The sequence below is a fragment of the Gossypium hirsutum genome, chromosome A10 (genome assembly GCF_007990345.1).
Source record: "Gossypium hirsutum isolate 1008001.06 chromosome A10, Gossypium_hirsutum_v2.1, whole genome shotgun sequence".
Lineage (NCBI taxonomy): Eukaryota > Viridiplantae > Streptophyta > Magnoliopsida > Malvales > Malvaceae > Gossypium > Gossypium hirsutum.
Window position 1 is genome coordinate 107,333,671 of NC_053433.1, and position 65,563 is coordinate 107,399,233.

The 65,563-nt window shown below is 33.6% G+C and overlaps 4 protein-coding genes, 1 long non-coding RNA gene and 1 pseudogene across 12 annotated transcripts; 4 read left to right on the forward strand and 2 right to left on the reverse strand.

The window, feature by feature from the left end:
• Nucleotides 1-9,818: 9,818 nt before the first annotated feature.
• On the forward strand, nucleotides 9,819-10,894 carry LOC107928059 (protein argonaute 4-like; annotated as a pseudogene).
• Nucleotides 10,895-25,220: 14,326 nt separating this feature from the next.
• LOC121207629 (uncharacterized) lies at nucleotides 25,221-27,067 on the forward strand. Its single transcript, XR_005902721.1, has 3 exons — nucleotides 25,221-25,539; nucleotides 25,804-26,555; nucleotides 26,837-27,067. It is a non-coding gene; the product is annotated as an uncharacterized lncRNA (long non-coding RNA).
• Nucleotides 27,068-29,868: 2,801 nt separating this feature from the next.
• Nucleotides 29,869-35,894, forward strand: LOC121207631 (putative disease resistance RPP13-like protein 1). Of its 5 annotated transcripts, XM_041077989.1 has the most exons (4): nucleotides 29,869-34,530; nucleotides 35,069-35,273; nucleotides 35,416-35,512; nucleotides 35,602-35,894. In XM_041077989.1, exon 1 carries the CDS (start codon nucleotides 30,158-30,160, stop codon nucleotides 31,142-31,144), a length of 987 nt encoding a protein of 328 aa, XP_040933923.1. In that variant the 5' UTR covers nucleotides 29,869-30,157; the 3' UTR covers nucleotides 31,145-34,530; nucleotides 35,069-35,273; nucleotides 35,416-35,512; nucleotides 35,602-35,894. The 5 variants fall into 5 exon arrangements, with proteins under 5 accessions (XP_040933923.1, XP_040933922.1, XP_040933921.1 ...); XM_041077988.1 differs by having other exon boundaries at nucleotides 29,869-35,273; XM_041077987.1 differs by having other exon boundaries at nucleotides 35,416-35,894.
• LOC121208085 (putative disease resistance RPP13-like protein 1) lies at nucleotides 31,457-33,241 on the forward strand. Its single transcript, XM_041078591.1, has one exon. The coding sequence runs from the start codon at nucleotides 31,457-31,459 to the stop codon at nucleotides 33,239-33,241; it is 1,785 nt and encodes a 594-aa protein (XP_040934525.1).
• LOC121207630 (uncharacterized) lies at nucleotides 33,188-46,962 on the reverse strand. 4 transcript variants are annotated; one of them, XM_041077982.1, is made up of 17 exons: nucleotides 46,576-46,954; nucleotides 46,349-46,432; nucleotides 45,926-46,057; nucleotides 44,518-45,678; nucleotides 44,243-44,327; nucleotides 44,070-44,143; nucleotides 42,141-43,170; nucleotides 41,773-42,053; nucleotides 39,959-40,065; nucleotides 39,254-39,404; nucleotides 38,249-38,401; nucleotides 37,857-38,000; nucleotides 37,563-37,774; nucleotides 37,236-37,465; nucleotides 36,843-37,157; nucleotides 33,642-36,597; nucleotides 33,188-33,523 (listed from the first exon to the last, which is right to left on the reverse strand). In XM_041077982.1, exons 1-12 carry the CDS (start codon nucleotides 46,612-46,614, stop codon nucleotides 37,869-37,871), a joined length of 3,429 nt encoding a protein of 1,142 aa, XP_040933916.1. In that variant the 5' UTR covers nucleotides 46,615-46,954; the 3' UTR covers nucleotides 33,188-33,523; nucleotides 33,642-36,597; nucleotides 36,843-37,157; nucleotides 37,236-37,465; nucleotides 37,563-37,774; nucleotides 37,857-37,868. The 4 variants fall into 4 exon arrangements, with proteins under 4 accessions (XP_040933916.1, XP_040933915.1, XP_040933917.1 ...); XM_041077981.1 differs by having other exon boundaries at nucleotides 36,843-37,465; XM_041077983.1 differs by having other exon boundaries at nucleotides 36,843-37,465; nucleotides 42,141-43,167; nucleotides 46,576-46,953.
• A 12,557-nt stretch (nucleotides 46,963-59,519) lies between these two features.
• On the reverse strand, nucleotides 59,520-60,315 carry LOC121207633 (14 kDa proline-rich protein DC2.15). Its single transcript, XM_041077990.1, has one exon. It carries the CDS (start codon nucleotides 60,180-60,182, stop codon nucleotides 59,736-59,738), a length of 447 nt encoding a protein of 148 aa, XP_040933924.1. The 5' UTR covers nucleotides 60,183-60,315; the 3' UTR covers nucleotides 59,520-59,735.
• Nucleotides 60,316-65,563: the final 5,248 nt, after the last annotated feature.

The window sequence follows — 65,563 nt, forward strand, 5'->3', positions numbered from 1 at the left end:
CAATATGACCCAAAAATCTAACTTCCCGGAGCCAAAATTCACTTTTACTAAACTTAGCATACAGCTGCTTATCTCTCAAAGTTTGCAAAACTATCCTCAAATGCTCAGCATGCTCTGTCTCATCTTTTGAATAAATTAAAATATCATCTATAAACACCACAACAAATCTGTCCAGGTATGGCCGAAATATGCGATTCATTAAGTCCATAAACACAGCAGGAGCATTTGTCAACCCGAACGGCATAACTAAAAATTCATAATGACCGTACCTTGTTCTAAAAGCAGTTTTAGGCACATCTGACTCTTTTACTCGCAGCTGATAATACCCAGATCTCAAGTCAATCTTTGAAAACCATGTCGCTCCTTTTAGCTGATCAAACAAATCATCAATTCTCGGCAACGGATACTTTTTTTTTATTGTCACCTTGTTTAACTGCCGATGATCAACACATAATCTCATAGAACCATCCTTCTTTTTCACAAATAACACGGGAGCACCCCAAGGTGAAAAACTTGGTCTCACAAAGCCTTTATCAGTCAACTCTTGCAACTGCGACTTTAATTCTTTCAACTCTGTTGGTGCCATTCTATATGGAGCAATCGAGATCGGAGCTGTTCCCGATATCAAATCTATACCAAATTCTACTTCCCTGACTGGAGGCAAACCCGGCAATTCTTCTGGAAATACGTCCACAAATTCACACACAACCGGCACTGATTCAACTTTCTTTTCAACTTCTTTTGTATTAATTACATACGCCAAATAAGCTTCATAACCCTTTCTCAAATATCTCTGAGCCGACATCGAAGAAATCATACTAAATATTGCCTCTGATTTGTCTGGTTCAACCCGCAAGATTTCACCACTTTCACATTTTAATTCTATAACCTTTTCTTTGCAATTTACTATAGCATCATGCAATGTCAACCAATCCATACCCAAAATAACATCAAATTCATCAAACGGCAACAACATCAAGTCGGCCGGAAAGTAATGACCCCGAATCATTAAAGGGCATTTCTTTCATACTTTATCAACTATCATGCATTTGCCTAACGGGTTCGACACTCTAATCATAAATTCTGTGTTCTCAAAAGGTATATTCATACTAGACACCAGTTTCATGCATACATATGAATGAGTAGAACCGGGATCAATCAAAGCAATAACATTAGTATCATAAAGAGAAAATGTACCGGTAATCACATCGGGTGAGGAAGCATCTTCACGCGCTTTAATAGCATAAGTTCTAGCTAGAGCTCTTCCTTTAGATCTAACTGTTGCATCTCTGGCTACATTCTTACTGCTTGTTTCACTTCCAGCTTTTCTCGGATACCTTCCCCTCGAGTCTGCACCACTAGATTTTACATTCTGAAATTTTTCTTTCTCAACTCTCTCTGGGCAGTCTCTAATAAAATGATCCGGAGAACCACATCGAAAACATTCATTTGCTCTGCACGGACCAAAATGATTTCTACCACACCGTTGGCACTCGGGTTTAACAAATCTTGTATTTCCCACACTAGCCGCAGAAGTAGTCTGAGATTTAGGACCCACATTCTGCTTCTTAAAATTTCCATATGATTGCCCAGCTGAAACTTGGGAACGAGGATTCATATTTCTTGACTTTTCGGGTTGCTGTTAAGGTGCATTACTCATTGGTCTTTTCTTCCAATTTCGTGTTTCAGATTCTACCTTTTTCTTTTCCTTCAGTAGTTCTTCAGCCTTACAAGCTCGGTCAACCAGTACTACCATTTTTTCAGTTCAAGGATCCCGACAAATACCTTAATGTCTTCGTTGAGCCTGTCTTCAAATCGTCAGCACATCTTGGCTTCTGTAGGAACATATTCCCTGGCATACTTACTCAATCGAACAAACTCTCTTTCATATTCTGAGACTGTCATATTACCTTGCTTCAGCTCAAGAAACTCTTTACATTTCTGATCAATAAATCTTTCACTAATATATTTCTTCCAAAACTATTCTTGAAAGAATTCCCAGGTTACCCTCTCTTTCGGTACCACTAAAATCAAAGTCTTCCACCAATTATAGGCTGAATCTCTCAACAAAGATGTAGCACATTTCAAACATTCTTCAGGTGTACAAGATAATTCATCAAATACCCGGATAGAATTTTCAAGCCAGAACTCTGCTTTCTCTGCATCATCATCAATATTTGCTCTAAATTCTTCAGCCCCTTGTTTACGAATTCTGTCAACGGGGGTTCTGTGAAATTTTATCATATCCACTCCCTGAGGCATCGGAGGCATAGGTTGAGGAATTGGGGAAGGTGGGGGAGGTCGTACATTTGGGTTCGTACGAACGAACTCAGTGTACCATGCACTCATCATTTGGAGAAAGGCTTCCCAATCCCTTTCTCCTCCTCTCTGACCAACAGTAGGAGGTGGGTTTTCAATCGGCGCTGCCCCTTCAGCCGGAGCTGGTGCATTACTCTCTACTTCATCTGCCACAGCTGGATCGGGATCCATTTACTATATAAAAATCATTTAAAAAGGTTAGAAGTCGTCACACTATCACAATTCATACATACGGCATGTATAGCAAAATCCGTAGATACAACATGTAGTCCGAGAACCGACTAAACCTACTCTGATACCACTAAATGTAACACCCCCACGCCCGAGACCATCGCCGGAGTCGAGCTTGAGGGGTTACCGAACAATATTTATCAAATTAAGAACTTCAAATCATTTATTTCTACATTCACAGCTTTCTAACTACCCGCGTCACAGTTACAAGAAAAATCATATCTTGAGTTACGAAACTCGAAATCTAGATCCGTAAATTTTCCCTAAATCTAGACTCATATATATATTTACTAATTTTTTTCTATAATTTTTGGTTGGGCCAATTAGTACAGTTTATTAGTTAAAGTATCCCCTGTTTCAGGGTTCGACTGCTCTGAACTCTGTGTATTACGAATCAGATATTTCTCTATACAGAAATTAAATGACTATGAGGTTTGTTTATCTTAAAACTAGACTCAATAAAGAACCTGTACATATAAATAAAAACTTCTAATTATTTTTTTAAACTTTATTATGAATTTTTAAATTCAGAACAGGGGATCCAGAAATCACTCTGGCCCTATTTCACAAAAGTTTAAATATCTCATAAAATATAATTTATATACCTGTTTTGTTCAATCCAAATGAAAATAGACTCATCAAGCTTCAATTTCATAACTTACTCATCATTTAGTTCCATTTATACTATTTTTAGTGATTTTTCAAATTCATGTCATTGCTGCAGCAATATTCTGTTTTAAGGCAAGTTTCATCTTTCCATGAATTTTTATGAACTAGATAACCTATTAAACTTCCATAATATCAAACATGATCTAAATTAGCCATCACCATGACTTATCAATATCAAACATTTTCTCAACCAAACATGGCCATATCATAAAATTATTTACACAAAATAAGTATATTGCTATACATGCCATACTTAAGTTTTACAAGCCATTTACCCAGATGAAAGTCCTTTGGATAGTGTGATCGAACCTTCGACCCGTCCCGATTCCCGAGCTGGCTTGTTCAAAACTACAGTAAATAAAGAGGAGGGAGTAAGCATAAATGCTTAGTAAGTTCATATGTAAATAACAAGTAACATAACAATACAAATATACCAAACAACTTTAGCATGGTATCACCAAAACATATGTCATATTTCTAAACATCATTCGTCATCTTACCACCTTATCGTTGTTGTATCTATTTTCAACCCGAGGGTTAAGAACATACCTTTCCAAAGTGTCCATTTCACAACACTTACCAAAACGTCACTTGCATCTTAAGTGTTCTTCCATTTCACTAGAAATTTCACCCGTTGAACACATCGGAATACAACTCGGATACACGGATAATTTGCACATAAGTGCCTCATATGTAATCAAAAAATCATGTAACCCACCCCTGAGTGAACTCGGACTCAACTCAACGAGCTCGGGCGTTCACATCCATAAGTGAGCTAGGACTCAACTCAACGAGTTCGGATGCCTAGTTACATTTCACGAACTCGGACTCAACTCAACGAGTTCGGACATTCGCATCCATAAGTGAACTCGGACTCAACTCAACGAGTTCGGATGCTCAACCATCCTAGTGACATGTCACTTGTATCCTAATCTATTCCTAAGGTTCAAACGGGCGTTTTCCTCGATCACACATCTTTGCCGTCTTCCACAGAATATCGAAATCGGTACTTCGGTGATAGTTCATACTCATCAAGTAATTCACATAATTACATATTATTCAACAATAACCACAAAGCATAATATTTCATGATAATAATCAGCATCATATCATATAAACAACATTAAATTGCTTAAAATGACAATTATGTTACTACATTTACACATGAACTTACCTTGGTACCAAAATATAAAGATTTTGCAATTTAGTCCACAATCTTTTCTTTTCCTCGATCGCGACTTGAATCTCGTTTTTCTTGATCTATAATACCAAATTAATCTTATTTAATACATACATTCATCAAAATAGAATTTAATACGAACTTTGGAAAAATTACACTTTTGCCCCTAAACTTTTGCATAATTACACTTTTGCCCCTAGGCTCGGGAATTAAACTTTATTCCTTATTCTTATGTTTTATAACATGCTGATCACTTTTTCCTTCTATGGCAACATCAAATTCTCTCTCTAACATATACTTGTGACTATTAGGTATTTTTGCCGATTAAGCCCTTTTACTCGTTTTCACTCAAAACCGAGTAGCACAAGTTGTCTAACATAATTTAAAACCTCATATTCTATGATAAAACATCAAAATACACAAATTTCACCTATGGGTATTTTTCCAAATATAAACCCTAGGTTGAATTATTGCTAACATAAGCTTAATCGAGCTACCGGGATTCCAAAAACGTAAATAACATTAAAAACGGGGCTTGGAATCACTTACTATGGAGCTTGGAAGCTTGAAACAAACCCTAGCTATGGATAACCCTTGAAATTTCGCCCTAATGAAGAAGATGGACAAAAATTGGCTTTTAATTTTGTTTTTAATTCATTTTAATAACTAAATGACCAAAATACCCTTACTACTAAACTTTCCAAAAATTCCTTCCATGTCCTAATTTTGTCCATGAACTTAAAATTGGTCAAATTGCTATTTAAGACTTCCTCATTAATATTCAAAAACAATTTCATACTAAAAACTTCTAGAATGCAAGTTTTGCAACTTATTCGATTTAGTCCCTACTTTCAATTTAAGCACTTTAGGCATAGAATTTCATCACGAAATTTTCACACAATCATGCAATCATATCATAATCATAAAAATAATTATAAAATAATTATTTCTATCCCGAATTTGTGGTCACGAAACCACTATTCCGATTAAGCCCTAATTCAGGATATTACAAAAGCTCTATCCCTATCATCAGCAATAAGGATAGGATTTTGAGCAAGGTTTGCTCTGTTTCCTTGATTGATATTCTCGAAATTCATCTCTTCGGTCCTTCTCTGGTTCGCTTGTCTTCTTCATTGGCAAAAGGTTCGTTCTATTTCAGGGTCCACTAGGAGTAAGTCGATAATTCGGTCAATACTCATAAACACCTGAAATAATCAAAGGAGAATTAATTAAGTAAAATTGAACAAGAAAATAAAAGAACCAAAATGTAAAAATAAATTCACAAATAATGTTTTTTTTTAAAACAAACAGTCCCCGACAACGGCGCCAAAAACTTGGAACGGTGGAAATGTGCAAGTGTACACAATCGTAACAAGTAATAAAGTGACAAGTAAAATTCGAGTTATCGTACCCACAGGGACTGTAAAAAGTAATATTTATGACATTAATTAAAACACTTTGGTGAGGTAAAAATAATTTTGGTTTGAAAAGAGTGATTTATAAACTAAGATCTTAAAACTAAGCAAACAACTTAAAAAAATAAAAGAGTTCTAGTGCACGATTTCTGTAGACACTCAATTTTGCCCGGCCCATTTCAGTATTTAAAATAATAAACCCCCAAAAAAAATGAAGTCCAAGTTCAGTCCAGAATTACAAATATAATTTGGCCCGATCTGAATGACCCATTACTTGAAAAGATTTAAGGTCCATCTACAAGTTTGACTCATGGAAATATAATCTTCAATGATATGCAATCTTAGATGTGATATGCAATCTTAGATATGATACAATCTTAGATATGATTGCAATCTTAGATATGATACAATCTTGATATGATTGCAATCTTAGATATGATATATAATCTTAGAAGATATGATTTTGTAATCTTGGAGATTTAATTTGTAGATATCCTTTAATCTTAACCGTTGATGTAATTGATCTGTACCGTTGGATTTGGGGAGGCTCCACTATAAATAGAGGCCTCTCCCTTCATTGTAAATGACTTGAGTTTAGGGAAGCAATAAGAATTCTTGAAGAGCATTCACTCAAATTTCTCTCCCTCTTTTATTCTTCATCTATCTTAGTTTTTCAACTCTTTTTTTATTTTAATTTCTTCATTTTCAGAATTATGGGACTACACTCTCATTAGTGTAATGCAAAATAACCTCCAAGAGTTAAAGGAAATATGGGATTAATGGAGTAACGAAGCCAAACAGTTGTTCTACAACAGTTATGGGGAATTGCAGTATTTGCTTGACATGAAGATAGATGAACAATTCAAGGTGAGCATGAGGAGTACTGATGGACACTTCTACCATTACAGATGAAGATATCCACCTCGTGGATGGTAAGGTTATAAGACCTACAAAATTGAATTGGATGGAAAGAATTTTGCTTATGATGGTAAAAAGGCTCACTTACTATAGGACCGCTACCAAACAACAAGCTGGAATTTACTGTGGTACTTTAGGATGTTGTACTTATCAGAAATAACGGAAATACAAGCCCTGATGGCCGGGATAGCCCAAATGAGCATGAAAGAAAGAGATTAAAGAAGATCGTAACGTTTAAAGACCTTTAAAGTGGAGATTAGCTATGTTGCGAAGATACCCATGCAAGCAATTCAAAATGTTCTATGGAAGCTGAAATTTGAAGACTCTCAAGAAGCACTGAGGATGTTTGGTATCATTTTAAGGCAGTATGATGCGAAGCTAGAATGCCTACTTGTTCGCCACTCTTTCTTTCAAGGTAATCAGAGCAACTTCACAGACATTGGAGAATATGTCTTTGGCTGTAGAGCTTACTTCATAGGTGAAGCCGTAATTCAAATTCAAGAGATAGTTGATCATTTACAGATACTGATAGAAAGTACGAGCACGTTGAGCACCAATATAAGCTACAGTCAGATCGTGGTCGAAAGTTAGCTTTGTTATTAGATAGGGTTAAGACTTTGGGCTTACGGGCTGAAGCGTATTTGTAATTCGTTTTATGAAAAGATTTTTGTTCCTTAAATAACATTTTTTAAATGAAACTGAACCAGAATCGATATCCTTTTGCATTCATGCATTTGCATCTCATAGCATCTCATCGCATCATATGCATTCAAAGTTATAAAAGACCCTAATTAGTTAAAATTACTTCAGAAGTTAGGGAAAATCTGGAAATCACACATCCATACGGAACTCGAGCAAAAACCAAGAATATGGATCAAAGGTTTGAACAGTTACAGAAGGATATGCAAGACCAGTTGCAAGAGCAATTGGCCAAGATGCAAAATGATATGAGGGAGCAAATGTTAGAGGCTTAGAGGAATATGATGGCCGAGATGGCTCAGCTGCTGAGAGCCATTGATAAGGGAAAGGCTCCCATGGCAATTACTGGCTAGGATAGTGAGGATCATCCTCCAGGCTTTACCCCACCCCACATGCCTACACAAACCAAGGCACCTCCTAGTAGGCCATCTGTCACTATAAGGCCTCAACATGAGTCGATCAATACCAGAATCCTTATGAATTTCCCAACTGGCTCAGAATTTGATTTGGGTGACAACCTTGCTAATCCAGTTATTCTTAACTTAGATATGGTTGAAAGGGAAGGTACAAGAATCGAATTTGCAAAATAGTTAGAGGAACATTGCAGATGGTTGGAGGAGAAATTTAAGGTCTTAGAAAGTGCTGAAGGGCATTAGGGAGTTGATGCCAAAGATCTAAGCTTGGTCCCAGATTTGGTGCTTCCTCACAAATTTAAGATGTCAGAGTTTGAGAAGTACAACGAAACTACTTGCCCAGAGGCCCACATTACGATGTTTTGCAGAAGGATGACGAGTTACGTGAATAATGATCAACTGTCGATCCATTGTTTCCAAGACAGCCTAATTGGAGTAGTGGCCAGGTGGTACAATCAGTTGAGCTGGGTCAGAATAAATTCATGGAGAAATCTTGCACAAGCTTTCATGCAGCAGTACAATCATGTGACTGACATGACGTCGGATAGGATCAAGCTGCAAAACATGGAGAAGAAGCCTAATGGGAACTTTAGGCAGTATGCACAGAGGTAGAGAGAGATTCCTATGCAGGTTCAACCACCGCTCTTGGATAAGGAAACCACTATGCTCTTTATCAATACCTTGAAGGCTCCATTCATTACCCATATGATTGGAAATACTACAAAAAGTTTCGTTGACATAGTTATGGCAGGGGAAATTATTGAAAACGCCATAAGGGGCAGTAAGATAAAAGGGGAAACTGCTAAGAGATCAACCCCAAGGAGAAATGAGGTGAACAATATGAGTAATTATAACTCGAAATCAGCTACGGTTAGTCAACCAAGAGCAGTAACTGTAGGACAGCGGGGTTCGCAAAGGAATGAATCTGGTACGAGATAGAATTCTGAAAAGATCCAGTTCACACCCATTCCAGTGACATACAAATGAACTTTATCAGAATTTATTTGATGCACACGTGGTAGCTCCCTTCTACTTAGAACCAATGCAAACTCTATATCCCAAATGGTATGATGCAAATGTTCAATGTGAGTACCATGCAGGGATAACAGGACATTCCATAGAAAATTGTACTACCTTCAAGAAATTGGTTGAAAAATTCACCAAAATTGGTGTTATAAAGTTTGATGATAAGCCTGGTACAGAGAACCCATTGCCAAACTATAGTGATCAGGGGGTAAATGTGATTGGGGAAGATGAGGCTGAACAAGAAAATCTGGAGGGTATTCGTCCCTACAAATTGGAAAGCTCCTTAAACAATTAGAAGGCAGAGGAACTTCTTGTAGTATTCAGAAATTATACGAAGTAATATTCAAAACATTCTTGTTGCTCTAAAGCCTAGGAGAAATAAGATTTCTTTTGTGAAATTGGCTCATGTTCAGACATTTTTATTTTAATAAAACATACTTTTATTATTCATCTAAGTAAATATTCTTTCATTTTGATTCTTTTGACCTTTAATATTCTTTATAAATTTTCATTGCATTCATAACATGTAAATAAACATTCTTGAATACATTTATTCCTTGTACATTCTTTTGTACTTATCATAGATCCCTAAATATCAAAGACTGGGGTAACGATATTACAGACTTAGAATTCCTTTTGAGCGCAACATGTGTTTAAAGGGATCTCAATATTTTTGAAGATGACACATATTGTGATCTGCCTTCAAATTGGTTAAAATCGATAAAGTAAAAAGAGAAGAAAATCTTGCCTCGAGAGAAAGAAACAGTAGACCTTCGAAGAAGGGAAAGAATTGAGGTATACATTGCAAAAGAAACAAGGAAAGGTCTTGTTGAGTTACTGGAAGATTGCAAGCCAATTCAACCAAAATCACGAAGTATGGTTTGATATTATGGATGAAGTCAAAATGCAGTTTGATGTTGAATCCCTGCAAGAAATTAAGCATGCAGAATGAGTAGTCAAAGAAGGATGGAAAGGGTACTCACTGTACAATCTGAACTTCCTAGAGCTTCGCAATTCCTTCTTTGTTGGTTTCCGGATAACTTAGTTCGTTATGGGCCTTGAAAGTAGAATAGTTTTGAGGTATGGCATCATGACTCAGCGTAAAGTACCAGCTAGGGGAATGATCAATACCTTACAAACATGCTTCTAAAAATCAATACAAAGCTTGGAGGACTGAATTCCATGCTAGCAATTGAGCAAACACCTTCAATTCCAGTTGTTTCAAGAGTTCCAACCATCATCCTTAGCATAGAGGTACTTCATGGCTTTCCTGAGTAGCCCGATATTCCATCAATCGCTATGTTGGTCAGTTTCAAGCAGTGGCCTTTAATTTCCTACTGTAAAGCACCTATGCATATACAGTCTCCGAAGTTTGAAATAATAGAATTTCTCTTCAAACCAGTTTTTGACAAAGTAAAGGAGAATGTCATGAGGGAAGCCCTCTTAGACTTCTATACAAATTCGAGGAAAAGGAAGCCTGATCAGATCATCATTTTTAGGAATGGAGTTAGCGAGCCTCAGTCCAATCAAAATTTGAGTGAAGAACACGGTCAAGTTATTAAGGCTTGTGAGTTCCATGATGAAAATTAAAGCCCAAAGTTTGTAGTTATTGTTAAGAAAAAAACCTTCACGCTAAGTTTTTTAGCAAAGATCTCCTGACGATGTGTTACCTAGTACTGACAACAAAATCTATCATCCTAAGAACAGTGACTTCTATCTTTGTGCTCATGCTGGAATGATTGGAACCACGAGACATACTCATTACCATGTTTTCTTAGATCAGATTGGGTATTCGGCTAATGATTTGCAAGAGCTAGTATATACTCTATTAAAGGAACACCATAGCCATATCCGTTATGGCCCCGATTCACTTGACAACGTCATAATTGGGGCAATATAGGGAGTTTGAGGATACTTCAGAGACGTCTTCAAGCCATGATGGAGTGACTACTTTGGGAGCGATTTATGTACTTCAATTTTCCAGATTGAAGGATAATGTCAGCAGCCCTATTCTCATCTATTGAGAATCATTGAATCATCTTTTTGTATAGGGCTTTTGGATTTTAGCTACTATTTGCTTTCTTTGCTTGACAAGCGTCAGCTAGTACTTTTGCTGGGGCAAAAGAATTTCACGAAGGGGGAACTTGTGCTACAAGGGATTCTGCCCATACAAAGGATTTCAAAGGAAAATAAATACCGGATGAGAAAGACTGTATGTTGTGAAGAAGGCTTCCTCTAGTGGTGTATTTATTTTGACAGAGTTGGATGGGAAGAGCTTACCCAATCCAGTAAATTCAGACTCAATCAAGGAGTATTTGGTCTGAAAGTGAAGGGAAGCCAAAGTGAAAACCCGCAAAGGGCGCTTTGAGACTTCTGTTTTTTTTTTTAAATGGAGAGGCCAAGGTGAAAACCCGCAAAAGGGCACCTTGAGACCAAAAGGGTTTTTGAGTTGAAAACTCAAAAGGGCAGCTTAAGTTTTGAAAAGCATGCAATGATCTTACTATACCTGATTTGACAAGAAGCAAAAGTATGTTACATACTGGGGCATCAACAAATTACTTTGGATCTTCTAAACACATGTTAAACTCAAAAGGGTCTTCATGGAGTTTGTATATAGACGCCCAAGCAGCGATATCTGGGGCATCTGATTTCTATCCTATTTACTATCTTTGAATTCTTTTCCTTCGCAAAGATATGTTCTCAGGCTAATTTTTTGCATTCCTTCCAATAATTTTCCCAAATCTAATTATCCTCAGGATCGATTTATTTGTCTCCCATTATTCATAAAGCATGTTGCATTGAAATAATGATAGATGAACTAAAATATCTTCACAAACGAAGTTTTGCATATTACTCTAGAAATTTCTAGATAATACAAGAAACTGAAACAAGACAATTGTTTAAGGGATTCCCATATGTATGGGTTAGAGATACTCGAGAGATTTTCTTTTTCGGTCCAAAAGGTGGTTGGACGTTTTAAGCAATATTGATCTTAAGAAAGGATCATTTCATAAACATCTTCAGTGGGTCGTAACATTCGGGGAATGGTACAGTAGACCAAATTGACGGAGAAGATTCGAGGCATACGAGCAGAGTATGATTGATATGTCGAGAAGAATGAGGTGGAAAGCTCGATAGATGAATGAGTGATGACGTCCAAAATAGGAGTCATTTTCATAAACATTTTGCATTGTAATATGTCTAATTAGGAGCATTTGACTCATTTCGATCATGGCATCTTAATTATTTGGCATAAGCATAAATTCCAGGAAATCAATTTTACAGATGGATTCCTAGTGGACAATGTAGCAAGATTGATTGAAAATTACAAAATTCAGCGCCTTAATCCCCTAAGCAGTAGGGTAATAGGTTAAATTTGCAGATCTTATCTCCCTAAGTAGTAGTGGAGCAGATCGAAGACTCGCCTTAATCCCCTAAGCAGTAGGGTAACAGGTTAAATTTGCAGATCTTATCTCCCTAAGCAGTAGTGGAGCAGATCAAAGACTCGCCTTAATCCCCTAAGCAGTAGGGTAATAGGTTAAATTTGTAGATATTATCTCCCTAAGCAGTAGTGGAGCAGATCGAAGATGCGCATTAATCCCCTAAGCAGTATGGTAACAGGTTAAAATTGCAGATCTTATCTCCCTAAGTAGTAGTGGAGCAGATCGAAGATACGCCTTAACCCCCTAAGTAGTAGGGTAACAGGCTAAAATTACAGATCTTATCTCCCTAAGCAGTAGCAGAGCAGAAAGAAGACGATACGCCTTAACCTTCTAAGCAGTAGGGTAACAGGCTAAAATTACAAATCCTATCTCCCTAAGCAGTAGTGAAGTGGATTGAAGACTCGCCTTAACTCCCTAAGCAGTAGGGTAATAGGCTAAGATATAGCAGATCTAACCTTCAGATGTTTACATCGAAGCAGATCCAAGATGACAGATTTGGCATCTCTGTATTAGACGGGAAGCAGATCGAAGACATAGCAAATCTGATCTTCATGTGTTTACATCGAAGCGGGTCCAAGATGACAGATTTGGTATCTCTGTATTGTCAGGGAACAAATCGAAGAAGCAAATTTAGCGTCTCTGTATTCGACAGGGAGCATATCAAAAACTCAAGACTGGGCAAGACCAGGCAAAATTGATCCTTTTATAGTCTTTGCTCCATTCTCGTTACACGACAATGAGCAAAGAGGGGCAGCTGTAATAGGCCAATTTAGCCCGGGCCTACAAAAAAATAAAATGAAGTCCAAGTCCAGCTTAAAATTACAAATATATAATTTAGCCCGATCGGAATGGCCCATTACTTGAAAAGATTGAAGGTCCATCTACAAGCTTAACTCATATGGAAATATAATCTTCAAGGATATGCAATCTTAGATAGGATATGCAATCTTAAATATGATATGCAATATTAATCTTAGATATGATATGCAATCTTAGAAGATATGATTTTGGTATCTTAGAGATTTAATTTGAAGATACCCTTTAATCTTAGCCATTGATGTAATTGATCTGTACCGTTGGATTTGGGGAGGCTCAACTATAAATAGAGGCCTCTCCCCTCATTGTAAGAAAACTTGACTTCACTTGAGTTTTGGGAAGCAATAAGATTTCTTAAGAGCATTCACTCAAATTTCTCTCCCTCTTGCGTTCTTATTTTCTACGGTTTGTTCTTATTTATTCTTTGTTCATCTTCGTTTTCAACCTTTTTTATTTTGATTTAATCCCTATTTCCTTGATTTTTAATTCTCTTTTATATTTTATTTTTTTAATAATTTTAGTATTATATCAAACTATTTTTTTATTAAATTCTATATTATTCATTGTTTTAAAAAATATATTTCATTGAAAAAGTTTTTCTTAAATAAGGCAATGTTCGGTGTTTAGAAATTCGGGAAATAGTGCCCTAACATGCTGGGTTGCGATTTTTCATTTGACTAAATAACCAAATATCCTTTTAATAAATTTTCAAAATCATGAGATAATTTTAGTTACGAGGATTTAAAACATTGTGTCCTAACATGCTGGATGTAATGTTTGTATACTTTCGGAACAAAGGAATCTCAAGTTTCAACTTTAAATTGTTCAAGTTTTAAAATCTTTTCAAATTTTCGATATTAGGACAATAAATAATCAATTAGATACCAATTTTGGGCGTTACGAGGGTGTTAATCCTTCCTTGTGCGTAACCGACTTCAGAACCTGTTTTCTTGAATTTCGTAGACCAAAATATTTTATAAAGGTTATCCAATCACACCTAAAAAGGTTGGTGTCGACTCCCATTTTCATTTTTCAAAAAGTCGAATCCTATTTTCAAACCCCTTTAAAAAATGGTTTTGACAAGGTCGTTAAATTACTATTAAGTTTAAGTTTGGTTACCCAATTTTATAAAGTTACAAAATAGTTATTAAACTATTCGAAAATTTTCATTTAAGTTATTGGATTATTAAAATCACTGTTGTATAACATTTTTCGTCTGTACCGCCAGCACCAATTTGCAAATCAAAATCTGAACTTTCTTCTTCAATCTCCGACACTATCAGATCGGTTGGATCTAAGATATGTTCTTCTATTCATAGATAGATACTATTTCACTGTATTGTTTGTCAAATTGTTTCTTGAAGTTCGTTAACAATTCAGTGATTTAAATAAAATATTTTGAGTAGTTCAATAATTATTTTGTACTAATAATTTACACTTTAATAATTCAGCGGCCTTAGGTATAGTTTACACTTTGTACTAACAATTTTAAAGGATAAATTATATTAGGATAGTCCTAAAAAGTATAGTTGTTAGACACCAATAAAATAGTGCCACATCATCAAAATTGAAAGATAACAAAGTATTACAATCTTCTCCAAATTAATTTAAATTAAATTAAATTACTTAAAATAATTATTTTTTGAAATTATAAACAAATATATTTTTTCTTTTATAATTTTTAATTTTTTTCCGTAAGTTAATATCTTTTATTTTATGAAACCAACTTTTAAAAAATATTAATTTCTAGGCAGTGATTTTTTTTCTTTTTTCCATTTTCAATGATTTCATTTTCAGGTTGGGTAGTACAAATCAGAAAACGGTAATCATTCCATTCTAAAAACCAACGTTCTTAATATCAAAGACCACTTTCACGGTTTCACCTTAATATTTCAAAATTCGAGCTGCAAGAAAAAATTGTAATAGTTATAAAAAGTATTATTAAAATTATTAGGTAATTTATAAAAGTTATATATTATATCTTTTATATTATTTCGACTTAATTTACGTATTACGAAAATAGATACAACCTAAAATAAGTCTTTCTTCAAATTAAGTTCATATAAATTTTTATGGTTAAAGCTACAAACAGTTTGGACTATTAAGGTTAATATTGATTATATAAATGCAAAAAGTTTTTTTTGCACCATATTATTAGTATGATATCATTTAAGAAAATTGTGTCAAACACAAGTATCATAGTCAATCAAACACTTTTAGGGATTTACAATTATTTGTAATTAGAAGATAGTGTAATTATTATCCCGGTAGTTACACTTTCATTCAAATACTTTGTGTTGTCTAAATAGACCTTAAAGGATTTGTTATTATGCTAATAATAAAAAAAAAAGACCATCTCTACATTCTATTAATAATTTAATGGAGTGACCAAAATATCCAACGTTTACAATGTTAGTGAGTATAAAATATTTTTGAAGTTAAGTTATTTGGTGCCCAAAATAATGACATGTGGAAAGAAAAAGGGAGATTAATAAAAAGAAAGAAATGTTGTGAAAATGTGACATTGATTTTAATAGAATTCACGCCTTTTTATTTCAATTTTTTTAGTTCAATTTTTGAAGTTTAAAAAATATGCCTCACCATGAAACATTATAATTATTTGGCCTTTTTTTTAATAGTTGAAAAAGGGTTACTTAAGCACATGGGTAAATTCAAAAAAAAAATTATTTATATTTTTAAAGTTTTTAAAATTTTAAATTAATAAAAATAAAATTTAGTTACATTTTTATTATCATAGAATTTATAATTTAATTTTGACCCCATAAAAAAATTTTACCTTCGCCCTTACTTGAACACTTATTCGTGAGCTATAAATTTTAGACTTAAATGTGTCTTTTCTTATAAAAGTTTTGAGAAAATTTTTTTATTAAATGTTGTCCGAATTCGTTCCGATTTGTTAAAACATTTCAACACAATTACATTGTTCTAATTCGAAATAAAGACATTGTATACTAGAAATAATATTTCTTAATTCTCTTGTAGAATAAAGATGAAATAAAATATTCTTAAGATAAATTCTAGGTATAACATCTTACTTTTATAATTTTATATATATATTTGGATCCACCATACAAAAGTTGATCATCCCCAAAGATTAATAAGAACGGATTTCCTCATATACATTTCGAAATACCATTGGGTCTTTTATTATCACTCAAAATACTACAACTTCGCCATATAATTTGAAAATTCTACCAAGCTTATGTCATTGTATTCTTATGGGAATATTGTTAAGGAAGACCACCCAACAGCCCCTACGCATTTTTCTCAAAAATTTCAATATGAACTATTGAGTGCAACTCTTGATGAACTTAAAACCTCCACTTGTTTCAAAGCAATTCTAATGTGTTAACCGTATAAACTTCTTTTTAAAAAATAATGAATAATAATTTATACTAGGTTAAACTCCACTAAAGTCAATAAACTATTATTAAGTTTGTGTTTTGATTACTCAATTTCAAAAAGTTACAAAATGATCATTGAACTATTCGAAAGTTTTCATTTAAATTATTAGGTTGTTAAAATCATTGTTGTATAACCTTTTTCTTTTGCACCATTAGTAGCAATTTGCTAACCAAAACCTAAACTTTCTTCTTCAATTTTTGACAATAATTATCTGATCGATTTGGATCTAAGGTATATTCTTCTATTCATCAATAGATACCATTCACTATACCATTTGTCGAATTGTTGCTTGAAGCTCATTGTTTGAACTTATAAAAAAAACTTAACAATCTAATAACTTAAAAAATAATTATTGAACTAACCAAAATGTATACTTATTAATAATTTAGTGATATTTGGTGTAGTTTACCTTTTGTACTAATAATTTTCTATACCTACTTATTTAAAAAATCTTTCTTTTCTCCTTCTCTCGCCCTTTTTCTTAACCGTAAAACTTTTTTTATTAGTATTTAATTCAATTTAAGTAAAGTATTAATTTTGTAACACCCCCAAACCTGGCCTAGATGTTATGGTCAAATCTGGAGAGTTACGATAAACTACTTTGAAAATTCTTACCTTTTTTAATTAGAATTCAAACAAGCCAAATCATTTAAACAGTTATAAGTAAACCATAGAAAATCTCATTTTCAAAACGAAAAATTTGAAAAGTTTGCAAAAATATAAATCCAAAATAAGATAGTATAAATTTTAAACGGAATGACTAAGCTCCTGACATGCCGATCTGTCTAAGTTTATAGGTTACTTGAAATTCAAACAAACAGATGAAATGAGTTTACAAACTTAATGTATAACTTGAGTATTCATTTAAGCAGAAGTAAATCAGATATGTTTTCGGTTTTCATTATTCAAATAGTTCTCTTATTTAGATACTTCTCGTAATCAAATGCAAAATCAAATTTAGAATTTTTTAGACACAAGTGCAGATCATATCAGATGTAAATGTAGAGCTTGTTAAATACAGATCCAGATTCCTACCCCCATCCACTAAACACTATCTCCGTCCATTCCTACACACAAAATAGGGTATCAAGTACCTGTCCATCTTTACACACCGCGTAGTGACTGTATGTCACGTTTCAGAGTAATTGTAGACTAGTTGCTAGTTCAGAATATGATAAATCGCCAGAATCAAATATATATATACGTGGCTTAGCTACCAAAATTGACAGATTATTAAACTGCCTATACTTCCTTCTTTACCCAAATCCTAACCCAATGTAGATATGAAAATGCACACTGTAACAGCCCGTTTTTAGGTCAAATCGGAACAGCAGTTTCGGGACCACAAGTCCGAAGTCAAAATATTTTTTTATTATTTTAATAAAGTTTACAGCATGATAGATTAATTATGTGAAAGTTTCGTTAAGAAATTTTACCGTTTAAATGCTTAATTTGGTAAAAAGGACTAAATCGCGTAACGCGTAAAAGTAGAGTTCTATTGTTTAAAGGTATTAAATAGCTATGGTTTTTAATATGGAAGTCCTTATTATGTAAATAGCCCATTTATAATTTAAGTGGACATATATGGACATTGTTTAAATGATTTTTATATGTTTTATTTAAGGGTAGTTTTGTAATTTAGTAAATTATGTTATATTAATTAAAATAAAACCATAATTTTGGGTTATCATCTTCCCAAAACCGATTGGAGAAAAGAAAAATCAGCCATTGTTGTGTTCTTTGTTCGGCCAAACTTCATAGCTAAATTAAGGTACGATTTTTATTCGGTTTTTAATGATTTCTACGTTTTTGAGCTCGTTGCAGCTTAATTTAGCTAGCTCGTACCTTAGATTTTAAAATGTGCCATTGTTGGATACTTGAGTTCTTTAAAGTTTAATGATAGATTATGGAAGCTTGATGATAGTTTTACAAGTTTTATAAAGTGATTTTTGATAAAAATGTTAAATAGGGATTAAATTGTGAAAATGTAAAATGTAGTAGTTAAAAGTATGAAATAATGAAAGATTTGGGCTGCTAGTAGCATATAGGAAATTCGGCTATCATGGGTTATGGCCTAATTGTTTAATTTGGCATTTTTATGTATAAAGGACTAAATTGCAAAGTAGTTAAAAGTCTAGAGGTAAATTGGTAATTTAGCCAAAATGCATGTTTTAGGCTAAATTGAATTGAATGAAAGTTTGAGTGAGTTAATTTGATATCAATAGATCAAGATAAGCAAATACTGGAATTAGATCGGGGGAAATGAAAGGTAGACAAGTAGACGATAGTTTTCATCCAAGCAACTCAAGGTAAGTTTGCATAATTAGAATCAAACTTTACTATGCTTGTAATGGTTGAATTGAATGTTTTTAATCGAATTATTTGAAATATGAATGCCTCGATGATATATCCAATTTGTTACCGAGCCTTGTTTGAACTATGTGAATTCATTGGATACGAGTGACGTGTTACTAGAATTACCGTAATGGTTGAGCTCCTACATTTGTTGCAAACTCACCATAGCTCGTAAGAGCTTACTGTTTCAGCTCCTCGGACCTTACCGATTCAGCTCGAAAGATCTTACTGTTTTGCTTAATAGAGCTTACCGTTTTCTGCTCAATAGACTTACTGTGTATCAGCTCATGAAGAGCTTACTGGCCATGTCTCGAAAGAGCATGTATGATGATGAATTGACAGATTATTGACATTGTTCACTCGATTACCCTTTGAAGTTCTAATAGATTGAACGGGCCTAAATAATGTTATATGAACAAGTTATGGTTATGTATTAGTTAATTGACTAACATGAGATGATTTATGTGTGATTAGGTGATGGTTATATTGAATTGTTGGCATTTTATTATTACTTTGATTACTTTTAATGGTAAGTTTAATTCTGAATTGTACGGGCTTACTAAGCTTAGAGGTTTACTCTGATTCCGTTTCTATGTCTTATAAAGGTTCGTTAGCTCGCTCGTTCCGGACAAGTCGGAGTTGCACGTCACACTATCCAATTTTCGTTTAGTATTTTGAACTTATGAACTTATGTAAATATGGCATGTATAGGCTAGTTTGATAGTAATAGTTATGTTTTGGTATCATGGTTTAAGAATGATTTTGTCTATAAGTTAAGCCATATGATTTGGCTTATTTTGGTATTGTTTGGATTGCATATATATGCTTAAGGATGGTATGTTTGGTATGGTAGTATTTGAATCAAAATATGCAAAAAGAAGTCTTGATATATGGATGTTAAATGAATGAATTGTATATGTAGTTATATAGGTATATGAATATGTTAAAGGTAAGTTTGATTATGGCTTATAATGTGTATTGAAATGGTTGCATTGGTTGCCAATTGAATTGCTTAAATGTGGTCAAATATGAAAGTATATGTTTATGTTTTAGGGTGGCAAATTTGGCTTTTCAAATAGCCTATTTTTGTCCACACGGGTAGAGACATAGGCATGTGTCTCAGCCGTGTGCGACGCACGGTCATGTTGCATGGCCGTGTGTCCCCTGTGGTACCTTACAATTGCAAGTCAGGCTCGAGCACGACCAAGAGACACGGGCATGTGGTTAGCCATGTAACCCAAGTTAATCTCGACCACGGTTAAGGCAGATGGACGTGTCTTGTGGCCGTATGTGCAAGTCAGTATGTATGCCCTATTTGGCCACGGCTTAGACACACGGGCTTGTCTAATGTCGTGTGTGGCACACGGCCTATTCACACGGGAGTGTGACACTTTAAAAGTTGAAAATTTTATAAGTTTCTGAAACTTTTATATGTTATCAAATTGGTCCTAAATGCATGATCAAAGCTTTGTATGATTAATTTAAATACAATTAAATGAAAATGATTGATGGTTATTGAAATGAGATAAAACTTGTTAAATGAATGTTTTAAATTGAGTTATAGGTCTAATAACGCCTTTTAACCTATTCCAGCAATGGTTACGGGTAGGGGTGTTACACACACAGAGTAATACAAATTCATATAATATTTAGATATTATAGATCATACTGACTTAACAATTATCACATTGGATATACATACATATAACAGACTTTTCATCATCAAATCATCAGCTATCAAGTTATATAGCATAATTCAGATCAAGCGGACTCTACAAAAGGCCTACGTTCGATTTGAATGACGTTTACGACCTTAGAGAAAATTTTAGATTTTTAGCCCACACGCCCATATGGATTCACACGGCCTACATGGCTGGCTTGTGTGGCCCCCACGGCCTGGCACACGACCGTGTTACTCAAAACAGAAAGTTCCACAGTCTAACATACGGCCAAGCACATGTCCGTGTGACTCAAAATCCAAAAAATTCTCTCACACAGCATGGACACATACCCATGTCTCTTACCTGTGTGACTCAAATTCAAAACATTCTCTAGCACAGCCTACCACACGACCTGGCACACGACCGTGTGGCGTCAACAGCCATGGATTCCAACTTTCACCGTTCACAAAATGTTTGAGTTTTCGCTACACACTTGACATGGTTTCAACGTAGAAGCACCCAAGATGAATCTGGAACCTAAAAACAACAATACAGTGACCAATTAAACAACTATTTGCAACTGAATTGCTAGAATTAGCATACAAAACCAAAGATACGTTGAAAAGCTTCGACCCAAAACCCAACTCGAAAAATCAAACATTTATCCATGCACACTATAGCAATTCATGGACCTAAAGCATTAGGGGGATTGTTATTCTCAATATCTTCGCCTAAAATAGAACAAATTGAACACTCAAAAAGAGAAATCGAACAAAATGAGCAGAAGAAGGAAGAAAAAAAAACCAAATTTGACAAATAAAGAACAAGAGCAACATTAACAAAAATTCAACAACAAAACTTATGCTGATAACCTTTCAGTCAAACACAATGCAATTTCCTCAATAGAACAATAGCAAGATTAACGGAAGGAAAATAAAAGAAAAAGAAGAGCATATGAGAAGAATAAAACGATGAAAAGGAATGGAAAAGATGTAAAAAAAATAGAAAGAAAGAAAAGGGAAACGGGGAAAAACAATTTAATTAATTTTAAAAGAATCAAATTTTACGAAATAGCACAAAAATTATATTTCCTCGTTGATTACACAAAGACTCAAACACAAAATTGAAAGGTATATAGAAGCTTAACCATTGAACTAGAAAGCTCATTCTTAACACAAAATCATACAAAATTAAACTTAAATCAAAAAGCTTAACGATAAAAATTTAGACAAACAAATAACAAAATTTTCTAAAAATGAGACTTAAACCTCGAATCCTAGCACACAAGTAAAACCTTAAACTACTAAAACAAATACTTAATTATTAATAGAATCTAACAAGCAAAGGTTGAATTTTTGGCCATACAAATTTTATTCTTAAAAAAATAATTCGAAAGGAGCCAACCTTACCTAAACTGCAAAAAAATCTTTTCAAAAGATCGACTAGAGTAGGTTAAATATATGGCAACATATGTATTCTATTCATATTCATATTCATATTCATATTCATATTCTATACATATTCATCATCAATATTATTTTACAAAATGGACTCGGTTCGAGAAAGGTGAGTATACAATTATGGGTAAATTTTATTAATCTATTTTTATATTTGTAAATCAATTTTAATTTTTTGTTTACTCATATTATCGATATTTAATATTTTAGTTTTTTCTATTAATATATTAATAGAATGTTGACATGATTTTTTTATTGACATAATAATAAATTTGACCTTATAATATTTATAGATTCTATCATTTTAGCCTCAAATCTAAAAAATTCAATAACTTTAAGTTTCAATTTTGTATATTCTATAATTTATTTTTAATTCTAAAAATTTCAAAAAATATTTAAAAATTCATATTTTTGATAAAAATACATATTTTTTAAAAAATTATTAAACAAATATATAGTGTTCATAACATGCCACTTAGCACTTACTCTAAAACCAAAAAACCAACATCTACGTACAATTAATCACACAAAATTTGGTTTTACCAAAAAATTATCTAAACTATAGATAATAAACAGCTCATCTTAATGAAAGTTTGTCCACTATTATTCTTATTTAATCGAGTCCTTGGTTGATTGATAGACCCAAGACCCAAGAAGTACCTAAACCAAGGCCCTTAGTTGAATTGGATTAACAAACTGCAAAGTCCAACTTCTTAAAGTCCATCACGTAAATTAAGTGTTAGTGTTTGAAACATGTGTATTGATATGATGATTAATGTATTTATTATCTCAAGTGTGGCCTGAGTTCAAGTCGTACTAATCATATTGTTGTTAATGCTTTGCTCTCCTCTTAAAAATTCACCAAAGGAAAAGTCCATTACATAAAGAGTAGGCGTGATTTAGCAGTGACAGTGAATATTAAGAAACCCCTTAACCTTTGTTTCCTCCACAATTGCTTGGAAAAGGGAAAAATAAAAAGGAGAATTAATTGTTGTGCCAAACTTAAACCACATAAGAAAAATTTGTGATATTTTAAAAGAATTAAATCTCAAAAACACATTGAGACATTGTGTTTTATTGGACTAGTAACAATTAAGTTGAAAGGGTAGATTCGTGCATTGGAGTAAAAAAGCTAGGGTAATGTATACATTTGAGCCCCCTTGTTTTTGAAATTATTTTTATTGATTTTTTTAGAGTCCCTAAAAAAAAGAATATATAACTTAATTTATAACAACTATATTTAGTCAAGTTAAAAATAATTTAATCGAATGAAACTATTTTTAGTTAAGTCCAAATTCATTCAATCATTTTCAAACTATTTTTAGTTAATTCAATCCACTTATGAGGTGATTCATTTTCACTTTTCCTCTTGAAAATCTATGACTCTCATCTCATTCATTCTCTTCTCCTCTTAAATTCGCCAAATATTTTATATTATAATATATTACTAAATTCTTATTTATGAGGGAAGAATTTGTTGTGAAAAATTTATTATATGATAAAATATTCTTAAAAACAAGGTTGTAACTGTCGAAATTATTTTTTTTTGAAAAAAGTTGACTTTTTATTTAAAACGAAAACAGAAGTCGTCACCAATTCTTTTTTATGAGGTGTGATCGGATTACCTCGCAATTTGATCGTTTTAATAAATAATTTTGATTTATTAAAACACGATTTTGGTCCACAAAATTCAAGAAGATGGGTTCGGGAGTCGGTTATGTACGAGGAAGGATTAGCACCCTCGTAACACTCAAAAATGGTACCTAATTAATTAATTAATGTCTTTAGTGTTGAAAATTGAAAACTCAAAAAGAATTTAAATTACGATTCCTCTTTATACTATGTTATTTTATTTTTTTAAAAAAATTGTTTGAATAAATCGAAATAAATGTTAAAGACCCTCTCGTCTCGAGATAGCAAAAGATCACATACCGTAAGTTAGGACACGACATATTGAACCTTTGAGAATGAACTAGCCTTTATTTTTATTTAAAAACTTATGTATTTTAATTTTAAAAGGATATTTGGTTACATAAGTTCAACGAGAAAAAAAATCGAAACCCAGTAAATTAGGGTACGACTTTTCTCAAATTTCCAAATACGAAACATTGCCTTATTTTGAGAATTTCTTTTTACGAGTAAATAAAAGAGTAATTTTTTAAAACGATGTGTATTTATCTTATTTGGGCATAATATAAAAATGACCAAAATATTTAAACATAATACATGACGTAGTGATGATAAATTGGTATAAAATAACTATGCGGACAGAATATTGGAATGATAAATGAAAAATAAATACATAAATATCATGGTAGTAACAATATGAATAGAGTAATAATGAGAGTATTTTAAGGCATCAACAACAAAATAAATAAAATAACTCAAGATAAATAAAAAGGATGAAAATGAAGAATGGTTAATGAGAAAGAAGTATAAATACATCCAATTAAAAAAAATGAAAGAATAAAAAATAAACAGATGAAATAAATAACAAATAACATCACATTTAAATATCTAACGAATAAATGGAAAAAAATTAATAAATATATAAATAGGTAAAACAAGCATAAATAATAACTTAAGTATTTAAAAGCTAATAGAATAATAGACAAATAAAATAGATATACAATTTTAAATTTAAACATTTTAAGTGTAAGAAATAAAGGATTAATAATAAATAAATAAAATAAAAAAGGGTTGAAATTTAATTGATGAAAACCAAAATTAAAATGGACAACAAAATTTAAGGATTAAAACAGGATTGAGATGAAATTTAAGAGATAAATTTAAAAAAAGGAATTAATAAAACAAAATAGAGGGCTAAAATGATACATGCTAAAAGAACTAGGGGTAAACATGAAATTACCCCTAATTCCTTATGCGCGTCGTTTCTTAGGTGGGTTAAAATAAAATTAAAATAAAGTATAAGGTAAAATGTGGAAATATATAAAAATAGGGAAGACTATATTAAAAAGTAAATAAAAGGCGAAAGGGCTGAATATGCAAATAGTCCATCAAAGCAAAAATACGTGGACCTCCAGCTTGTGGGTTGGGTCAGACCTATTAAGCCAAAACGACGGCGTTTTGGCATTAAAAGCTCTAAGTGAAACGGCATCGTTTCGCACATACTATTTAAATCAGTTTTTAATTTCAAAATTCATTTTAATTTTCTTCTTTAGAAAAAAAAATTCTCTCAAATCCCTTCCCCCTTTCCGATCTTCGGTCATTGGGCTGCCAGCCATCCGCTGTGCCGACCGCCGGCCATGGTCGATGGCGCCGCCGTCTACAGTGGCCGGAGAGCCCAAAAGTCCCTCTTTTCTTCCTTTCACCCCCTAGAATCCAATCTAGGGTTAGTTTTTCTAGAAAATGGCAAAAAAATCACCGAAATAGGCAAAGGGCACTTCAGTTTTTTTTTTGGGGTTCTAAAAAATTTTTCAGGATGACAGGGGGTCACCGTTCATCAGCAGTGACGACTCGCCGCTCATGGTGTTGAAAACCCGAATACCAGGTGAGTCTCCTCTCCCTTTTCCTTCTTTTTTATATGTGCTTCTATATATTTAAAATATAACAGAAGCCAAACGAAAGTAATCACCTTTTTGTTTTTTTATATTCGATTTCTATTTTTTATTCGATTTTCTATGAAAAAAAGGAAGAAGGAACATCGATGTTGCTGTAGCTTTTTTATAGCCGAAATTACAAAACTATTTGTTTCTATTTTTTTGTTTTTTTCTTTGTAGTCTTTTTCTTCTTGCGTGTTCGTCCTTCTTTGTAGGTGGCGGTGGAGCAAGTGCTGACGTTGGCATGGTGATTGCAGCAGGCTAAGAGTGGCGCAGTGCCAGGCTACAGGGCTAGGTTTTTTTCTGAAAATTTTAAGTATGTAGGCTTCAGAATTTGGGTTAGGGGTTTTTATTTTTGGGTTTGGGCGGTTTGATTGAGTTAATTTTGGGTCATTGGGTTTTGGGTTATTTATTTATTTTTGGTTGGTTTTCTGGTGGGCCGGACAAATTTGGGCCTGTACAGTAACATCTCTCAAACTATTCAACTCATAATCTAGATTCACTAAATTGAAGAGTATTTACAACAATTTCCACGCAAAAATATTATATTTCGACCTTTCTTAAACCACGAAATTTCTCATTACGAAAAACTACACGATTTTTGATTTACAGCACCACGAAATTTCAAAATTCATTTTAGTTTTCTTCTTTAGAAAAAAAATTCTCTCAAATCCTCTCCCCCTTTTCAATCTCCGGTCGTTGGGCTGCCAGCCGTCCGACGGCTACGGTCGATGGTGGCCGTCCACAGTGGCCGGAGAGCCCAAAAGTCATTTTTTTCTTCCTTTCACCCCCCTAAAATCCAATCTAGGGTTAGTTTTTCTAGAAAATGGCAAAAAAATCGCCGAAATAGGCAAAGGGCACTTCGGTTTTTTTTGGGGTTCTAAAAATTTTTTCAGGATGACAAGGGGTCATCGTTCATCAGCGGTGACAACCTCGCCGCTCATGGTGTTGAAAACCCGAATACCAGGTGAGTCTCCTCTCTATTTTCCTTCTTTTTTATATGTGCTTCTATATATTTAAAATATAACAGAAGCCAAACGAAAGTAATCACCCTTTTGTTTTTTTTATATTCGATTTCTATTTTTTATTCGATTTTCTGTGAAAAAAAGGAAGAAGGAACATCGATGTTGCTGTAGCTTTTTTATAGCCGAAATTACAAAACTAATTGTTTCTATTTTTTTGTTTTTTCTTTGTTGTCTTTTTCTTCTTGCGTGTTTTGCTCTGTTGCGTGTTCGTCCTTCTTTGCAGGTGGCGGTGGAGCAAGTAATGACGTTGGCATGGCGATTTCAGCAGGTTAGGAACGGCGCAGTGCCAGGCTACAAGGCTAGGTTTTTTTCTGAAAACTTTAAGTTTGTGGGCTTCAGAATTTGGGTTAGGGGTTTTTATTTTTGGGTTTGGGCTGTTTGATTGAGTTAATTTTGGGTCATTGGGTTTTGGGTTATTTATTTATTTTTGGTTGGTTTTCTGGCGGGCCGAACAAATTTAGGCCTGTACAGTAACATCTCTCAAACTATTCAGCTCATAATCTAGATTCACTAAATTGAAGAGTATTTACAACAATTTCCACGCACAAATAGTGCATTTCGACCTTTCTTAAACCACGAAATTTCTCATTACGAAAAACCACACGATTTTTGATTTACAGCACCACTAGTTTGAAAAACAAAAAGCAAAAAAAAAATGATCTTACTTTTCTTTCACCTAGAAATTACTTGCCGTCTTTTCAGCATTGTTCTAATAAAGATTTTTTTTAAATTCTAATAGTTTTAATATTTTAAGTCTAAATATATTTTAATATTTTTAGAGAAAAGTAATTTTTAAATATTCTTCTATTTTATGAAATTTTTTTTATTTTCTACTTTTTAGAATTTTTAAAAGGTTAATATATAGTTGCCCTGAACTTATTTCAAATTACCTAGTTGATATCCAGTGGCAGGGGCGAAGCCAGGGGGGCTGGCATGAGCCCCAGCCCCCCTAAAATGTAAAATTGCATTTTAGGCCCTTAGAATTTTTTAAAAATTTTAAATTAATAAAGGTAAAATTACACTTTGGCCCCCCTAAAATTATAAAAATTCGATTTAATCCTTTACAAATTATAAATATATTAATTTTAAAAATTAAAATTTCATCTGGCCCCCCTAAAAAATTTTTCTGGCTTTGCCCCTGTCCAGTGACGAATCTAGGGGGCTGGCAGGGGCCTCGGTCCCCCCTAAAATGTAAAATTGCTATTTAAGTACTTGAGATTTTTAAATATTTTAAATCAGTAAAGGTAAAATTACACTTTGGCCCCCCTAAAATTATAAAAATTCAATTTAATTCTTTAAAAATTATAAAGATATAGGGTATAAAAAATTAAAATTTCATCCGGCCTCTCCTAAAAAATTATTCTGGCTTCGCCCCTGTTGGTATCTAAACTTTTTTTAGACCTAGTTGATTTCTGAACTTGTATTTTGTCACATAGATTGGTACCAAACCACTAATATAGTTATTTTGTACTGACGTTAACTTGATAGTCAATAAAAAAAATTTCACATCAAGAAAATACATGGACAAATAACATCAATTTCTCCATATTTTTTTGTAAACATTAAGATACTATTTGGACAGTCACCTAGTAATTTGATTTGAGGGTAATTACTTGGAATTAAACAATAATGACATGTTTAGGTAACCATTGTAATTGGTGAGTTCCATCAAATTAGGTGTAATTGAAGCACCCTAATTACTTTTTCAAATTCTAGAGGAGGGTGATAATTGGAGTAATTATGTAGGTAATTACACTCAAATCCAATTATAAAAAAATATTTTTATACAAGTTATAAAAATTGTATTATAAGCATAAACATGTATGAGTGCTTTGGGATGGTTATAACAAAAAATTTCTTATTGCATTTTATAAATTTATAACAAAAAATTATATCATTTAAATCTTAAAATATTACTAAAGTTATAGTAAAAAATTATTATAAAAAATAATTACATGTTATAAAAGTGTTATAATATATTTATTTACAAAATTTATGACTAAGAAGTATGAACATAACTTATTTACGTGTCTATACTATATATTATAAAAATAATATACTTATCCATAAAAAAATATTTTAGTGTTTTTTTATCATAACTTATTGATAAAAAATAACTTTTTAAAATTATGATAAAAAAAATTATAATAATTATAAGAAGTGTTATGAAAGTTATTTGACCATTATAAAACCTTATTGATAAAGATTATATATTATGCCTTTTATATTATTTTGACTTAATTTGAGTATTATGAAAAGGGATATAATTTAGAATAAGTCTTTCTTCAAATTAAGTTTATATAAATTTTTATAGTTAAAGCTACAAATTGTTTGGACCGTGAACCCAAATATTATAGGGTTAATGTTGATTATACAAATACAAAAAGTTTTCTTGTATTATATCGTGAGTATGATACCATTTAAGATAATAGTCCTAGACACAAGCATCATAGCCAACTAAACACGTTTAGGGAATTACAATTTTTTTATAATTACAAGAGAGTGTAATTACTATCCTAATAGTTACACTTTTATTTAATTACTTTGTTTTGTTCAAATATACCCTAAAAGACTAAATTTGTTATTAAGCTAATTAAAAAAAACTACTCCAATATTCTATTAATATTTTAACGGAAACGTGAACATAATATTATATGTCTATAATGCTAGCGGGTATATAAAATATTTTTATAAAATTAAGTAATTGGTGCCCAAAACAATCACATATTATTAATTATATTAAGATTAATGTAATTTATCCTATAATTATAATAATGTAATTTATTATTTTAAATTTCTTTTAAAGTTACATAAAATTAATTACAAATATAATTCGAATAACAAAAAAGAAAAAAAAAGTACAATCAGATAAGTGCGAACCTGACTCCATCACCCATTTTGCACACCTTTTATTGCTAGTTTCACTGCGTGCCAAACTAACGCATGCTGCTAAATTATTGTACTCTACATTTCTTTATCCCTTTTTACTATTACTATTAACATTCAAAAGCTGTTTTCCAATTTTCCCGATGGACAAGTTGATGAAAGTAAGTTGTATATGTTTTTCAGAATTAAAATAAAAATTTATTATTATTTTAATATTTTATAATTTTATAATTTTTAAAAAATTAAATTAAAAATTTATTATTTTTAAAGAGTATAATGTATTAACTTAAAATTTTATAAATTTTGAAATGCAACATTTTCAATTTCTGGGAGGGGCTTAATATTGTGCTATCATCCTAGTTTATTAATGAAATTAGTATTTCTCTCTGGAAAAAGAAAAAGGTTGTTTTCCTTTGATCCAATTTACAAGTCCTTTTTCTCCTTATACAAGTACCTCTCATTTCTAAATATTTTAGTTTTTTTTTTTATTTAGAACTTTGAATTTTTCAGTACCTACAATCAAGCGACAAAAGCAAGATAGCACTTGTGTTTTTCAGTACCTACAATCAAATACCAAACTTCATTCACTTCCATCTACGTTCGCTCAACACTCTTTTCTCAACCTTTCTCTACTCTTGTTTCTTGCAACAACGCAACCATGCCTTTTCTTGAAGCCTTGTCCACTATTGGAGAAGTTTTTGTCTCCAAGCTCATTGACTTTTTCCTTGACAAGCTGGCCTCATCCGACCTCCTGGAATTCGCTACTGAAAAACAGGTTCGTGAGGAGATCCAGATGTTGGAGAATGAACTGAAGCAGATCCGTAGGGTGCTTGATGATGCTGAAGAGAGACAGCTGAAAGAGCAGCAGGTGAAAGACTGGTTGATCGACCTCCAAAACTTGGCATTCGATTTGGAGGATGTTTTGGACGAGTTTGCAACCGAAATTGGCAGGCGCAATCTGATGATGGAACGTCGAGGCAGCTCAAGTAAGAGATCCAGATTCAGTATTCCTAATCCATTCAATGATGTTCTGTTTAACAGAGATATAATGTCCAAGATACGAGATCTTACTTCCAAACTGAAAGATTTGGAACCTCAGAGAAACAAGTTAGAGTTAAGAATGACTGATTGCGAAAGACCCACAAGACTAGAACAAAGACTGCAGCCTACTTCTTTGGAGATTGAAAATCATGTGTATGGCAGAGACAAAGACAAACAGACAATTCTTGATTTGATCTTGAAGAGTGATGACGAAAGAAATTTTGTAATTCCCATCCTTGGGATGGGTGGGATTGGTAAGACAACCCTCGCCCAGCTTGTTTACAACGATGCTTCCATTCAACATCATTTTCACCTCAAAGCATGGGCTTGTGTTTCTGATTATTTTGATGTTTTGAGAATAACGAAAGAAATCCTGCAATCAATCACTGCCGTGTCATGCAATGATAATGATCTGAATATAGTTCAAGAAAAGTTACAGAAGGAGTTGTCTGGGAAAAAATTCTTAATTGTTTTAGATGATGTCTGGAATGAGAATTATCATGAGTGGACAATCTTACAATCTCCTTTCAAAACGAGGACTCAAGGAAGCAAAATTATTGTGACAACAAGAAACCACGGTGTTTCATCAACAATGGGTGCCTAGCATGCTCATTCTTTAGAGCTTTTGTCAGATGATGATTGTTTGTCTGTATTTGCTCAACATGCATTGGGAGCAAGGGACTTCGAAGGACATCCAAGCCTAAAGGAAGTTGCTGAGAAGATAGTGAGAAAATGCAACGGTTTGCCTTTAGCTGCTAAAACCCTCGGTGGCTTATTGCGCACTAATGTAGACCTTAATGCTTGGGAAGATATATTAGAGAGCGAGATATGGAAGCTATCTAAAGATCAGTCAAGTATAATCCCAGCTCTACAGGTAAGCTACCATCATCTTCCTCTACATTTGAAGCGCTGCTTTATGTATTGTGCCATTATTCCTAAGGACTATGCGTTTGAGAAGGAAGAAATAATCATATTATGGAGGGCACAAGGGTTTCTACAAGAAGTACGAGATAAACAGTGCATCCATGATTTGGGTCTCAAGTATTTCAAAGACCTAGTGTCAAGATCCCTTTTACAAGTGTCCATTAACAATAATTCTCGATTTGTTATGCATGATCTCATTAATGATTTGGCTCAATCAGTTGCCGGAGAAGTATGCTTTAAAATGGAAGGTAGTCAACAAATTTCGAAGCATGCTCGCCATTTATCTTACATTGCTGAGAGGTTTGACGGCATCAAAAAATTTGAAAGCATTTATGAAGCGCAACATTTACGAACCTTTCTTCCATTGGGGTTGTCTTCGGTCGAAAACTTTCTAACCATTCAAGTCCTAACGAATTTGTTGCCAAACTTGCGATGCTTAAGGGCACTTTCCTTGGAAGGGTATCAAGTCACCATGTTGCCAGATTTTGTGGGAGATTTGAAACTTTTACGGTACCTAAACTTTTCTAAGAATAGAGTTATTAAATGCTTGCCGGAATCAGTTAGTACCCTTTACAATTTAGAAACCTTTTTATTAAAGGGGTGTTGGAACCTTAAGAAGTTACCGTCAGAGATGGAAAAGTTGGTCAACCTATGCTATCTTGATATCACTGGTGCATATAAATTAGAAAGCATGGCAAGCAATTTTAGCATGCTAACTAATCTTCAAAAACTTTCCATTTTTATTTTGGGTAAAGAGAAGGGACATAAAATAAGGGAGCTAATGAATTTGTCAAATCTCAGGGGTGAACTTTGTATTTCAGGATTACAGAATATAGCTGAGCCTGGAGATGCACAGATGGCTAGATTATCTAATAAGTCGAGAATTGGGAATTTAAAATTGCAGTGGATCGAAGGCTTTGAGAATAGAAGAGAAGAAGTCGAGAAAAAGGTGTTGGATGGACTTCAACCTTCTAAGAAGCTCATGGAGCTCAGCATTAAGTTCTATTGTGGTGAAATGTTGGCAAATTGGGTGGGAGATTCATCCTTCAATTGTTTACAATCTTTATGCCTTAATGATTGTATAAATTTATTGTCATTGCCATCGATTGGGAAATTGCCATTGTTGAAAAAGGTACGTATTAAAGGATTGCGCAGTGTAAGGACTGTAGGAGTTGAGTTCTTTGGAGAGAACACGACCAACACATTTTCTTCATTGGAGATTTTAGAGTTTAAGGATATGCTTAATTGGGAGAAGTGGAACTTGTGTGAAGTTGATGAGGAAGCTAGGAAATTCCCTAAACTTTCTGAACTCCTTATTGAAAATTGTCCCTTATTGTTAGGGAGTATTCCGGAATACCTTCCTTCTTTGAAGAAACTTGCAATTCTTTGGTGCGGGAAGTTGATAATTTCTGTTCAAAACTTTCCATTGCTTTCAGAATTAGATATTTGGGGTTGCCACTGGGTAATTTATAAAGGTTTTGTAGATAATAGCTCTATAAAAAGAATCTCGTTTGAAGGGATTTCCAAGTTTAGTTGTGCAGCAGAATGCTTGAGGTTAAGATCAATAAAAGTGGAATCGTTTGAGATTGGTGATTGTGAGGAGTTGGGGCCTTCTCGAGATAACAATTGGGGATTGCTAACTCAGTCCATGTCCCTCAAATATTTAGAAATTGCAAGATGTCCGCAAATTGTATCCATAGGAACAGAAGAGGAAAGAGAAGAATTGATGCAATTGAAGATTCCTTCTAGCATTGTAAGAATGACAATAAGGAATTGAGAAAGGCTAGAAAAACTATCGACAACCTTGTACACCCTCACATTACTTATGGAATTAGAGCTTGGCGGTTGCCCAAAATTGATTTCTCTTGCAAGGAGCAATTTGCCTTCAAATCTGAAAGTGCTAAGGATTTTTTATTGTAAAAATTTGCAATGTTTATTGTTGGATGAAGGAGAGGATGTTGACTCCAACAATGCATGTGTTCTTCAGCAGTTGGATATTGTCGGTTGCGAATCTCTAAAGAGAATAAATAGAAGTGAGTTGCCCTCCACACTGAAAACACTGAAAACACTTCAAATAAAATATTGTCCAAAGCTAGAGTCCATATCCCAAGAAATTCAAGATAACTCTTCTCTTGAATCTATTCTTATCTTTAATTGTGATATGCTTAAGGGTTTACCTCAAGGATTGAACAACCTCAAGCATTGCAAGAGCATAAGGATAAGAAATTGTTCAACTTTGATTTCCGTAGCAGAGAGTGGTTTGCCCACCACAAACCTTGAAGTGCTCTACCTCCACTGTTGTGTACTTCTCCAAGGTTTGCCTGGGAATATGCACAGTCTCAACGCTCTAAAAGAATTAGAAATATGGAATTTTCCAAATGGGACATCCATTCTGGAAGAGGGGATTCCTACCAATCTCACATCGCTTAGAATTAGTGGACCCAATATCTGGAAGGCAATACTTGAGAGGCATTTGCATACACTCACTTGTCTTAAATCTCTCGACATATCAGAAGGGTGTCCAGATGCAGTGTCATTTCCTCAAGATGAGATAGGAGTCACACTGCCCTCCTCTCTCACCTATCTCCGCATCTCGGATTTCCCAAAACTGGAGAGCCTATCCTCCAATGGCTTTCGCAACCTCACTTCTCTCCAGCGCTTGACTATCGAAAATTGCCCAAACCTCAAGACTCTTCCGGAAAACAACATGCTTTCTTCGCTTTTGAAGCTAAATATCGTGGGGTGTCCAATGATGGAAGAAAGGTGCAAAAGGGATAAAGGACCTGATTGGTCCAAAATTAGCCACATACCTTATGTTGCTATTGGGGGATTAATAGTCTGTTGATGGTTCAGACACAAGTTCCGGAAAACAACATGCTTTCTTCGCTTTTGAAGCTAAATATCGTGGGCTGTCCAATGATGGAAGAAAGGTGCAAAAGGGATAAAGGACCTGATTGGTCCAAAATTAGCCACATACCTTATGTTGCTATTGGGGGATTAATAGTCTGTTGATGGTTCAGACACAAGTTCTTTGGAGACACAATAATTGATGAATCAAATAGGCAGGTATGTCAATTTGGGATCATTATATCCCATACAAATTTTATTTTATTTATGATCTTTTTTACAATTATTGTCCTATTCTATAACTAGAAAAACAAAATATATGGTCCCTTGGCTGGGTCAGGAATATTATTATTTTAAAATACGAGTTATTTTAATATTCACTGAAAAATAGAATAATTAATTTTTGTTTTACCCTATCATTTATTATTCATTCCAATGTTCTAACCATTAATTCCTGCTATTGGAAATACCGGCATATTGAATCTATGTATGGATTTTGCTTTTCTCTGGCCTGTTAATTAAAGGACTAAAAATTTTATGAATGGAAGTGAGAATCAATATTATAGATGTTATTGTCCAACTGGCAATGCCTTGCTGCTGTTTATATGTTTTACTTGGCACCGATGAAGGAACTGCATTGCTCCTCTGATACTGACCTACGCATGAATATCCTAATATATTGCTATTTGGACATGTCAAAGTTGAGAGATTATGACGCAACTTTTTTAGCACGCCTTCATATATTTTGTTCTTGCAGTTGTTCCTCTGTCAAATGTGACAAAACATCCTTTCCAACCAAATGATGCAAAACTGATGAAGAACAAAAGATCATTGATGTTAGTTGAGCAGGAATTTGGCCGACAATCATAGGATGTCACAGGTTTATGATAATTGGAAATACTCCTGAATTTATTTGTTTTTGAGAGGAAATTGACTGAAATCCAATGAAGAGGATATCTGAGGTATCTGAAATTATTTGAAATTATTTGCATGTTCAAATATATATATCACTTTAATTGATAGGTGTTTGACAACTTTCTTGGGTTTCACATCATTTGATTAGTTATTATCAATTAATGAAAGCCCGTTGACCAAAACATGCAGAACTCCTTGGGGAAATGCAGACCTTTTCTCAAGCGAAAGAGTTGAGCTGATTCGACTCCTAATTACATAGGCTTTTGCTTGGATGAGCTTTACATGGGTACCTTTCTATTGTACCAAAAACTTTGGTCTTTCACACCATGCCTCTGATGCTATATAGCTATTTGCACTTTGAATCTTTGTTTGCAGACACTTATGACGGTGACTACAAGGCTCGTGTATGTTAGTTTTGCACGATCGGATTAGTTACCAATAGCTGTAGCTTGTGGATCTTCGGCTTCAAAGTCTGTCTCTATTGTTGGAATTTCTCCAACTTTCTCTATTATGTTTAGGAATAATCACTTCTCGATGATAGTTAAGCTAGAGTTATGTATTTATTGTGATCATGTAGCCACAATTTTATATTATAATGAAGTTTTTCAGTGGACTCTCGAGTCCCGTAATTTTTACCCTTTGATTTAAAGGGATTTTCCACGTAAAAATTGTCTCATAATTGATGCTTTGTGATTATTCTTGGCTGCTTCTGAGTTTTATGGAGAATATTTAGAGTTATTTGTGCTGTCGTAATTACCCAAAAAAAGCAGCAGTTATAAGCTTGCATCTCTTCGGTTGCGGAGCAGAGCATTCTATGAAAATAAATAAAGAAGAAAACATTATCAAACATGAGAAGCTGCAAATCAAACTTCACATCTGAGACTGAATTCTCTTTGATTCACTGATGTCTAGTATTTGGTATTGGTAAACCTCAAAATTACATTTAAAGAAAAAATGAATACATAAAAAGTCCTCCATCTCCTACAATTATAAAGTGAATCATTTTCTTAAATATAATTTAGTCATAGTATAACATCTGTTTAAAATAAAGTATGTGTAACTAACTTACAGGATAACCAGCAGACTGCAATTTGATAGAAACAGCCGAATGAAACCATGGAAGAAGCGAAGAACTACTCCAGAAGCTTGTTTGAAAGTTAATGGGTTATCAGTGGAGACAGTTTTTGCCATATCGAAACCATCTATTTTCTGAACTCCAACTAGGTTTGAATTCTTGAGGCCATCTAGTCTGGTATCCTAACTCGACCTCGTAGATTGAGCTGGTAATTTGTTAAGAACATGGAGGCCACAGTCATCGAGCTCCAACTTTCATGTTATCCTCACTACCTTAAGATCATGCCTCAGAGAAGCCTAGAGAGGTAAAGAGGAAACACAACATCATATCAGGTTGAGCAAGCTCAAGCATCTCCAAAGTATATGCATATCAGGTTGTTCAAATTTGATTTCATTCCGAGTGGTTTCAAAGAAAAATCGTATACAAAAGAAGTCACAATCACAAATTTCATCATTTTATTAAATATCTTTTAGTCAAGCATACTTGATTGTTGTTATTAGAGTTGCCAAGGGGATGTCCTACTAAAGTACAAGTAACTTACAGCGTAACCAGCAGAGAGCAATTTGATTAAAAAACAGACAAATGATGGGGCAACAGAGAGTTTTTGCCATATCCGAACCACCTATATTTCCAAACTCCAATTGGTTGAATACGTGAGGCCATCTCCGCTGAAGCTACACTCTGCTGTCTTAACTCGGCATCATAGACGGGGCTAGTAATCCTTATATTTTACTGTGTTAAAGATGGATGCTGCAAACCAACTATGTTGAGTGCAATAGTAAGACACATTACATCTTCAAAGAGAGACGCGAGTCAGAAATTTGGAGATGACATTGTGGGAGAGACAACCCCAAACCTCAAACATGAATCGTAAAACGGACATGTAGAATACCAAAAATAAAATGGACACTGCAGTCACCAAGCTCCAACATACATGTTCTTTGCACTAAGTTGAGATCATGCCTCAGAGAAGCCAAGTGAGGTAAGAGGAAACACAACATTAGACCAGGCCACTAGTGACGAAACAGTACTTTCCAAGCAATACTGTTAGCAATCTGATCTCAGGTTGGGTCGTACAGGTCGGAAAAAGGCAACTTTTAAAACCAGCATCCTTAAGACCAAAGACCACGTTCACGGTTTCACCTTAATACTTCAAATTTAAAGCTGCAAGAGGATGGTATGTTCTCAATGTAAAGGCTAACTTGGAGAAGTTAAAGTAATTTACACTAGCTTTCGATAATTTACATTCATTGTCACGAACCTGAGGTAGGCAGATTCCAACAAAGGAAGAGAAACATCATCACCCAAGGGATGAAAACAAATGTTCAATTAATTCCCTATTCTTGCCATTCCATGGAACCATACCCGACCAGAAAATGCGTCCTTCGAGTCCTTTGACTTGATTTCCTTCTTTCGCAAACCCAATTTCGTAAGGAGAAATACTCGCAAACCCAAACTCCATAAGGAGAAATGCTGCAACATATACAACTCAAATATTCACTTCTGAGTCAAAATAAAGATACTTGAACTGCTAAAAGAATATTATTGTACGTACATCAAGCATAGTTCAAATTTCTTGACTCCAATTATCAGAAATCATACAACGTGAAGCCGTCACAGCATGCAAAGTGGTATGCTTCTTTTCGGTGAAAGGAAGAAGCTTCCCTGAGTACAAGCTCCTTATGATCCAACTACTTGGCTGCAATAAATGGAGGATTCCATTACAAATATATATAAAACAGAAAATCAAAACAATAAATAGAATGGAAGGGGAATGGTGGAATGGAATAGCTAAATATCTTTTGCAAAAGATGTTTCTCTGTGAGAGCTTAATATAATCCTTGTATCAGTTTGTTAATTCCCCACCAACCTACATTGATAAACGACACTCGTACAAACCATTATGAATTTATAATGAAGCTGGAAGGGAAAAAAAAAGGCACTGACCATCATGGGTATCGTTCTCTCTGAAGCACATTGTCGTAGTTGACGAGATGCCCTATTCTCACCTTCACAGACAATAACTGCCATTGATATTTTCTCAGCATCGAGATTTTGAATTAAGCACAGGAGAGTTTTGAACACACGTCCCCCTCCATGCTAGCCAACCCAAAAAGAAAATAGTAATTGTTTTAGACTATTTTGACTATGGAAGTGGAAGAAAAAGAAAAGGATATGTTAAAATTGATTGCAACTAAACCAATGACTAAGCATTGTTCTATAAGCTCAGAAGTTTAAAAGGTAGCAAATAATTCACACTTATGACAAGAATTTCAGCACCCTGACTACTATTACATGATATTGACATCAACTATAAAGCAGCTTTTGCAACAAACTGAGCTTTGAATGACTAGCAAAATGAGGTATGAACACAGACCGGAATATGGCACCCCAATGTGATCAAATTTAATTGAAACCTTTAAAAGTAGCCTCTTTAAGGATAGCTCAAACCATGATGGAACATTAACCATTTGCACACATAAATTTCATTACATTAAACAAAATGTTAAAGAATCTATGAAGTTCTCAATAAGACTAGAAAACTGCTATGTTAACTGAGCCCTCCTACAAGAATGCCTGCTGCGAAGTATCCTTCAAAGCCAGGGATTTAGAGGTATTTGAAGAAACTGCTTTATATGCATGACTCTGGCCCTTTCTACGGAACCAACAGACAGCATTTTATCAGTAAAACCAATAATGCTTGTAAAAATGAATCATTCTTTGCACTCTGACACACACACACACAAAAAAGGAGAAGTGTGTGAAACAATTGTTTCTCATCAGGACCAAAGTAAATAATCAACAAGTAGCATATAACCTAGTGAGAGCAGCTTTAATATGAACTAGTCACTGCAATAATGTGCTTAATAAAAGAGACAACCAGAATAACCAACTAGAAGCAAAAAGCTGTTAGCACTATCTGAAGTACCTGAAACTGAAAATAGCATTTACCTGGATTACTTTTGCAAATTTGGTGCAGAAATGTGGCTTCCCATGAAGCATAACTCCTACTCCATCAAAAATATAGCCACTGTTATCATGACGTACAGGCTTCCCAATTCTTGTAAGCGTAGTTTCTGATTGATTCGATAGAACTATGTATCTGCAGGAAAAATAAATAAAATTGAAGTTTTCATCAGAAACAATATAGAGGAAAGAACATGAGTATAAGTCCTTACAAATTAAAAGATGACAGACGTGACTAGAAAAGGGATGATTATTGATTAGAGGCTTGGAGTTTTACTTTGAATCAATTGTGGAACCTAGGTGCTTATTAGGAACAATTCCAATTTATATTTGTATATATCCACAATGGCAAACTTATCAGGAACGCTAATACAAATATTTTTTTTTTCCAATTTGAAACCATTTATGCCAGAACTCAACTGAATTTAATTTGATAATCTAATGAAGCATTTACTAGTAGGGAAGTGTAAAGAAATTATTATCCAGTTAGCCCCAAAATTTCCCTGGAAACAGCCAAGGAACAAGAAAGTAGACAACAGTAAATCAAGGAAAAAGTACTTAATTATAAAGTTCCAGAAGAAGCTAAATTTTCTAAAAGGCAGTTGCACAAACAAAATTCTGTTATTTTAACACAAAACCAAGCCTAAGATTAACAAGTGGCAAGTAAAACTAAGATATAAAAGAACTTACTTTTCAGGTGATAACACAGAACCAGCTGTGACTGAATCAGTAAGCCACTTATCTTTTAGAATTAATGAATTCACCGCACATGCATACAGGAATTTGGTTGTTTGAAGCTGGTAGTAAAAAATAAAAAAATTGTCATTGAAAATGCCAACACACAACAAGATCATGCAGACCAAACTTCTAACAGTCTGATGGCCCTAATCGACTTGACAATCAAATTATACCTAATAAGTACTAACAATACCTCACTCAGTGGCTAATAGATCCAAAACTGATATATATATATATAAAATCCTAAAAAGAGTGACGAAATTAACAAATAACAAAATTTATTATCTTAAAAAAACATTATATTAGCAAGATTTTTAACAACTTTTAGGGGGAGAGAATTAAATCTTTGATCTTTTGGAGAAGGGCACTGTAGTTCTTAGCATTGATGAAGGAAATTATGAACGAAACAAGGTGACTAAACCACCCAATTTTGTTATATAAAAGGTGGAAATACGGTAATCTGTTAGGTTATATTTTGGACCACTTGTGGCACTGATATAGCATGGTTCAAAAACTGAACAGTGTTGTGGCTCTTGGATGATTGAAAACAAGTGTCCATCATGGCTCTTATAGAGAGGAATTTAGCAGCTACAGTGTGATTCCAAACTATAGCACTAGCACTTCTATCAATGTTCTCATTGGGATGCAACTAAATCAGATTAGAACCAGTTTCCATGTAGCACAACTTTCTGTTTGTACTGAGCTACATCTAATCTCTACATGCATTAGTTTCCAACTAGCCACAAGTTATATGGATTTAAAGCTTGTGGCATAACATCATGTATCCTGAGTTTTGGCTGCCGTGCTTCTTTTTTCTTATTTTTCTTTTTACCAAACAAGCACTTCCTCCAATGTCATACTCAATTCACCTTTCTTTCTTGACTTCCTTAACACCTAAAAGATGGTCCAAGGTGATAACCTTCAATGCTGAGAGAAAACTTTAGCCGTACCATACCTCTTTGCACTGGCATAAAATGGAGCTTCACAAGCATCTTAACTAACCTCAAAAGAAAATTGATGTTCGTACATAGACATGTCAATTGGCAGGGCCAGATCAGATTTGAATCAGGTCGATTCAATTTAGGTTAGGGTCATCTAAGCTTCAAATCATTCGAATTTAGGTCATTTCAGATTCAATTAATTAAATTCAAAATCGGACTAAATTTAAACAAATATTTTGGTCAAATCAAATTCTTTTAGAATATGAATGGTTTAGATCATTCAAGCTTGGTCAAGTCAATCAAATTTGGATCAATTCAAGTCCAAGTTGATTCAAGTTCCAGACTTCGGATTTTTTCAGGTTCCGTTAGGTAGTTTCAAGTTGTTAACTTTATATGATTAAATCAAGTTCTACTTCGAGTGAGTTCAGCAGGCTTTTCAGCCTTATATCAGAACTGACAGCTTGGTTTGTACTATGAGATAAATACTAACAAGCAAGAATTCTTTCATAAAAAGTGCCCAACTATCTTAATGTAGGAACTAATCATCTTTTTTTTTGGTCAATAGGAACTAATCACTTTTTCTTGTTTCTGGTTGAGAGTTGCACTGGCCAGAAGCTTTAGACCCTTGAAAACCAGTATTACACATCAATACTTAGAGAAAGTTTCTAACCTCCAATTTCCTATATATGTGTCAGAAACAAGCTAAACCATGGCAGAATACTTATCAGTTCTCAGAAATTATACCAACTCAACACTTGTTGAAACAAATAAACATAAAGTAATACCTGAGGGATCAGGAAAAGAAATAAAGTTCTAACAACCCACCTTCTTTGGGCATAGAATGATAGGAAGCTGCTGGAACTTATGCCTTGAACATCTCTTTCCCCTGTTCGAAGGAGATGGAACATCAACCAGAACAATACCACCATATTTCCAGATCAATCCTTCAAATTCCTTTTCCTTCGCTCTTGAAAATCCTGTAAGCAGAAATTTTATATCCTGAAATAAAAAACCCTTCTGATGCCTGAAGTGCATTGTTGAGCCCCTTTTACCATCTTCAATTTGAGCATCTGGTTTACACCTTTTGCCTGGTCTCGACGCAGAGGCTATATTAAAAAAATCAAGATTCAATATTCAAGAAATCCACAAAGGAAAAGGAAATGCTATGTTTGTTTTCCATATAGAAGTATTACATTTTTTGTGGGAAGATTGTCGTGTGGTGAGCTCCTTGTTTTTCAGAAAATCAACTTCGATTTCTGAGAAATGAACCCTTTTTCTTGCTGGAACCTTCATATCATTATTGCACTCAGATTGCATCCCTTGAATATTGCTGCCTGCGTTATGAAAGACAGAGACATCTTCTGCAACAATCTGTTCAGCATTTGTCTTTGAACCACGATCCAAAAGTTTGGCTGCCTGAAGTCGTTGGCGCATCCTTTGGGGTAGAATAAGAACAGAGCTCTTTCCCATGGATGGCTGCTCTTGCAAGTGAGCCCTATCTTTAGGATGTTCATAGTTCTTATCATTCATTCCTTCCCCATCTGGATTATTCACAGCAATATTTTCTTCAGCATCTCGACCAATTGTACACTCAGGTTTGGAGCTTTGAGCCAAGGACATCTCAGAATTTCTTTTATCACAAAATCTAATTCCACTGTTTTTGTCTCTCAAGTGTAAAGAGGTCAATTGATTAACACAAGGTCTTGGACTTCCCAAAATAGAATCATTTTCAGGCAAAACTTTACTATATATTTTAAGTGAGGTCAACTGCCTCCGAACTTTTGATGCAGAATATTCACCATCAAATTCGGGCAGATCTTGCCTGGTCTCAAATATAGATTCTATATGCATATTCTCATTCTGAGGTCCTACTGAGGAGAATGGACAATTTCTCGCACTACCTTCTCCAGAATTTCCATTCTGACCTAATGCAGTACCAGCATTTTCTGAAGAAATACTGCAAGGAACAATGGAACAAAGAGGATCCACCAAGGATGGATAAGAGGATCTCACATCTTCAGAAACCATAATGCCCTCAGGTAAACCCTCAAAGTGTATGCTTTGATCCGAAGCTATGTTAGATCTCTCGTTTGCACACTTCCTCACTAATGAGTTTTCATCAGGTGCAACATCAGCAGATTCAGAGAAGAAACTAGTCTCAGCAGCAAAACACTTAGTGATATTTTTGGTTTTTGGTTTCAGCTGTTCAGGATCAGCTTCCTTCTTAAGATAGAAACAAAAGAAATGAAAAAGAAACACCAAAATTAGGAAATTTTAAATATTAAAAGAGAGGAACATCAAATGCCTAGTTAACATAAATGTACGTGCCCAAAATTAAGAGAAAACCTAACGAAAGTAAAATCATTTAGACAAATAGACTTGGATATAAAAGAGATTATAACAAAATAACAAGCAGCCTTCCAATTTAAACAGCAAATACAGTGATAAAACCTCAAAAACTAAACAAAGCAAAACTACCAAAAGTAGTAGCTCCAAAAAGTGTAGAAGAAAGCATATGAGATTCTTATAAAGCAAATTACAGATGAGCAGAGCATGCATTACCATTATGTATAATGGTAGGAAAATTAAAGGAAATCAAAGATCTAGTATCCCAATAACTAGACCGAGTCAAAGTTAGATGAAAGCTAGATGTGGAACGGCAAAGTTACTTTACAGATTGGCCATCAAATAATCTTACTAACAACCTTTATTCAAAGAAATTTATGATATTATCTATTTGCCCCTCCCAACACGATAGGTCTTTAATTCTTCTAAAGCTTCTAATTCTTAAATTCTGTACCACTTTCAGCCACCCCCCCCCCATAAAAAAAAAAAAGAAACACCCCCAATACCCATACACACGCTAAAAACAAGGACTATTGCACTCTAGACAACCTATAATTCAGAACCTAATGGACAAATACTGCCCAAAAGCGTCAAGACTCATTTTGATAAATTCCTATGAAAAATACAGTGGCTACAAACAACCCTTATTTTCCTCCTGTGTATTAAAACTGTAAACTTTGTTATTTATAAGACAACATGTACAAGCTAAAAATCAAACTAAATAACAAAAGGACCTGTGAGATTCAAAGATCAATATAATAAAATAAAGTATGTACCTTCCCTGTCCAACCACCTAACCAACGACTTCTGAATCCATCGGTGACAAATGGACTTGCATTACTTTCCCCTGCTGCATAAAAATGAATGAAAATAAAGGACCTTAAACATGCGATTATATGTTTAGAAGAAAAAAAGGGGGAAATATAGGAAAATTTATAGATATTCTCACCAGCATTCTTCAGATCACATAAATCAGAACAATGCAAATCAGCCTGAGATTGAAGAGAAGCATCCACTTTTGAAAAGACAACTCTCTGAAAGTGTACGAGAATTAGTCATCCAAAAGAAAAATGGTAGAAAGTCAATCCGGTTCTTACAAATCCTAAGACTCCATCTTAACTAAACCACTAATTTGGGAAAGAAAATAGTTTTACATATCTTGTTTTCTTCTTTATTGAGTTTAGCATGGGGAAGTCAATAGAAGATAAGACTCAAGTCTTTTACCTCTGAAGTTGCTGAAACATGTGAAATCTCCTCGACCATCTCATGCAAAATTGGATCAGAGTTTTTTGAGCAAGAAGTTGGATAATCAGAAGGTTTATTTTGAGGAGAAAAGTGTTCTGCATTTTCAGTTCTATTCCCACTCCTGAAACAATCTTCAGATACAGGAGTGTCTTTGACTAAAGATACATCTGAACCATAAGCATGCTGATTACTAAAGCAGCTAAAAGATAATCCAACATCTTCAAATGCATCGGCCATGGTTAAATCATCCAAGTCTGAAAGAAAGTCCATCTCATCACTTGTCTCAGTTGGGCAATCAAATGCGTCTTCTGAGCTCTCCAGACGTGCTTGCTTAACCTGAAGGGCAGCTTCAAGTACTGCTGCTGTAGGCAAAGCTTCTGCACCTGAGTCACTCTTCACTAATTCATGTATTACTAAAGCTTCTGATGCGGCAATAGAGAGTTCAACTGCATCTTTAATATCAGTATTTTTGAGGTTTCTGACAGTGACTTTTTCTATGGAATGCTCACTGCCATCATTAGCGTGATTTGATGATTGTCCACCAAAATTCTCTACATATCTTGAGATGGAAATCATAGGCAAGGCATTTACTGCACAAGAACTATCTTTAGTTTGTATCAAGGTAGTCTTTTCTCCAACATTCTCCACATCTCTCGGGTTGGAAGTTATAGGCAAAGCATTTACCCCACAAGCACTCTCTTCATTTTGTATCAGGGCAGTCTTTTCTCCAACATTCTCCACATCTCTTTGGGTGGAAATTATAGGCAAAGCATTGACCCCACAAGCGCTATCTTCATTTTGTATCAGGGCAGTCTTTTCTCCAACATTCTCCACATCTCTTGGGATGGAAATTATAGGCAAAGCATTTACCCCACAAGCACTATCTTCATTTTGTATCAGCGCAGTCTTTTCTCCAACATTCTCCACATCTCTTGGGATGGAAATCATAGGCAAAGCATTTACCCCACAAGCACCATGTTCACTTTGTACCGAGTCATTCTTTTCTCCAGCTGGTATTTCAATTTGTGGTAATTGCAAAACATTTTTAGAGCCATGCTGAGTGCAAGCTGCACTAAAAAGTTGACTTTGGTAGTACTGTGAATCACCATCTGATGACAGATTTAGACGGAAATGAAGCACCTACAACTCATAATGCATACCAATCAGGCCAAAAATTCCATTCAAAAAATTCAAGTTCATAACTAACAAACTTTAAATATTAAATGAAAATATGTTTCATAAGTAAAATCTTATCAAACAAAATTTCTTCTGCAAGTCTAACCAACAGATAAAAGTTATTTCTAATTCACAAACAAAAAAATCTCAAACCCTAATTTTCTTTTCTAATACCATAAAACATAAATAATAGATAATAAAAACAACTTACATCCTTGGAAGAAGGAAAAGAACTAATTGGCGAATTGTCTTCTCCTGATAAGATTAAACAAAAACTATTACATCGAATATCTTCCTTTGACAGCAGCAATTCTGAATCTTCTCCTTGTATACATGAAAAGTCCTATTTCAAAAAGTACAATTATTATTTCACCAAATTTTATGCACAACAGCTTCAAATTTCAACCAAACAAGATAAAATTATCATCTGGCAGATAGAAAAGAAAAACTTAAAGTCACATGAAAGCTCAGAATTTCCAAAAGTAATAACGACAACTATTTCACTAAATTTTATGCACAATAGTTTCAAATTTCAACCGAAGTAAGTAAAATTATCTTCTTGCGTATATAAAAGAAATGCTAAAAAAGAACAAGAACAAATCAAATTGTAAAAATTAATCCCAAAACGGAGAACCTTAAATTGTTGGTGAGAAGGGCTTCTGGGCTGCTCTGAGGAATCTGTGATTCGTTGAAGACAAGCTGGAAGCCAAGCCAATTCCTATTATTACAACAAAGTTTTTATTCTCTTAAACTCAGAATTAATGTTAATTTGTTAACATATTAAAAGTAGAAATAATAAAGGGAAAATAATTATCTTCATTTGCTAAGAAAAAGAACTTGAAGAAGAAAAGAAATTTTCACCTCGGAAAATTGAGGAGGACGAAACCCTAAGCTTCCCATTTGGACCCCAATAAAATTACGAACAGATTTTTGTCACACTGGCAACTCATAAGTTTCTTATATGAGCATTTTCGCGCCAAAAAAATCAGATTAAATAAGCCTTTATTCAATTTTCTACTAAGTTTACAATTAGATCCTTTTGATATCTAAACTTATGTTAATTTTTATGTTGAACTTAAAAAAGATAAAAGTTAATGTGGTGCTCTGAAATTTATTACATTAACCCTCCGTTACAATTTATTATTGGCTTAATTAAAAATACATCTCCTCAATTATACTCGTGTTCTTAAAATGGTATTTAAATTTTTATTTCATCAAATGTGATACTCAAATTTGACTATAATTACCTATTTAACCCCAAAAATTAACGCTTTTAGGAAATGAAATTTTGACCAATCACCGAGTGGTAAAAATGTCACATAAGTAATTGCACATCTTTATTTATGTCAAACAATTTCAAATAAATAAATAATTAGAAAAATATATATAATTTTATAAATAAATCATCAACATATAATTAAAAAAATTATATTTTAATATTTTATATTACTAATTAAAATAATTATATTAATGTTAAAAAAATTTCCTTCCCCCCACCCGTCCCTCTCTCCACCATCCTTCTCTCCTCACCCCTCCACCGCTCTCCTCTCCGAAGGAGATATGGTAGAATAATCAGTAGCTACTGCTTCTATCAAAAAATGATACACCACCATAGATTTACACCTTTTGCTTATGCTATCCCATTTTTTATGTAAATAAACCACACATTGCTCTTCATAGCTCATGGGAGGACATTTAGGTGTCTTAAAACTTTTTTGTTACAAGTACTTGAGAGGTAAGGCTAAAAGAAAACGTAGAATAAAGATGAGTTATACAAGGCAAGGAAACAACTGAGAGGGAGGGGAGTGCTAGAAGAATGGAAGAATATGCTAGAAGAAACAAAGAGAACTAATAGAGGTAATACTTTGTAAAATATTACTTACTTCAGAATAGAATATACAACTCTTTATAAAGAAAGAGATGAGGTCTAACTACTTAACAATTCTTCAACAAATACTAACAAACTAACCACCTAACTTATCACTTAACATTCACCCAGCTTCCTCGAGTGGTAACACCCGAAGAAAATTACGGAAACGACTAAACAGAGACACTAATAATGGCTTAGTAAGAACGTCTGCCAGTTGGTCACAAGTTGGAACTTCACCAACAACCAAGTCGCCACTAGTCACCTTCTCACGAACAAAAAACAAGTCAAGATCAACCTGTTTGAACTTGGAGTGAAGAACCGGATTAGCTGCAACAGCCACAGCACTAGAATTATCGCACCAGACGGCCGGTAAATCAACGGACTTGACCCGCAACTCTGCTAACAACGAGACGAGCCAAGTAATATCACTAGTGGCTGCCGCAAGACTGCGATATTCAGCTTCAGCCGTAGAGCGAGAAACAATTGACTGTTTTTTAGAACACCATGAAACAGGGGTATGACCAAAATAGACACAGTACCCCGTAGTGGACCTTCGGTCATCAAAATCAAGGCCCCAATTCGCATCAGCATAACTGACCAAAGAGAGGCGATCGGACCGGCAAAAAACCAACCCAATTCATATTGGGGGAAGGAATTTTTTTAATTTTTTTAACATTAATATAATTATTTTAATTTCATATTAATTATTTATAATATTTTCTATTTTTTAAATTTTTTGGAATTATATAAATAATGATGTGGTATTGCTTATGTGGCATTTTGCCACGTATTGGTTGGTGGTTAGTCAAAAAAGTTTCTAACGGTGTTAACTTTTGGAGTTAAATGGGTAACGGTAGTTAAATTTGAACACATTTGAACAGCCAAGTCAATGTTCTTCGCCACTGAACTTCCCACCGGTTGAACTCTATTTTCCTTTTCATTTTCAGCAGCTCTGTTCCCTAGTTCACCAGCAAATCTTTGAATGCCAATGTCAACCGGCCTTGCATCATTAATTCATGACTTGTAACTTCGTTATGAGTAATCTTCTGTTCTGTTTTATATCTGCCCCTTCTCCAAAATGAAGACTTGATGTTAAAACGAGCAAGGTTCACCTGAATGCGATGCCTCCATATCATTGCACCATCCATGCCGTAGATAGCACCTTTTGCATCTTTCAAGCATGAAAAGCATACAAAACAGAACCTGAATCCTCTTATACTCTCTTTAGGGATAAAAGCATCCACCACGCGTCCATATTTTAGGAAGAATTTCGTAAGCTATCTCCAGTGAATATTTTCCGGTAAGTTACTAACAAAGACCGTTGTAGACCTGAGAAAATGCCGTCGACTATTCATTGGACCTTTCTACTCGAAACAGAAAGACATCATTCATACTTTACCACTCACCTAGCTGTCGTTCCATAATGGAACTTGCTTCAGCTCCTCCTCCTGGGGTTTCTAATTCTAACCCAAAAACTTTTTCATCCTTATCACTATATTTATTTCTATTATGTAAATCAATTAAATTTAATAATTTGCCAAGGAAATTTTAAAAAATATATAAATTATTACAAATGTATTACTAATAAATTATACCTCAAATACATATGATTGTACAAACTCAGATTTAAAAAACAAAATAAAAAGCTAAAATTATTTAATAAACATATTTATAAAATTTGAATAAATAAATGGGACATTAGCTAAAATGATAATTATAATATCTTAAATTCAAATATTGAGTTTTTTTTAAAATATAAAAAAATAAAAATATCATCAAAATAATATGTATTACTGCTTAATATATATACTTTTAAAAATATTCTTCAAATTGAATGTAATAGATATTGACTAACGCAATAAACAAAGATAGCTGAATACAAATACAAACACAAACAATCCAATCCAGTAAATAAACAATACCAATTCAATGCACAATAAAAAGCAAACTGTGTTCAAACATTGTTGAAGAACAGTATCTATGCGCTGCAAATGTATTCAGTGGCAGTTTTTTTTCTTCCATAGTTATTGAGTAAGAGGTTCAATGAAATAGGAAGGTTGAGGTTAATGCCTAACACATTAGCTCTAAGGGCAGTGCAAAGACAAACTGCAGCTTCAAGATCAGCCAACCCATGGATCAAACTGCAGCATGGTTACCAAGCTCAACACCAAACTCAATAGGTTAAGACATACACCAAGCTGGCCTGGAGTGTTTGGATATAAATCTTCAGGATGAATAAAAACAGGGTTTCTCAAATTAATATTTATTTAATTGAATTCGAGTTTTTTTAATGGAAACAAGTAAATGTTTATATATATATCTCCAATATTAAGTATTTGTTTTCTGTATTGTGTAAAATATTATATATATGTAGAATGAGTTTGTGGTTTTTTTAAAGAAAAATTAAAACTAATGAAAAAAAATAAAATTATGGGTATATAAGTTTTTTATTTTATTTAAAATGTAAGTTATCAATTTACAATGAAGTATCAACATTTTTTTAGAATGTTATTTTCGTCCAAAACATTTTTTTTAGCCTCATATTGATATAGCGGTGTATGAATTTTAGTTTATAGGGTGAAAAATAAATTTTATTTAAATTATCATAAGAAAATACTATAATTTATAATCTCCACCAATAAGATCGTTGAGTGTTTTTTAAAGTGTGTCTCCTTTAAGACGGTTAAAATATCTATTTATATGATATTGTTATTGTTCATGGATGTATGGATGTGACATCATAGGTAGGTCTCATGTATGTCAACATGTATTATACTCTAAGACTAATACGTGCTTTCAAAATGTAGATTCCTCTGCATAGTTCTATGAATCCATATCGTTCGAACTCATAAAAGAATACAAACACTTCACGTGCAAACTTAAGGTGCAGGCCAAAATCAAATCAGGTACTCGGGTGGTGGATCAGTAATGACGAGTTCCATAACAAAACTTATAGCATTGTAATTCATAAATATCTTGTTTTATTAATTAGAAATGCATTATTATAAGAAATATTTAAAACAATAAGTAAAGAAATTATTACAATAGATGAAAGGGAAAGGTTGAAGAGCCTTTCCTTTATGCAAAAACTGATAAGAAATGAATCAGCGAGACAACCCAACAACCACTCAGTACATCGAAGAATAATAAAAGAGAATCGCTGTGAATGACGATATTTATGGAGCGCAAATATATTCGGTAGCGACTCTTCTTCCACAGTTTTTGAGTAAGAGACTCAATGAAATAGGAAGGTTGAGTTTAATGTCTAACACATTAGCTCTAATGGCAGTGCAAAGACAAATCGCAGATTCAAGATCAGCTAACCCATGGATCAAACTACAGATGGTTGGGTTGGTACGTTGCTGAGGTTGAGATTCACCAAACCACCCAACAGATTAAGACATTTACCAAGATTCAATGGATTACAAGTACTATAGTAGCTATGAGTGCTACCATCGTTAGGAAACTTGTATCCAGGACGGATAACGACAGGGTTACGAGATTTTTTGGTATAAAAAGAACCGTTTGAATTATTATCGACGTTATAAGAGCTAACTAAAGCTAAAAAGAAAAGGTTAAGAGAGAATAATAGAGCAGTTGATGCCTTAACGTTTGAAGCCATTTTTTCAGTAGAAAATTATTTGATTTCACTGAGTGTTGTGCGGAAGCGTGTGAAAGAGTAAAATTATTGTACTAAAAAATCACACTAAGTTCAATTCCCAGGAAAAAGAGGTGGATCACGAGGATCACTTAAGTACCAAGTCTTTCCTAGCCAGAATATCCTTTATCGTAATTTAATAGCACAATAAATCACTACAATCACACTCACAAAATATGGAAAAATAAATAGTAAAGAACACCAGAATTTTAACAAGGTTCGGCAAATCTTGCCTACGTCCTCGGGCACTACCAAATATATTTCACTCCAAAATACAAGTGAAACTTTACAAATAGGGAGAGAGAACAATGCCTTAAGTAGAGAATGGCAAATGTGGGATGATTAGAATGAGCAATGGTTAGGCCTATTTATAGTTGAGGTTCAAGGGCCACCTTGCAAAGTCCCTATACAATTAGGGACCAAAAATTGCTATTATTCCATGCCCAACACTCAATAAATATTTGGTGCCCATAACTTTGACCTTTCCAAGGTATGGATAGGTATGGGAAAGGTATGGGCAAGGTATGGGCAAGGAATGGGTATATTCTAACAATCTCCACCTTGAAGATTTGATTAGGATAATCTTATCTTCACACAATTCTTTCTGCCTTTGACAACAATACTTGATAGTGCCTTCTTCAACTGTTAAACTTGCAGGATATTGATCAAGTTCAAACAATATTCGAACTTGGTTGCTGTTACCTTGGTCATCATATATGCGGGATTATTTGCAGTCATGATCTTTTGAAGACAAATTTTCCCCTCTTCAATAATTTCCCGCACAAAATGGAATCGTACGTCGATATGCTTTGTACGTGCATGATAGACTTGATTTATTGCTAAATGAATAGCACTTTGACTATCACAATACACGTTAATATGCTTCTGAACCAACCCCAAGGTTTTAGCCATACATTGTAACCAAATAGCCTCCTTTACAGCCTCTGTTACAGCCATGTACTCGGCTTCTGTGGTTGACAACGCAACTGTAGACTGTAATGTAGACTTCCAACTTATTGGTCCTCCAGCAAGTGTAAACACATAACCGGTGGTTGATCTTCGCTTGTCCAAATCACCGGCATAGTCAGAATCAACGTACACAATAACACTTTTACCTAGTGTATTATCCTACTTGAATAGTAATCCAACATCCACGGTCTTCTGAATATAGCGTAGAATCCATTTCACAGCTTGCCAATGTCCTTTTCCAGGATTATGCATATACCTGCTCACTATACTAACTGCCTGTGAAATGTTGGGTCTTGTACACACCATTGCATACATCAAGCTACCCACTGCATTAGAATACGGAACTTGCAACATGTATTCTCGTTCCGTATTCGTCGAAGGAGATAGTTGTGCAGAAAGCTTGAAATGAGAAGCCAACGGGGTACTTACAGGTTTTGTCTGCTCGTTGATGCCAAACTGCTGTAGTACCTTCTTCAAATACTACTTCTGAGACAAGCTAACTCTATCATGAGCTCTATCTTTCCATATTTCCATGCCGAGAATCTTTTTAGCTTCTCCTAGATCTTTCATCTCAAACTCGAGATTGAGTTGAGTCTTCAATCTTTCAATCTCAACTTTGCTCTTAGATGCTATTAGCATATCATCAACATATAAGAGCAAGTATATGAAAGGTCCTTCTTGTAGCTTCTGAAAATACACGCAATGATCAAATTTACTTCTTGTGTACCTTTGCCCTTTCATGAACTGATCAAATCGCTTGTACCACTGCCTCGGAGATTGCATCAATCCCTAAAGCGACTTTGTCAGTTTGCAAACCCAATTTTCTTTTCCAGCACCCTTGAATCCATCTGGCTGAGTCATATAGATTTCCTCTTCCAAATCACCGTGTAAAAACGCGATCTTCATATCAAGCTGAACTAGTTCAAGATCATATTGCGCAACCAAGGCTAGCAAAATCCAAATAGATGAATGCTTCACAACTGGAGAAAACACTTCATTGTAGTCTATTCCTTCTTTCTGAGCATAACCCTTTGCTACCAATCTAGCCTTGTATCGAATTTCATTTTTACTAGGAAATCCTTCCTTCTTTGCATATACCAATTTGCATCCAATTGCCTTCTTTCTCTTGGGCAGTGTCACCAACTCCCAGGTCCTATTTTTATGAAGAGACTGCATTTCTTCATTCATTGCTTGCTTCCACTTTACACCATCAGGGTTATTTATTGCTTCTGTGTAAGTAGAAGGAACATCATCATCTGCAATTGGAAGTGCATAGGCCACTATATCATCAAAGCGAGCAGGCTTACAAATCTCTCTTCTTGGCCTCCTATATGCAATTGAATCTTGTTGCTGTAGAGGTTCTTGGGTAGGAACCTCTTCATCATTTGTCCCTCTAATATTAGCTGGATCATCATTAACCTTTTCAAGCTCCACCTGCTGCAAAGTACTACTGGTTTTGTCATCCTTTTGTGAATCCTTGTACTTTAACATGGTTGATTCATCAAAAGTCACATCTCTACTGAAAACAATCTTCCTTGTATCAGGACACCAGAGACGGTATGCTTTTACTCCATCAGTTATACCCAAGAATAATACTTTCTTTGCTCTTGGGTCTAACTTAGATTCTTTTACATAATAGTATGCAGTGGAACCAAATACATGTAAAGAATCATAATCAGTAGCAGATTTACCAATCCATATCTCCATAGGAGTTTTTCCATTTATTGCAGCTGATGGTAAACAGTTAATTAGATGGCACGCATATGTGATTGCCTCAGCCCAAAATTCCTTGCCCAATCCAGCATTGGACAACATATACTGAACTTTCTCCAGTATAGTCCGATTCATGCGTTCTGCCACCCCATTCTGCTGTGGTGTATCCCGAACAGTGAAGTGTCGCACAATGCCCTCATCTTGACATACTTGTAGAAATGGATCATTTTTGTACTCAGTACCATTATCTGATCGAAGTCGTTTGACCTTTCGACCAGTCTGAGTTTCCACCATCTTCTTCCATTTCAGAAATGCATCCAAAACTTCACTTTTCTTTTCATTAGATACACCCATACTTTTCTTGAATAATCATCAACAAAAGTAACAAAATAGTGCATACCTCCCAAAGAAGCCACTTTGGTAGGTCCCCACACATCACTGTGAACGTAGTCTAGAATTCCTTTCGTATTGTGAATTGCTGGACCAAGTTTTACCCTCTTCTGCTTGCCCAGAATACAATGTTCACATAATTCCATTTTGCAAGAATTTGCACCTTTCAACAAGCCTTGCTTCGCCAATGTCTGCAAAGCTTTTTCACCAGCATGTCCCAATCGCATATGCCATAATCTGGTAGCCTCTGAATCTACATCTTTTGTAGAAACTGTTGATGTTGATCCAATAACTGTACTTCCATTTAAAAAGTACAAGTTATTTCTTCTTGTGCCTTTCATCACCGTCATTGCCAGCTACTACTTTTAGTAATCCATCTCTCAAAGTGATTGTGAGCCCTTTAGATTCTAGGGCCCCTAATGAGATGAGATTTTTCTTCAGGCTAGGTACGTAGCGAACATCTGTCAAGACTTGGATTGAGCCGTCGTGATTCTTCAATTGGACTGTACCCACTACCATTGTCTTACAAGCACTATTATTGCCCATAAGAACAATTCCACATTCTAGCTCTTTAAGACTAAAAAACCAGTCCTTATTAGGACACATATGGTAAGTACATCCTAAATCCAAAATTCACTCATCCGTTTGACATGCCATTGCCATGCCAACCAAGCTAAAGTTTGACTCCTCATCATGCTCCGCTACACATGCATTAGAAATAGCCTTGCCCTTTTGTAGCTTAGGATAATTCTTTTTCCAATGCCCTTTTTCACGGCAAAAAGCACATTCATCTTTGGCGGGTCTCCCTTTGGACTTTCCCCTTCTACTAGATTTGCTGCTGTGTGAACAACCTCTTACTGTTAAGACTTCTGCAGTTGTATCTCTGTGATCTCTTTTATCTTTCTTTCGAGTCTCAGATCTATACAACGCACTACAGACTGCATCAAATATGATCGTGTCCTTCCCATGAAGCAATGTGGTGGTAAGATGTTCATATTCATCAGGAAGGGAATTCAACAACAATAATGCCTTGTCTTCATCTTCAAATTTCTCATCCAAATTTAGCAAGTCTGCTAAAATTTTATTGAATGAGTTCACATGGTCATTCATAGACATACCGGGTGCATACGTGAATCGATAAAGTTTCTTTTTCATATAAAGCCTATTTTCAAGACTTTTCGTTAGAAACTTTTCTTCCAATGTATCCCATAACTTCTTCGCTGATGTCTCCCTCATGACAGAGTACTTCTGCTCTTTGGCCAAACATAGGCGGATTGTACCACACGCCTGTCTATTGATCTTGGCCCACTTCTTGTCATCCATCTTGTCAGGTTTTTCTTCAAGGGCTATATCTAGCTCTTGCTGACATAAGACATCCAGGATCTCACATTGCCACATACCAAAATTATTAGTACCGTCAAATTTCACTACTTCAAATTTTGCATTTATCACAGTAGTCCTTGCTGATGACGATGCTGCTGCCATTTTTCTCCTCAATCCTAACTACTGTATACATGAATAGTACTATATACGTAAATAGTACCGTATACATGAATAGTGCTATATACGTGAATAGTGCCGTAAATGGTCGTATTCCCCAAGTACGAGTCTGGCTCTGATACCAATTATTGTGCGGAAGCGTGTGAAAGAGTAAAATTATTGTACTAAAAAAATCACACTAAGTTCAATTCCCAAGAAAGAGAGGTGGATCACGATGATCACTTAAGTACCAAGTCTTTCCTAGCCAGAATATCCTTTATCGTAATTTAATAGCACAATAAATCACTACAATCACACTCACAAAATATGGAAATATAAATAGTAAAGAACACCAGAATTTTAACGAGGTTCGGCAAATCTTGCCTACGTCCTTGGGCACTACCAAATATATTTCACTCCAAAATACAAGTGAAACTTTACAAATAGGGAGAGAGAACAATGCCTTAAGTAGAGAATGACAAATGTGGGATGATTAGAATGAGCAATGGTTAGGCCTATTTATAGTTGAGGTTCAAGGGCCACCTTACAAAGTCCCTATACAATTAGGGACCAAAAATTGCTATTATTCCATGCCCAACACTAAATAAATATTTGGTGCCCATAACTTTGACCTTTCCAAGGTATGGGTAGGTATGGGAAAGGTATGGGCAAAGTATGGGCAAGGAATAGGTATATTCTAATACTAAGAAAATGGACTGTTTTGATGAGAGAAATCTAAAAATTGCTTATTGACTGCCTCAGACGATAAAGGTGGTGAATGATCAAAGGGTTTTTATAGAACACAAAGATGAGCTTTTAAAGCTAGAAAATAGAAGTCACTAAGTCACATGTTTTGGAGATTTTGGATACTTTATGATATGGTTTCGTTCCCCGTCATAGGCCTAACTCGAATTTTGGAGAATGTCAACTAAGGCTAAACTATACTTAAACTTCTAAACTACTTAAACTTCTAAACTAAAAGACTTCTAGTCTTTAAATCAAAATTGTATAATGCAACAAGGGTCAGTAACACCCTCCACCTAACTGCAGCCCTTTGTGACTAACCTTGCCTCAAAACATTCTGCAAACCATTCGAGTTTTATAGACCAAAAGGGGATTAGATTCTTTTCTAATCCAGGCACATGTCTAACATCTGACATGACCCCACCTTCAACCTAATTATGTGTGGAGAACAACAAATCATCACTCTTGTCCTTGGCCACATCAGCTATCTCCATAATTATTTGAAACTGCTAGAAATTAAAATTTGTTGTCTATTGAACTTCTCGATATCCAAAAACATTGTTGTGCCATCGAACAAGTCAATCTGCAGAAGCTGAATCGTAGCTCTAATAACAATTTGTTGGGGATTAACCCGTATAAACAACGAGATAATAAAATCGAAGAAGAACAAACACAAATATTTTACATGGAAAACCCTCAAAAAGGGAAAAACCACGGGCAAATGAGGTATCACCTTTTCATTAAATGAGTAAACAAATGAGAGTAATATATGGAGAAGATAACCTATATGCATAACCTGTACATACCCAAAACCCCAAATAGAAAGCTCAAAATTCCAAAGAGAAAATCGGTAAACAAAACCCTAAATCTCATAAAACACTCATAGGAAGTGTATAAAATACTCTCTATAATTACCACAAAACTCTCACCAAAACTCATATACGGTTACATCTTGTCTGCCTCAAAGAAAAGCTCATTTTTTTTATTGGTATCTCAAAATAAGGATACAAAATGCCTTTAAAGAGGCTAAGATTAGAGTTCTATATAATCATATTAAGATATCCATGAAACAATCAGAATTTAACTGAGAAAAGATAGCAAAATTTAACTTGGAGAAGAATACGCACCCCATAGCTACATAAATTTATATTTATTAATCAATGATTTTTATAATAATATAGATATACTAAATATGGATACTAAAATTTATATAATTTACTTTTAAAAATATATTTCGAATTGTTTAGTAATATAATAAAGAAGGGTTATTGAATACAGATGCAAACAATACAATCCAACAAAAAAAAATGAAAATTCAATAAACAATAAAAAGTAAACAGTGGTCAAACATTGTTAAAGAACTATAACTATGGGCTACAAATGTATTGAGATGCAACTTTTCTTCCACACTTACTGAGTAAGAGGCTCAATTAAATAGGAAGGTTGATGTTAATGCCTAACGCATTAACTCTAACGGCAGTGCAAAGGCAAATTGCAGCTTCAAGATCAACAAATCCTTCAATCAAGCTGCGACATGATTTTATAGGTATGTTTCCGAGATTAACATCCACCAAACTCAACAGATTAAAACACATCGAGATTTAGGGGATTGCATGTATTGAGCTGTCCTTGGTTATTTGAGTACACATCTCCAGGATGAATAAAAACAGTGTTTTTAGAATCTTTCGAATCATTATTGATATTATAAGAGCTGACTAATGCAAAGAAGAGAAGGCCATTTTTCCAAAGGGGAATTTGTTTGAAGTGGTTGAGAGAAAGCCAAAAGTTGTGATGAAGTGAGGAAAGGGTTTATATAGAAAAAAGGGATGAACATAAAAACTAAGTAAATGAGAGGCACTAAGTGAAATTAATTGGGATACAGAAATATTTGATTTGCTGGCAAAGAATGGAATTTCCCATGTGTATGATCATTATTCGAATCCAATAGGCCAATTTTTAAATAATATATATAACATGATAGCACAACGTTGTCACTATCATAACTACAATTAATTTTGCACTTTGCAAATATCATGTCACCAGCACACTGCAAAAGACACTACATATTGCAAATTTGTATCTTTGCGTATCTTTAATATTAATTAAAGATATTTAATAATCAAGCTCACAGGCTGCTCAAAAGGCTTAAGTCGTTAAAACTTAAATTAATAAGAATTGAACTAAATTCGAGTTTAAAAATTATTTTAAATATAAAATATCTTTGTAATTATTTTAAATAATTTATTTCTAATGTAAATGTGTTGCATGTAATTTTATACTTTTAATTTTTAATTTACTAATTTTTGAATAACTTATTTTTTCATTATTATCTGATAATGATGATTTCTCTTAATTTTTAAATAATATATAAATTTAAAACTATATAAGAAAATAAATTATAATATTCACTTTTCCGAAGCTCTCTCCGTCCAAAAAAAACACTCCCCTGACTTCCAATAAGTCCTTTACTTTGCAAAACATTTTTACTCCGACGTTTTGATTCCCAGGGAGCAAAACACTATCTTCCTCACAAAGCTTCAACTTGGTTCCCTGATCCATTCGTCTTCCAGCGTTTTAACTGCATGACTTGGTATTGCACCATCCAGGTAAAACTCTTTCCTTTTCTTCAAACTCTCTGCGGCTATAATATCTGCCAAAGCGTTTGCTGTGCGATGGACATGCTGAAATTTTATAAATTTGAACTCGCTTAGTAGAGTCTTTATATTGTGGATAATGGAACATATTTCTGATTTATCTCTGGATTTTTAAGTATATTTCTTTATAACTGGATTTTGAAGTGCATTTCTTGCTTCACACAACATTAAAAAATTGTGCCCACATTTTCTAAAGATATTATTTTATTCTAATTTTTTTCAAAACATATGAGGTGTGCCAATTTTAATTTATATCAAGAAAAAGAACAAATTCGTATAAATTATTATGAGGAAATACTATAATTTATAATCTCCATTAATTATCTCATAGCATTATAATTGATTGGGATTTTCATAGACATCTTAATTTATTACTTAGAAAATGCATAATTATTACAAGAGATGAAAGGGAAAGGTTGAAGAGCCTTTCCTTTATGAAAAAAAAAAAAACAATTCGAGAACTGCTATGAAATGAATCAAAGAGACAATCCAACAAACAATCCATAAAAGAATAATCAAAGAAAATTTTCTAAAACGACAATATTTATGGAGTGCAAATGTATTCAGTAGCCACCCTTCTTCCACAGTTATTGAGTAAGAGACTCAATGAAATAGGAAGGTTGAATTTAATGTCTAACACATTAGCTCGGACAGCAGTGCAAAGGCAAACCGCAGCTTCAAGATCAGCCAACCCCTGGATCAAACTGCAGCATGGTTGGGTTGGTAAGTTGCGGAGGTCGAGATTCACCAACCCACCCAACAGATTAACACACACACGAAGGTTCAACGGATTACAAGTACCATAATAGCTTTGAGCGCTACCATCGTTGGGAAACTTGTATCCGGGACGGATAACAACAGGGTTCGGAGATTTTGTGGGGTAAGAAGAACCATTAGGATTATTATCAACATTGTAAGAGCTTACTAAAGCAAAAAAGAAAAGGTTAAGAGAGAAGAAAAGAGCAGTTGATGACTTAACCTTTGAAGCCATTTTTCCAATAGAGAATAATTTGATTTCACTGAGAAAATGGACTGCTTCTTACGATGAAGGTGATGAAGTGATCAAAGGGTTTTTATAGAACACAAAGATGAGCTTTTAAAGATAGAAAATGGAAGTCACTAAGTCATATTATTTGGAGAATTTGGATACTTTAAGATATGGTTTCGTTGGCTCTAATTATGGAATCTCCCACGTCTATAAATGAGTTGATATTATTATTTTTTTCTAATTGCGAATTTGGTTTAAATTTTAATTATTAATCATAATTTATATTTATTTACGTTGATGAGTTGGTTTATTCATTATCTTGAAATGATGTTATAAATTGAGTACAATATTTTTATTATTCAGATCATGTGGCCAGGTTATGTGACAGATTCTAGGTTGTGTGGTTTAGAGACATGGCCGTGTGGCTAAATTATGTACAATTCGAATATAGGGTCACACAGTCATGTCGTTAGACTATTTGCAATTTGAAATTGGGTCACACGGCCATGTAACAACTCGTGGCCACATGGAAAAAACCTGCACAAAAATTAAATAAGTCACATGGCCGTGTGGGGTGATCGTGTGTGGTACGCGGCATGTGACAGCTCGTGTCCCATGTCATGTGCACCTAAAATGACTTCCAAAACAAGACAAGTTATAACTCATTTCTTAGGTACCAAGCCAAACCAATTTCAAGCAATTTCACACCTTCAAAACACATTCAAACATGCTTAAAACATACCAAAACATTCAACCTAAGCATCTAACCAATATGCCCTCATTAGCATCACATTTCATACACCAAATCAAATTCAGATTCAAAGATCACAAGCCCTTATCTTATATACATGCCAAACATATCAATTCGTCCATTCTATTCACATACAATTTTACCATATCTCAACCATTTCCAAGAAGTATAAACCAAATAACTAAAGACACGGATATATAAACATATATAAGCCAAAACTAATATATATATATACACATCCACAAGTATGCTTTAACCAAAATTTAAACAACATCATAGCAAAAGAATTTAAAAGCTTCTAGTACACATCATTTATAACCCAACATCAAAATGACCAAAACTTCTACGGAGATAAAGAACAGATAGTGTGTGTGCTCTGACTTGAACTTCCAATCAATCAACATTTTCGATGATCTACAAGGAAAATAAACAATTAACGTAAGCAACTACTGCTTAGTAAGCTCGTATAATGTAAACTTTAACTTACCAAACATGTTTATAATCAAACCATTCATGCATAAATTTATTCATTAGCTCATGAGCATATATTTCTTTCTTATACAACACAAACCTCATAAGGCTAGTAAGTGTAACAATGAAACATATAATTCCAACATATCATGGAACATGTAATAATAGACATATCAAGTACACATTTCATCCATCACATATCCAATAAGCATAACTTTTCCATTTCAAGTGTTCATAACAACATTTTCCAATTCACATGTCAAGATCATATAACATTTCATATATATACATTCGTTTAAACATTTATCACCTGTTGAACCAAATGAAATAACATTGAATACTCGGGAAAATGCTCATACAAGCTGTGACTATAACTGTATATGCTCACACGAACTATGAAATAGGTTTGCTCACACGAGTTGTGGGTCAGGATGTTAGGCTACACGATGCTATTCACAGGAGCTATAAAGAATCTGCAACAAATGCAAGATCTCAACCATTGGTAGGACATCCATGATCAGCACCCAAAACTATAAGTAACTCCTAATGACATGTCATTGGTATTCTAAGTATTCACGAGATTCATACGAGTCACTTTACATATCTGAATCATTTAACTTCATTTCTATTATACCATTTCAAACATACATCCATGTATTTCACATTTTCCAAGCATAATCATCAATGTAATCAACATCAAAATTTAGTCCAAAATCACTAATCAACATATATCATTCAATTTAACCATATGTAACATGAATAAACAATAAAATGTTACCAAGAGCATCATTTAATGAGTTTAAACAATATTCGAAGTTACCTAAACAAAAATAGTTATGAATATGAGGCCGACGACTAATCCGGTAATTTAGCTTCTCCACAATTCTAGTCCAATTGATTCGTTTATTGATCTAAATAATACTTTTCACTCAATTAATTATAGGTATATGAGTTTTTTTTTATTTAAAATGTAAGTTACCAATTTACAAAAGAAGTATCAACATTTTTTTATAATGTTATTTTCGTCCAAATTTTTTTTTTGAAACATCTTGTCTTAGCCTTATATTGATGTAGCGGGGGTGTACAAATTTTAGTTTATATGGTGAAAAAAAAGAAAAAAATACTATAATTTATAATCTCTGTGAATAAACTTGTTGAATGTTTTTTTGAGTGTGTCACTTTCAAGAGGATTAAAATCACTATTTATATGATATGATTACTGTTCACGGATGTGGCATCGTAGGTACCTCATGCATCGCAACACGTACCTTACTCTAGGACTAACATGTGTTTTCAATATATGGGTTTGCCTGCATGGTTTTGCGAATTCACGTCGTTCTAACTCATAAAAGAATGGAAACACTTCACATGCGAACATAAGGTGCGGGTCAGGATCAAATCAGGTACACAGGTGTTGGGTCGGTAATGGCGAGTGTTACAAGCCCAATTTAGCCCTACTAACCCACCAAAATTAAACCCATAACCCAAATAACCCAAAAAAATTAAAATAAAAACCCAATTACAAAATCAAACCCCAGCCCAAATAAATAACCTAAACCCAACTACCCAAACCCAAAATAAAAAAAAACCCTAGCCCACAACCTAAACTTTTCTCAACTAAACCCTAGCCCCCAAGCCGCCGCTCCTAGCCTCTGCCACCACCAACTCCTCTAACGCCTCTGCCACCACCCACCGCCACCTGCTCCAGCAACTTGTATCTGCAAAAGGAAGGAAAAGACAGCAAATAAGAGAAAAAGATTTGTACAATGGCTATAAAAGCCGATTTAAAACCTTGTAAAATTTCGGCATTTTTTTGATGAAAATAAAACCATAGTTTTAAACACAAAACAAGTGACTCCAAACCACCAAAGCAGAGAATAACACTAAAACAGAGGATAACCAAAAGCAAGAATAAAAACAAAGAAATGACAGAAGGTGGTTTGCATCCTTTTCTTCTTTTTTTCTTCTTTCGAATTTTTCTTTCTTTCTTTTTCGTTTTTTTTTTTGTTTTTTCTCTCTTTTTATATACATATACACATATATTATTAAAAATAAAAAAATTACCTTTTGTACTTTCGGTGGCCGGCGACGGTGGCCGGCGGTGGTGACTGGCCAGATCTCACCGGAACAGAACCTACCCTGCAGAGAAAAAAAATAAAGAAAGATGAGTTTTTTTAAAACATATGAAAGAATGAATTTTTAAAAAAAAATTTAGCATTTTATAGCCTCCCAAAACGATGTCGTTTTGGGGGCTGCCTTTTAACCCCAAAATGATGTCGTTTTGGAGCTAACCAGCGTGTTGACCCGACCCGCTCTAAGGATCCGCGTGTTTTTCATTAGAGGGGCTAATTGCACTTTTAGCCCCTCTACTTTTTTATGCTTTTGCAATTAAATCATTTTTATTTTTAATTTGGCCCCGAAATTTGTCGCGATTTTCAATTTAGTCCCCGCTGATGTGCTGCTTTTTTATGGGAAGGAATAATTTCTGTTTCGGTCCCCCTATGTTTTGCGCGCGTTCAAATAAGCCCCTTCCTTTTGTTTTATTTCGAATTCGCCTCAAAAATTCCATTTTCAATTCAATTTCGTCCTTTTTTACTTTTTCTCATTATTCTATTTTAATTTTAATATTATTCATACTATTATATTTTATTACTGTTATTATTATTATTATATTTTTATTTATTAGCATCTCATTATTATTATTTTTACTTAATACTTATATACATATATATTATATAGTATATATATTATATAGTATTATTAATAGTTTTTAATATTATTGTTTTTGTTAATGTATTTGTATGTCACATATGTATTCTTTTAATATATATATATTATACTCCATATTACGCATATATATATTAATATTATATTATGTATGTTATTTTTTTAAATATTATATATATTTATATATTATGTATATATTTTTAATCTATTATGTATATATATTATGTACATACTTTTAATATTATTATGTATTTATTTTTAATATATATATGTATATATTTATGTAATATTATTAATAATTGTTTTTTAACATTATTATCATTTCTAATATATATGTGTATCGTATATGTTTTTATATATATTATGTATATATCTTTAGTATTATTAGTTTTATGTTTTTTATACTATTTCATGTATATTTTTATAATATCCTTATTATTATTATTATTAATATTAGTATGTGTTTTATTATATTTATATATCTTTAATATATGTATGTATATATTCATGTAATATTATTAATAGTTGTTTTTTTAACATTATTATTATTTCTAATATGTATATACTATGTAAATATTTTAATACTATATTATGTATACATTTTTTGTATATATTACGTATATCTATCTTTTTAATATTGTATTTTTATATATATTATGTATATATCTTTAATACTATAATATTTATATATTTTCTATTTTTCATATTATCTTACGTATATATATTTTTAATAACTATATTATGTATAAACTATTACTATATATCTATTTATGTAGCATTATTAATGGTTGTTTTTTACTATTATTATTATTCCTTGTATATATACTATGTATAATTTTTTTAAATATTATATTATATATATATTAATACCGTATTATGTACATGTTATTATTATATCTATTTTTACCCCTATTATATTTATTATTAATATTAGTATGTATTTTATTATACGTGTATATATATACTTTTTATATATAGTATTATTTTTATATATCATTATATTTATTATTATACTTATTATTTTCACTATTGTTGCTTATTATTTTATTTTAATATTATTATGTATTATTTGGTTTACATATATCTTTTTGTACATACTTATACTTACTCCATTACTCCTTGATCATTACCATTACCATTATTATTAGTATAATTATTATTCTTTTCATCATTATTAACATGTATATACATGTATATATGTATATATATATTTTTTATGTATATATTGTTATTTTCTATTATTGTTATAAATACATTATTTTTCTTATTATATTAATAGTACATTATTTTTATTTTCTTGTAAATATTGTTATTGTTGTTTTAATATTCTTAGTTTTTAATATTTTTATTATTAATTGCATCATTGTTTGCATTATTTACGAATTCTTATTATAATAATGTTTTACTCATACTTTTTAATTAATTTCAACAAATA

Excerpts from the sequence above, each read along its gene's own strand:
- LOC121208085 (XM_041078591.1), top strand. The coding sequence starts at position 31,457 with ATGTATTGTGCCATTATTCCTAAGGACTATGCGTTTGAGAAGGAAGAA.
- LOC121207631 (XM_041077985.1), top strand. The coding sequence starts at position 33,290 with ATGGAATTAGAGCTTGGCGGTTGCCCAAAATTGATTTCTCTTGCAAGG.
- LOC121207630 (XM_041077982.1), bottom strand. The coding sequence starts at position 46,614 with ATGGGAAGCTTAGGGTTTCGTCCTCCTCAATTTTCCGAG. Across the intron at positions 46,058-46,348 it reads CTTCTCACCAACAATTTAAG|GACTTTTCATGTATACAAGG; the intron begins GTTCTCCGTTTT and ends TTTTTGAAATAG. Across the intron at positions 44,328-44,517 it reads ATGTTTCAGCAACTTCAGAG|AGAGTTGTCTTTTCAAAAGT; the intron begins GTAAAAGACTTG and ends GTACACTTTCAG.
- LOC121207633 (XM_041077990.1), bottom strand. The coding sequence starts at position 60,182 with ATGGCTTCAAAGGTTAAGTCATCAACTGCTCTTTTCTTCTCTCTTAAC.